The 60948-nt window shown below is 39.9% G+C and overlaps 3 protein-coding genes across 6 annotated transcripts; 1 reads left to right on the forward strand and 2 right to left on the reverse strand.

Moving 5' to 3' along the window:
• Positions 1–4670: 4670 nt before the first annotated feature.
• csrnp3 (cysteine-serine-rich nuclear protein 3) lies at positions 4671–33526 on the forward strand. 3 transcript variants are annotated; one of them, XM_061723566.1, is made up of 5 exons: positions 4671–4903; positions 24557–24713; positions 28228–28487; positions 30183–30479; positions 30600–33526. In XM_061723566.1, exons 1-5 carry the CDS (start codon positions 4901–4903, stop codon positions 31737–31739), a joined length of 1857 nt encoding a protein of 618 aa, XP_061579550.1. In that variant the 5' UTR covers positions 4671–4900; the 3' UTR covers positions 31740–33526. The 3 variants fall into 3 exon arrangements, with proteins under 3 accessions (XP_061579550.1, XP_061579552.1, XP_061579551.1); XM_061723568.1 differs by lacking the exon at positions 4671–4903 and adding an exon at positions 6164–6205; XM_061723567.1 differs by lacking the exon at positions 4671–4903 and adding an exon at positions 19933–20353.
• A 380-nt stretch (positions 33527–33906) lies between these two features.
• On the reverse strand, positions 33907–42824 carry galnt3 (UDP-N-acetyl-alpha-D-galactosamine:polypeptide N-acetylgalactosaminyltransferase 3 (GalNAc-T3)). Of its 2 annotated transcripts, XM_061723569.1 has the most exons (12): positions 42689–42824; positions 42298–42599; positions 40737–41276; positions 40124–40296; positions 39452–39601; positions 39075–39309; positions 38873–38990; positions 38572–38772; positions 35873–36004; positions 35547–35648; positions 35292–35444; positions 33907–35210 (listed from the first exon to the last, which is right to left on the reverse strand). In XM_061723569.1, exons 3-12 carry the CDS (start codon positions 41231–41233, stop codon positions 35097–35099), a joined length of 1875 nt encoding a protein of 624 aa, XP_061579553.1. In that variant the 5' UTR covers positions 41234–41276; positions 42298–42599; positions 42689–42824; the 3' UTR covers positions 33907–35096. The 2 variants fall into 2 exon arrangements, with proteins under 2 accessions (XP_061579553.1, XP_061579554.1); XM_061723570.1 differs by having other exon boundaries at positions 42298–42750.
• A 390-nt stretch (positions 42825–43214) lies between these two features.
• On the reverse strand, positions 43215–60059 carry ttc21b (tetratricopeptide repeat domain 21B). Its single transcript, XM_061724481.1, has 29 exons — positions 59901–60059; positions 58628–58757; positions 58425–58535; positions 57946–58112; positions 57664–57786; positions 55910–56067; positions 53981–54065; positions 53686–53784; positions 51952–52147; positions 51726–51823; positions 51251–51451; positions 50922–51051; positions 50660–50817; positions 49481–49705; positions 49124–49362; positions 48692–48764; positions 47015–47125; positions 46793–46931; positions 46397–46503; positions 45986–46174; positions 45658–45768; positions 45483–45564; positions 45251–45401; positions 45010–45171; positions 44693–44888; positions 44216–44440; positions 43957–44077; positions 43797–43864; positions 43215–43712 (listed from the first exon to the last, which is right to left on the reverse strand). The coding sequence occupies exons 1-29, from the start codon at positions 59922–59924 to the stop codon at positions 43635–43637; spliced, it is 3957 nt and encodes a 1318-aa protein (XP_061580465.1). The 5' UTR covers positions 59925–60059; the 3' UTR covers positions 43215–43634.
• Positions 60060–60948: the final 889 nt, after the last annotated feature.

The following is a 60948-nucleotide window of genomic DNA, read 5'->3' on the forward strand; positions in this document are numbered from 1 at the left end:
AGAGCCGAGGCCCACATGTAACCTGGTCCTCAGTCCACGCACGGCCATCGGGTTACACTGAGGCTTTCAGCTGAGAGCTGATCACTTTCCTTCACAGTCAACCTACACTCTTCAATAACAAGGACTAATCAGTGTCTTACTGTCTGAGAGGGGGAAAGAAACCTCTTGTAAAAATATCGTGAATAAAAAAATAAATCCTTCTTGTGATGTATGCCAACATCCTCATCCTCATTAGTACTACAGACCGTGCTGAAATATCAAAGCTGCTTCTTGATGTTTTAGTTTACAGTAAAACAAAAGAGGCAAAGAAATGTGTTGACTATTTACATTTGAGAAGTTGAAACCAATAATCCAGTCCGATTACAGTAATAATATATAGTGCAGACCCTTAGCTTTAATATGAGGGTATCCGCATACAGATCAGATTAAGTTTAGGAAATATAAGTATTAAGTGTAGAACCTTCCTTATCAGAAGCTTTTTGGATCTCTTGGTCTGGGATCAATTTTCAAGTATGCAAAGTATTGAACCCACAAGCACGTGAAACAATTCATCCTTTCAGAACACAAGAGAACAAAGAAAGGAAATGAAATTTGGGAGATAATGACATCATTTTTTTGTTTTTGTTAGATTTGTGTGTGCGTGTGTGTCATTGTGAGTGAACTCATTCACAGCTGACAGTTATACAACTGCACACATTTCTCAGAATCAGCTCTTTAGCACCATCTACTGGTCATTGTTTGAAGTACACGCCTCTGGTTAAACGATTTCATAATCTGTGGAAGTGGGACAGTAAATGGGATAATGGGGTTACAGGGTGGCGGAGGAATGAGTCTTTGCGACACGTTAAGGTACCATTTGTCTGAATAGTGGTGACAAGATACCATTTCCCCTGAAAACAGTCCGACTCGGAAACTCCCAAACGTTTGTTAAAAGTGATAACATCTGAATTTGATTTAGCCGCCCGGGTTTGGGCCTCGTGCGTGCGGAGCTGCTTATCACTGGAAGACTTAATCTCTGGTTCAGTCACCTCGTTAGCAGTGGTGGACAGTAACGGAGTACATTTACTTGAGTACTGTACTTAAGTACATATCCAGAGGATTTGTACTTTACTTGAGTATTAGATTTCTTTGGTACTTATTACTCTTACTTGAATACATTTCCAAGACAAATATTTTTACTTTTACTCGAGTAAATTTCTAGGAAGGCTGAAAAGTACTCGTTACTTTCAGGTCTGCTCTTTTTTCTTCTTCCCTAAAATCCTATTGGACACAAGCTGTTTTTGTCAAAGGAGGAGACCTATCACAGTGCACGCTCTCCACTGGGATGTACGTAAAGCGGAAATACGTCAAGCCTCCTCAAAACGATACCGCCAAAGTAGCCTGCGTTTGTCAAGACAGAGCCGCAACAAGTCAAGACAGAGCCGCAACAATGGCTACGCCTGCGTCAGGAGAAGAAAGTTAATAAACTCTGCATCATCTGCTGTCCTCTTATGATCCCATTCATTTGATTTGTTTTTGGTGTTTCTGCAGGTTTTATATAACATTGTGGTTCTAAAAGCAGCACATCAGTGTAGCTGGTTTCAAAGAGTTAATTCTCAGAAACAAGAGTTAAAAGATCCTTAAATTAATTTAGAAAAAATATAGTAATTTACTGATGTGGAAAATAAGAAATGTACTCTTACTCTTACTTTTACTTAAAGTAAATTTAAAAGCATTTACTTTTGGATACTTAAGTACCTTTAAAAGCAAGTACTTTTCTACTCTTACTCGAGTAATATTTTGACTGAGCTACTTTTACTTGTAACGGAGTAAATTTTGACCAGTAGTATTTGTACTCTTATTTAAGTACTGGGGTCGAGTACTCTGTCCACCTCTGCTCGTTAGTGAATTTAGGAGTCGACTTCAGAAGGAGAGAGACAGAGACAGCATGCATGCAGATACGATTCTGGTCATATAAATATAGGCTGGAGATCTAAAAAAATATGGACAAATCCAAACTCTACCGAGTTGACAAAGTCGCAAACCTGTTAAAAATACAGGTGAAACAGGTTTAACACGATTCAGACAAAAAAAAAAAAAAACACTGCTAGTCTACTTCATTAATCCCCAAAAGGAAATCACGTGTTTTATATACAAATTATTATCGTATAATAAAGACGAGTTAGAGTGGAGGATGTGAGTTGCAACAGCTACACAGGTGGATGCCTGCAGGGCCGCCTGGATTATCGACTACCTGACAAACAGAGCAGCGTGTGAAACTGAAGGTTCGTGTTCAGAAACCCAGTGGCGACACAGAGGACTGAACTCTCACCGTTTGCATCCCCTTTGTGCTCCTCAGAGTACAGCTCAGTCTTGTCATGTCCAGAAGTACCCGCCTCGTGGCATGGTATGGGAACAATCACTTCATCCTGAATGTGAACAGCACAAAGGAGATAAGTGTGAAGTGGAGGACCAGGGATGAGAGGGGAGGTGGGGGTGGTGAAGGGCTACACATTTGCTGGCACCTGTTCAACAGTTTTCACGTTCTGCAAAACAGGAATGTCCTTCTTAAAGGAGTTTAACACCTTAAATGTTTGCAAAATGTTGCTTAACCTGCAGTAGCTGCAGTGGTTTTATCTGCAGCAACCTGCAGGGGAGGCAGCATCAGAGAGACTCAAAGAAACTACAAACTGATGAAGAAGACTTGTGCGGCGACATGGACTGTTCTGGAGCCTGAACTGAAAGTGGAGAGAAGGACTTTGGATCAAATAGAAAACATGCTCGTTCTGCAGAGGGTATTATTGTAGTTATGGGTAAGTATCATGCTAGAAGCACAGCGATATTACAGTAGGCCTTCTGCAGGCTCATTATACGGTATAGAGCTTCTCAACTGGCGTGTCGGGATCCAAAAATGGGTTGTGGAACCGTTTTCTGTGGTTCGGGCGCCTTTTGTCACAGGTAAATGCAAAAGTCTCCGGTACAGCTATATTTTCAGGTTTTTGCAGAACTATTTCTGAGTTGTCGCACTTTTTTATTTCATGTATTTCACAGGAAGACCCCTGCCCAGTCTGTTAAAAATGGCTGTTCTTGAACTGTTTTGATTATGTCAGCCTTTATTTTAAAGCTTTATTGAGTCACTAAATAGTTCTACTACAGGCTTTTTTTTAAGGTAGCATAATAAATTATAAATAAAATATTCTTCTTACATTTTGAGATAATTGTTCATATGTCTACATATGATAATCATTTTAACTACATCCAGATAGAGTACACTAGTTTTTGTTGTTTTTGGCCCAGTTAATATTTATACATTAAAACTTTATATATATGTAGGCTATATATAAAAAAATATTGTGACACATTAAGAATAGCGTTTAGTTTTATTCAAACTATACATGGCATTTGAACATGCAATTATAAAATATGTTTTACTAAATCTCTGTTCATTCACAGAAAATGCAGTTTCCGTCGTGTTTACAGCTTCCAAGTTTCACATATTTATAATCTGTGTTTAGTTTGAACCATTTCATTTCACTATTTGTTCAAAGAAGATGAACGCTCAAATGTACAATAATTTTGGCTTTTAGAGAGGATTTAACAATGTGCTGGATAATTTGTAATTCGAAATATTAAGCACTAGATGGCACTATGCTCCATTGCACAGATTTTTTTTTCATTCAGGAGAGAGAACTGATACTTAGGATTTAAATAATATAGTATTTTCTTATTTTTTATTAATATTTTTGCGACAGAACAAATATATAATCACAAAATTATAAACATACATGATGTTCAATGTCCTCTTTTAAACGAAAACATATACAACAAGAGAACATATCGCACATAATAATAAGAAGAAACAAAAAAACTAAACAAACAAAAAAACATACATATAACATAATATATATATATATATATATATATATATATATATATATATATATATATATATATATATATATATATATATATATATATATATATATATATATATATATATACACACTATACATATATTCCAAGTTATGAAAGCCCCTTTAACTCATTATATAATCCAGCAGGTTTCTTTTAGACGGCTCTTAATTTGTTAAATCACAGTATATTCACAGAGTAATCTGATTGAAAATGGTAATTAGTCCAGATTAACAAGGTAATACCTCACGTTTTACAGAGGGATGTTTGGAAAATCACTTGTGACATAGGGAAATAATAATGAAATTAGTGGAAACAGTGTATAAGTGCATGAATATATACATTTCTCAGGGTTTATATTTTTGTATTAGTTTATTTCATGTAGAAATGAACAACAAACGCAGATCGCAGACCCCCCCACCACCACCACCTCAACCCCCCCGAAAACCTGCATGAATGAGTGTCGCACATCATGATGATTCAAGGCTGATTTATGGTTCCGCGTTACACCAACGCAGAGACTACGGCGATGCCTACGGCGTAGGGTACGCGGCGACGCGCACCCTACGGTGTAGGCTCTGCGTCGATTTAACGCAGAAGCATAATTCAGGCTTCAGGGTTTGTGCGTGTTGCGGCTCCAGCGGCTCCAGCTCCTCACTGCGCCTCGGTCTTGCCTTATTAAACCATTAAGCCATGATTGGACGGAGGGAGTGACGTTGTCCGTGAAGCCGGCGGTGTGATGCTGCACCATTGTTCCCGGAGCAGCCGGAAGAAGCGCTGCTCTTCAGCGCTGCTCTATGCGACAGCTGTGCCGGTGTGTCCTGCGCTGTCTCCGGAATCCGGTACCGCTGGGTTATTTATTTATTTATTTTTGGCAGTCTCACTCTGCTGGAGGATTTCCGCAGAGGAGATCGATCCGTGACTGGCTTTAGAGGGAAACTGTGAAGTCCACTGAGATCATCGCGGGGCGTCATTGACTGGCTGGTTACTGATGTTTGGAAGGAAATGAATGGTGAGTATGATCAGTCACAGGTGATAAGAGAACAGAAGATGTAAATGACAGGGCCATTATCTTTGTCTTTCATGTATTCTACTTGCAGCTTTAAGTAAATGGACTTTAATGAAGTCTTTCTTTCTTTCTTTCTTTCTTTCTTTCTTTCTTTCTTTCTTTCTTTCTTTCTTTCTTTCTTTCTTTCTTTCTTTCTTTCTTTCTTTCTTTCTTTCTTTCTTTCTTTCTTTCTTTCTTTCTTTCTTTCTTTCTTTCTTTCTTTCTTTCTTTCATTCTTTCTTTCTTTTATTGTTATTAGCTTTAATACTGCAGAGATCCATTCCTGAAAGATCCATATGTCAAACTATATTGAAAACAATACCTCATCTGCCACTGATGGAAAATTATTAGTCTCCATGGTCAAGTTTTTTGGTCAACTTTTTATCACAAACACTGCAAAAAGAAAAGAAAAAAAAGAAAAAGAAAAAAAAAATATATATATATATATAATATATATATATATATATATATATATATATATATATATATATATATATATATATATATATATATATATATATATAATATATATATATATATATATATATATATATACTGCGATGGACTGGCGACCTGTCCAGGGTGAACCCCTGCCTCTCGCCTGAAAATTAGCTGGGATAGGCTCCAGCAGACCCCCGTGACCCTGCAAAGGATATAGCGGGTATAGATAATGGATGGATGTGTATATCCATATATATATATATATATATATATATATATATATATATATATATATATATATATATATGCACATTAGAGCTGCTCCACCTTGGAGAGTTGTGTTTGAGTGCCGGTTAGTGTCCCACAGGATATTCTGGAAAATCAGCAGGCTGGTATACATGGCCAACTGGGCTTTCAGGCAGACCACGGGGGGCGGGGAGTCTAGTTTCCAGCAGTGGCTTGTGCACAACAGAGAGAGGGCCCAGGGGATACCCCAAACTCCCCTCTACTCCCCAGCTATAACAACTGAGATAAAGCTCATTCAATCCTTCATATCTCAGATCTGAAAAGTTTCACCCGAACAATGCTCTCATGATCGCACCAAGCCTTACGCAATAATGACTTTGTGTGCATCTTTTCCTGACACCTTGCATCAGATGGCACCAAACAGCCTAAGCCGTATTTCTTTAGGCCCGCGTGTGCATGATCTCTATATTGGTTGCGTAATTGTACACTGGTGGAAGAAATAAGCATTGTGCATCTCAGTCTTCTTTGTTCTTCACAGAACAGAAGTGGGTCGTGGCGGTGTAACGCGTTTAGCTGAAGGTAAGATCAGATATTGCTTTCTCCCTCGGAAATATCACATTGCCATTCTTGGCAACCCATTAACATACCGAGTTAATGCCTGCGAGATGGATTCAAAGCTCACACAACTGTTGCTAAGATGCAACAAAAAGACCTCCTGATAGCAAGATATGATGTGACGTTTGGTGCAGACAACAGTGTTAAGTCAATAAAGACAGCTGTGCTATTCTCACTAGACTACAGAAATGCCTCTCATATCATATTGATGAACAGAAGAATGACTCTTTTAAGACTGCGTTATATTATTTGTTTGATATTTAATTCTTTGGTTTGTCAGTTAACCACTCAGGATAAATATACATACAGTGTATAAACAGTTCAAGCTCCGCATTAAAGACAGATAGATGAGCTTTACAGGTGCTATCAAACCATTCATGTCAGGTTTTTTTCCACGATTAATTTAAACATGGCAGCTTCATTCATGTAAGAGCAATGCCTTCGACGTTGTTCCCTCCCAGCCTCTTCTGCCAGTCCCTCGCTGCTTGCGAGCATGCCTCATCCAACCACGCAATCACTCATGCATTTCCGTATCTGCGGTTGAGATCTGAAAGGTGAGGCTTTATGCCATGTGTGTGTGTGTGTGTGTGTGTGTGTTGGTGCGTGTGCGTGCGTGCGTATGAAGTTCCATGCGAGTCATCGTGCATGCGTGCGTGTGTGTGTGTGTGTTTGGGGAGCAGGGGAGCCTCTTTCCCTGCAAGTGTGTGGTTTCCCTCCTCGATCCATCTGTTTCCTCAGTCTATCAGCACCCAGTCCCCTTCTGGGAGCAGAATTTAATTAGTACACGTGGCACAGAGTTAAAGGACATTGAAACATTGAGTAGATGTATTTACTTGTGAGAAGCTGCATCATTAAGCTGTTGGCTTATTTGAAGGAGTGATTCAGCCATGCTGGTATTACATACTGTAGCACAGATGGCTCGAGCCTGATAAAAGTAATGTAGTCCATTAAAGATTCCCAGGAAAGGGGTTATGGCTTAGCAGCGGCGAAGAAAGTCTCTCTGCAGGAGGCTGATGTGGGTGAGTTGTCGGCTCTCGAAGGGTCAGGCGTGCAGATGAATCTATTTTGTTTACTTCTATGAAGGAATGATGACTTGGAATCTTAGCTTAACCCGCAGCTTCAGGGAACTTGAGGCAACCGAGTTGAGTTAAAGGTCAAACTGTGAGGTTTTGAGCAGAGGACTGAAATGAAATGTGATTTTAACTATGTGTTTGTTCAACAAAGTGTCAAAGAAAATGCTAAAATCTTGAATGATCCTGGGTTTTTCTGTTCCTGGATAGACTAATACATGGAGTCTCCTGCAAGAATGTGTTGACTTCTGTTTTCCCATTTCCCATTTTACTAAAAAAATTTATTCCAAGATGCCAGTCAAAGAACCGAGAAGAAAGATTCCCATGTTTGGGAAAGCCATCCCTTCTTAACTGAATGGATTCAAAATGCAAAAAAAGTTATTCAAAATATCAGAAAAAAAAAGAAAAAAAGCATAAACAAAGAAATACTTTAAGATCTCCACTCACATCTACCTTATCCAGATCACCATGTAATAAGATTGTTATAAACGATAACAAATATTAATGTATTCCTATTTTTCAAAACTTCCTGCGGTTGAGATTATCCACCAATTTATGTAATTATTCAGGATAAGAGGCAGGTGAATCCATCCATCCTTTGGTAGGGTTAGACCCACTCACTTTACTGGCAGAAAGAAGCTATTCTTTTTTTAATATTCTGTATTTATTCTTGTTTTTCACGTAGTGCCAGCGTACATTTAATTGATTCCTCTCTTCACATATGCCGGATATAAACTGCAGCGCTGATGAATGTACAGTCTGTAGCAGGCAAACTAATATCTACCTTTTAGATTACGCAGCATTGTGGCTCTCAGCAGGGTTCGTGGTTTCAATTTAGAAGCTTTTGATGTTCCTCTTTTTGTGTTTTTGGCTCCTTTCTGGCTGAGTGGTGTTGGGCTTTCACGGTTCAAGATTACGCTCTCTTGAGATGTTGCCATGACGCCTATTTGGAATGTTTTCTCTGTCGTGGGCTAATCAAATGTCAAGAGAAGAAGAAGAAAAACAATTCTGTCTTATTAAACTTTGTCAGTTTAGGTTAAACTAAATGATCTGGTTCTCATTTTCTTAAAATATTCCTTTAATTTCTCTTATTCTTTCATTTCATTTCCCTTGTGTGGCTGTGCAGTATATTAACGGTTGCATTTAACGTCATTATGACTCTTTCATAATAGATATTTGTTTTTTGTTTTTGTTTTTTAATTAAAGAGAGGATACTTCTCAAGAAGGTTCCTTGTCAAGCTTATATAATGAATGACGTATGCAAAACGTGCACTCATGAAGTCTAAGGCACAAGCTGGCTTACTGGCATCCACAAGAGCAGTTGTTTTTTTCATGTCGCTCCTTCGTATTTGTGGCAAGTTGCAACAAATAAAAACAGTTTTCTTCCAAAACTGCTTTTCATTAACAAACACCTTGAAATGTGTCAGTTTTTTTCTCTACTAGAGGTCTTTTCAATAAATAATCAAGGGACTTATTTTTATATCATGGCCATAAACAGCCAATATTTGATTTTCTTTATTAGAACATTTTAACCAAATGTTTGATGGATCATAACCTCTTAAACAGTACAAGACTAATTAAATCTATTGCAGTGGAGGTTGAATTTTCTTCTGCTATTATTCAAACTCTCAGCCCAATTTCTTTCCAATACAGAACCACTAAACAGAAGGAATACCTTAAGGCATAATGCCAGTGTTTAATGTGAACTACAAGTCTCGTCTTCGTGTCTTTCAGCGTTTGCATCATTTATTGTTCTAAAAATGTGTCACATTCTGCTTCAAGAGAAACAAGCTAAACATTCAGGCATATTTCTGTCATCTGTAGGAGAAAAATTCTCATGATTTATATCTCTATTAATCATTTACACAGAGTTTCAAGTAGCTTCACAATGTTTCCGAATGATCTCCCAATCAGACATCAACCTTTATAAGACTGGTACTCGGGAGACGTGAACCGGTCTCCTCACTATTAAAATGACTAACCAACAACAGTTTTCATATGAATGTAATCCACCTTACACCGCGATGGCACGCAGAGTCGGCCTGTTTCCCAGTTACTCTCGGATAACACAGTGAATGTTGTGCATATAAAAAAAAATTATTCAAGATCGCTACATGATACTGGCTATATATAAATGATAAGGCTTGTCTGCAGAATACGAAACTCCACATCCCACAGCTTTCCTCAGCCTGTGCGAGAGATAAAAGAAGCCCCATCTCTCTGAAATGCTTTGGCAGCTCTGTCTCTGCCAGCAAACCGGCTTTTGCTAACTTTCAGGTGGCATGGGAAAATATAGTCATAAATAAAATATACAGGCATGAATAATTTAGGTGTGCATTGTGATTGACGTGAGGGTGAGAGCACCTGATTATGCCTCGGCAGCGTGAGACTTAAATTACGGAAAATCAAAACATCAGCCAGAATGTGGAGCGTCGGCCTTCCCCGCGTGTCTGCCGTTGTGTATTTTGATCACTGCTCGTAACAACAAAAGGCAGCCGAGATGTTGGATGAAATCCCTGCGCAAAGATTACTCTTCGATTTGAGCATGTTGCATTAAAACGCTGCTAATGCTGTTTGGTGCGAAGGACTTGAAGAAAACACACGGGGGTTGCCTGGAGTCAAAAAAAAAAGTCTGCAGCCTCTGAGCTCTCAACAAGTTTCTGCCAGAAAAAATCAATTATTTACCAAAATGCATTTACACACCGGTCATTCATAAGACTGACTCCTCATGATCGTTGTTGTTTAGATGGGTCCCTACTACAGTGACGTTGGTGCAGCTGTGCTGCACACCTTTCCTCCAGACTCATCCTCAGCAGCCATGCTTCCTTCATTGTTTGAGAGGAGCAAGAGCAGATCAATGAGTCCCGGCACTGTAGCTGCAGAGGGGAGGCTGCAGCAGGCATCGCCAGGCTGCAGCTCCTCCGTGTGCTGAGTGCTGAACAGTGGGCTGCACCCCCCCCACCCCCACCCCCTCCTCCACCTCCCCCTCTCCCCCTTTCATGTGTGTGGAGCAGATCCGTCTGCAGCCTCCGGGCAAGTGCAAGTTAACAAATGTACAGAGCGCATGTGAAGTCTCATTTGCATAAATCTGTACATGTCACAACGTTTCCTTAAATGGATTCCTTTGTGTTTAATTGGGGATTTTTTTTATTTTTTTACGTCATCATGTGCATTCCTGTCTAATTCTTTCAAAGCCAGCTGATAATGGAGAAAAAAAAGAATTTGACATATAATTGTTTGTGTAAGAAGTCCACTTGATTGGTATCGTCTCTAACAAAAGAACAAACCTTTAAGGCATGTTGCCACATACAGTAGGTATATTTTTCAGCTTCTGCCTTTTGTTTTGTGTTATTTATTTATCATCATTTCCTATTGACAAGATATTTTCGTTTGATTTTAGCCCCAAATTGTGTCTTGGTCCATGTGGCTATGTGTCCTTTAGAGACAGAACGCAAGAGCTTATTGAATTATCCTTGAACATATTAAGGCAGATAGCCCCTGACCTCTCGAGAAGCCTGTGCTACAGCAGCCTTTTCATGTATAATTCAGGCAGCTGCCTCACCCGCTTTACAGTCGGTGAATACAGTACGTGATTGGATGTGTTTGTGTTCTCTCCGAGGCCGGGATCCTCCAATGACATCATCTGTAGCTGTATAATCATCCAGGCCACAGCCTCTCCTCGGGGGAGTCCAGCTGAGACCCAGGTCCTCCTCCTCCTCCTGCCTCCGTTTCTTTATTTCTGCCGTTTATTGCCGCGTGTGACACACGTGATGGATGAGTCCGTCACACAACCTCAGACCGGCTGTGTGGAGGAAGTGCTTTTGTGGTTACAAGGTTTGTCTGTGCTCTGCGTTCCTATCAGTTGGCCTGAAAAGCACCCTCCGCTATTCAGATAGAGTCTGCTGCAATGACAGAAAAAAATGTTTTTCTTTCTTGTATTAGAAAAGAAATAAAAGATCTGCCAGGCCATCTGTGCTCTATAAGTCCAGACTTCATTTCTGTAGAAACACTTATGGTCTGTGATGCGATTAACTATAGTGAATAACATGGACGCTTCGCAGAAATACACAGAAAGAGGAAGGACATTCTTGTGTTCTCTATAAATCTCTACCCACCTACTCACCCCTTTTTTCTCAGTAGGTAAAGGCAGTTACTCAAATAAGAGTGATGTTCCTTCTTAAGGGAGGGAGTTTTCCCACGGTCCAAAAGCAGGACACGTTTTCTTTGACTTTTATGTCATTGCAGACAGAATCAACGCCAGATGTTTATTTGAATCCTTTTTTGTCTTATTAAATTCATTTAACATGTTTATACACTTACTTTTTTGCATATCAGAGCTTCAATGCATAAAGAAAGATGGGAGCAAGCTGGGTTAGCAAAAACATGACTATTATTTCAAACCGAGAATTTCAACAGGTGATTGTAGTCGGCACTTGGCACAAAAGCAGAATACACAAAAGACTGAGTCTTTACAGAACAAAGATGTGCTGAAGATTTCCTGTTTCTAAAGAAAAAGAAGTGTGAGAAAATCTTTGAAATGGTTTTGTTTTGTTTTGTTTTGTTTTTTTTTTTAAAAAAGCTTCTGAAAGAAAGATTGGAAGGGATTTGCATATCTCTGCCTCTACAGTAGAAGTACAAGGGCTCAAGTCTACCCCGGACGCCTGCTGAGCGAGGGATTGTGTTCTCCAGTCCCTGAGACAGGCCTACATCAAGAGCTGTCATTCATCCACAGCAGATATAACCGCATGGCCAAGGAATGACTGTGGGAAATCTTTGTCAGGCACTACAGTATGGAGTTACATTCACAAAGGCGAAATAAGCATTAACTGTGCCAAAATTAGAAGACTTTTGTTAAACTTTGTTAAACAAATCACACAGGGGACATGCTACTTTGGTCAGACGAATCAATAATCCAGATATTTGTTTTTTAAGAAATGGGTGCCATGTGATCTGGATTATAGAAAAGAAAAAAAGACCCATCCAGATTGTTATCTTGTTGCTTTTCTAGCAGCAAATCCTAAAACCGAGCTCTGTGGTTGTATTACTTTGTTTGAAAAATGTACACTTCTTTGAGTCATCAATGGCTAAAAGTGCTCTTAGATTTGAAGCCTTAAGACATTTTTCAGGTTGGTCTTTGTAATATTTGGCCTAGGAAGAGGAGGATACCGGTACTGGGGCCACCTGGTTGCATTCCTGACCTGTTCCTATTAGTGAAAGCAAAAATAATGATACTAGTCATGTTTGCATTTCTCACAGATTTGTGAAAAACCTAAATATTGCAAAGAAAAATCTCTAAAGGAAACACCTAAATACAAAAATAAAGCGTAATGGAAACACTTTTTATGCATTTGTCACATCTCAGCTGGAGTTGATTAAACTAAAGTCATCAAAATCTAGTTTCTATCTATTTGGCCTCATTAATATGATAGCTGTGCTATAACACTATTTAATCATTATACATTTCTGCATCACGCAAAAGCTTTGCCTCTGAATGAACATTCTATTTTGACGTTAACTATTTTCACTAGCAGCAGTTGCAATAATTTGTCCTAAACTAAATATGTTTTCATCCATCTTCTTTGAGGTCTAGACCCTCGTTTTTTGGGGATTTGAAGAGGAAATCTGGCAGGACGAGATATGGAAAGTTACCAAGTTAATAAGAAAGAACTGGGAGAGTCACGCTCATAAAAAGAGAAACACCCTTTAATGGAAACATCGTCTTTTGTCGTAAATTCAGAATTCCTCTTTTGTTTTGTGAAAAAGTGTAACAGAAATCCACATACTGTAGGCTACTGTTGCACACCTTGAGATTGAGTGTTGTCGGGTAGAATGGGCAAAACAACACCTGAAACACGACTCTCCTGGTATTCTTAATACCAGGATGCCCTTTAGTTGTTGTGAGAAGCAACGGCATCATTAAAGATTTCTGAAGGATTTATTGTTGTAAATTATTTCAGTATGTGTTGCAGGCCTGAAACGCAGGAATGGGTGTATTTTATCATATAACTTAAGCTGACAGGCTAAAGCATGAATTATGGTAGGTTTATACTGTCCGCAAGAGTAAAGTTAATCTACAAAGTTCTGCATTTTATTTGTATATTTTCAACTTTTAATACCCCTAAATTATTTTGCTTAAGGGTAGAAAATATTTAGTGTATACTTGCTGTATACATAAGTGATTATCAATTATCTGAGCTCCTCAAATGGGTCATTTTTCTGTCTATCTGATACATGTGAATGTAGTCTAAAGTTAAACATGCCATTTCTGTCTCATTTTTGCAGATGGCTTGCTAAATGCTTTATGTTCTCTGTTGTTTACTTTAAATTTCATTACATTCAACTGACACTTTTATCCAAAGCAATTTACGGCAGAGGATTATTTCCTGATTGGGAAGTTACGCGCTCACCGTTTACCTGAGTCAAACTTCCTGGAACCGCGGTGAACGTCCCAACACAATACTTGTTATTTGGATTCTCATTTTTCATACATTTTTCAAGAGAGAAAGTCTTAAACAGTGAAAAAAATAATTTTCAATATACAAAAAAAGAGAGAAACAGTATAGATTTGGGGATATATATGCTGCAAATGCTTTCTTCTCCTGATTGAGTAATAGAGAAAGGCAAACAAGCAGTTCTGTACTTGTTTGACCTAAAGGCACCCTGGAAGGCCCTCCTAGAAAGCAAACGTTGATGCACGACATGGTTGGCTTGCAGGGATATTTTATTAACCTGTCTGATAGTGAGTTAGAGCAACTGTTAGACAAGAAATTGAAGAGAAGTACATTCCTGGTATCCACAGACATGACAGGCCCTTGAACCCAACAGAACCCGTCATACTGCAATACGCTATGAATCATTGAGCAGAGGACTTGCTCTAAACGACCTGCGTCATCATGAAAGATACGATGTACCATGCCACAGACAAAGTCCTTGTGGGGAGTCCAACACAGTGTAGCATCCATTCACACACCCAGGCATCAGAACCGTGAAGTTTGCCTTTATGGTGGTATTACCAAGATTGATCTTCTTCTGAAATGAAGAATAATATTCTGTTCCCACATCAAACAGAGGCCTGGCTCCTACACCGTCTTCCATCAGCGCCACTAGTGCTGAGTTTTCAGAATAGTTCATGACATAATGGTTTGCCGCTGCAATAATACAAACTCATTGGTGTAGTGTGTAGAGAGCCGTGGAGTCCTAATACATCCTTGAGAGTCCCTAAAGCCAGCTGTCATTCAGTGGAGATCACTGGCTCCATCACCTCATGAAATGTTCTTGAAGGAAATACTTTTTAATCCATGAAGCTAAACGAGGAGTGAATAAAAGCAAATAAGAACAGCAAGTGAGCATGAATGTGAAGTAAAATGTGCTGATCCATATGGGAGAAGAACCTTGGGTCTCCTGATGGAGTTGGACCATTCCTGCCATTCTTTCACAAACTGACTATGAAGTCAAATGGATCCTTCATGACTAAAGCTGGGCATACACTGTGCGATATTTGAAATCGTTGGATTCAGCCCCATCTCAAACTGCACGACTAGATCGCTGAGTTCAAAAGTTCGCAGTCCACGAGTCTCACACTGTACGTCCCGATGCTCTGATGCGACCCGATCATACTCACGTCGGACTTCTGTGTACTGGAACTGCAACGTCAAGTAGAAGAGGAGAAGTGGGAGACATCGAAGATGCTCACCAAGAACAAATGCGCTGCCTTGGCAATTTGTGCCATTCTGTGTGGCGATAAAAAGACGTGATAAAAAGAGTGTTTGTACAAGGAATTGGCTGGGCAGACGTGGGAAAATGCTGTCATTTTTTCTGCTATTAAAACATGATTTGTAATGTGAATTTGCAAGGCTTTAAACTACAAATAATAGTTTTTGACATGACATCAGAGATTGCGCATGCTCTCTGCTAAAGGATGAGGCCAGTCGGGTCGTAGCACTACTTCAACTGTGCGATTCCTTCACGAGGAGCGACCAGGATTTCAAACACGTTCGATTTTCTTGCGAGCACAAGATTTGTGATTGGGAGCTCGTCGTGAGGTGTTATCTCTCATCGTTACCCCACGTACGTTTACTGCACGAGGCACGATCAACGATTGGGTCGAAATCTGGCCAGATCCAAAAAATAGTCGCACGAGTGGAAAATCGGTTCAAAACGAGCCGACAATCGCACAGTGTATGCCTTAATGCCTTAAGTTAAATATTTATAATTTCTGCTGGTCTGCATTTTAATTCCAATATGGTAGATTAAGGAATCTGCGATCCAGTTTCGACTTCAGTTAAATCGCTGTTGGATATTCAGCTGGTTAAAAACTTTAAGGAAGCTGATAAACACTGTGTTATGGCAGCTACACTTCAACCTCAGTTCATCCCAGGTTCTGTTCCTGCTGCTAAAGAATTAAGTTAAGGGCAGTCAAAAGCCGAACCTTCCAGTGACATAAGTGGAGACTTCACGCAGTGATTGCTTTTAAATGTGCTCGCCGTGGCCCGTGTTGTCCGACTCCCCGCTCGCTCTACTGAGCAGCACTTTCTGTTTGGATGATGTGTCGTATTTTTTGCAATTTACATATTAGTTTGATGCATTTTTTCAAATGACCTCGATAACAACAATGGTTACACACATTCATTTAAAAGCTCTTGAAACCTTTCCTTGTTTATTTTTGCCGGGTGTCTTCGATTTTCTCCATTCAGAAGAGAGAGCCTCTTGAAGTCAGAGCAAATATAGGTCACCATCTCAGCAGAGAAATGGTGAACCAAATGCCATCCCTGTGTGTGCATGCATATATATATGTATGTGTATATATATATATATATCTATAGGCAGTTTAAGTTTGAGATGTAATTGAAGCTTTCCAACCACCTTTACATAGTTAGAATGACAGATTAGACATCATAAATACAGTAGGTATGAATCACAGTTGCTCATATTCCCACTTATTAGTATGACTAAGCCACTAGCATTGATTTTTACCGTATCTTTTAGAGGAGAGAGACGCTACATGCATTAGCTGTGAAAAGATGATAAATAAAATCCACGATGAGGATAAGGACAGGAGCTTTTCATTAATCTGAACAGCATGTATCATTTACTAGCAAGTAATACACATACTACTATTTCTAGTTTAGTTATAGCAGAATATTGTAGAATTGCATCCATTGTAGATGTGTATTAAAGCTGTAGCTCACTGTACTGTCTTCCCGTTTAGTCTGTGTAGCAGAAGCTTTTATTTATTTTTTGATTTTTGAACCGCTGCAGTTGTGTTGAATTGCTTACTCGTTCGGCGGTCAGTCTGGTTCAGCTGTAATAGCCAACTAAGCTTTGAGTGCTCAGCAGGGTCCGTCAGAGAACAGCCAGTTCTCTTCCTCTGGCTTCCTGCACACCAGTCGCATTAAAGGGAAGCATCTCAGCCAAAGTCAGACATAAATCCACAACTTCTGTGCTATTTCTAACTGTTATTAGCAGCACTGTAACTGCTTTTACCTCTGCTAAATGTGCCAGCTTCTCTGATAATGACCAAAAAAAAAAAAGGAAAAAAGATTGATGTTAATCTGTATTTCTGGTGTGAAAAGCTAATTGAAATTTGTGATGATCTTGAAGGTACACGATCAAACCGCTGATACGTGTTGTTATAAGAGAGCTTGTGTGAAGCAGCATCTATGGAGGAATAGTGCAGTGCTGTGAGGCCGAGTATCAGCGGATGAGAGGCAGAGAGTAGCGAGGGCAAGTGGCTTTTTTTCTTTCTTTCTAAAAGCTGTAGCGTCGCAAATCCTTTAATATAAAGCTGTAAATAAATGTCCTTAACAGACTCTGCTCAGATTTACTGAACAAGGCAAATTAGTGGAGTGGGCTTTGGCTTGAAATAAGTCCCGCTTAGTTTCAATGGTATGGGCCTGAAATGGGAAGCCAACTGGGGTTTATAAGCGAGTCCCCTGTAGTTGGTCGCTGGATAATGAATGAACCAGTTGGGCAGCACCTTAATACCAGCTTGGTCCCTCTCGTAGTCCATGTAGGTAAACACAGGCAGGACAAATCCACTTTTTTGCCCATTTTTAAATTCTGAGCCTCACGTAAATGCTGGCTGGCAGGAGCAGTCCTCCATAATTTAATAATGAGATATGTGCATCTTATTTGTTGTAGCTACAAAACAAGCTTTTATAAAGATTAACTAGTATATTTTTAGTTATCATTATATATTTACAGTTTATTGGATGTATTTCGATAGTTAAATTCTAGGGCTGGGGATCGATTCAAATATCAAGAATCGATTCGATTCCGATTCTTAAGATTCAGAATCGATTATCACGCTTTGATTCGATCCGAGTTGATCTGAAATTGATTTGGGTTACTGTTAATAAAACAGTTTTTTCAGCTGTTGCATGAATTATATGACTGTCTAGTTATGCAACATATTCATACTAGTATTATATTGAGATTCAACAGCAAGTATTGGCAGCTAATGATGCTGTAAGGACCAATCACTTGGTGCTGCTTTCAGAAACATCGTGTGGGTCAGAATTACCAAACAGATCCAGGGCAGCAAACAGAGGACGAAAGAAATCGCTTTTATTTTTTCCCCATTTATGAGAATTTGGTTTTTAACATTTATGCAAATGTAACCCCAAGACAGTATATAAAGCAAATAAATATAGACAATTTATGCAATTATAACCGAAAACTTTAATGTTTTCATACCTTTAAACATATCTAAAGGCAAAAACATGGCACCAGTTATTCTCGTGTCCAACAAAATATTCCTTTTTTGGGCATAAACAAAAAAATACCAAAAGTTGTAATGTAATGATGAAGAATTTTTTTTTTTTTTTTTTTTTAAATCGATCTTTAGACATATGAATCGATTTTTAGGAATTAATATGAGAATCGATTTAAAATCGGAGAATCAATCTTTTCAACACAGGCCTATTAAATTCTGACTTTTGCATGGGTCATATAACTTTACAGTTTGATATTACTTTACAGTGTTGTTATTGTATTTTCATGGTCAGTTTTGAGCAGCGCCACAAGTAGGCAGATAACAACAAAAAAAGTATTTTGGATTTAGCTAACAGCCAGCTCACAGTAGTGACCTGCTCACGTCTTGAAATGGAAAATGAAGGCATGTGAACATAAACTACAGATGCTGCATTGCATCATTGCTAATGTTTGAATGTTATATCCATTTGCTTTAAAGAACAATGCTGGGGAGGATGAGGAAATTGACATCCTACGTACATGGAGTAATAATTGGTGCAATTGATAAAATTGGGCACAGAATTTACATATATTGATAATTCATCCTTCCACACACCTTTCCCTGTCACCTGTGCCTCTGTTTCATAGCAACTATACTGTAAGTGCTATGCCAAATGGAAAAATTTAATAATGCTTTAAAAAAAAAAAATCACTAAATTGTAGGTTAGTGTGATACATTTAAATATTCTCCTCCTGAAATTCTGTGCTCTTGACGGGAAACTCCCAAAGATGCATATGCAACAGGTCTTCGTGTAAAAATCACCATGTCCATCCCTTCCAGGCTCTAACTCACTTCTGCACCTGGACAGTAAATACCAACAGTAGTTTTTAAATACCAAAACAGAGTTTATCCCACCTGGGCCACAATTTCACTCAAGTATATTCTACTTTAGCACTAGAAAACAATCAAACATCAGGATCTCTCAGTGTTGCCTTTTTGTTATGGATTTTGAACCTTTTTTCTATAAGATAGATACTATCTGTGTTTGTCCTGAGAAATGAGCAGTTGTTTTTAATGATTCTACCACCTCACCAGATCGCAGGAATTAAAGCATCTATAGGCTGAAAATTCTCTTCCAACATGACGATGACATTTTGGACATCTTATGTTGATATATAATCCATCTGAGTGCAAACACGGGATTGTGGCTCTTTGACTGCATGAGTTGAGGCTCCAACTCTTCCTTGGATGAGAAGAATCAGGAGCACATTCGCTTCAGCGCTGACAAACCTTGTTTCCTGTGGTCGAGGCAGTTTATGTTACATTCACATGGGCGACCTCATCCAGATATGCAGCTTTGCCACGGCAAAGTTTCTATGTTTGCATTTGGAATGCTGTCACTTTCTTCACCCCTGTAAATGTTGTGTAATGGTTTCGCTTCATTTAATTTAGGGGACAAATGTCTTTGTTTTCTGAAGTCCTTTCTGAAGGTTTTTCTCGCTGGTCTTAGTTTACCCATTCTCCAGCTGTCTTCATAGCGCTGCTCTTGGCATCAAATGTTTCCCCTATTTCTTTTTCTTTGCCCCTTTCTTACCCTACCCCCCGCCCCCTTCACTCCTTCACTGTTCCAACTGAATCTCCTATTCGGTGCATTTCTATTAAACCCCCTTGCCCCATTTTCCCAATGCCCTGTATTTCTCACATATCTTCTCTCATCAATTTCTTCAGAATTACCCCCCACCTCCCCAAAAGCCACATACACAAACGCACACCATTTGCACACTCCCCTCCTTGCCCTCCTCCCTCCTCCAGCTCATGTTGGTAAAAATATCTGCAGACAGCAGCAGCACAGGCACGCCTGACTCTCTCTCTCTCTCTCTCTCTCCCTCTCTCCCTCTCTCTCTCTCTCTCCCTCTCTCTCAGACATCCCACCCATGTGATCTCACAGGCTGCCTCTGCTCCACTCTGCTCCAGTAAGGCTCCTGCCTTTCTGCCGGCTGCAGCTAATGAGCCTTTGTGTGGCCAAAAGAGAGAAAGAGAAGGAGAGAGCAACACAGTGACAGAGTGGGAGAGAAAGTGAGAAAGACGGTCGTCTTGCAACAATAAAGCATATGGTGCCGACAGTGCAGTCGGAGCTGGAAAATTACTAGTCTCCCACACACTCCTGCACCCATCTTTCTCATGCCTGTGGAGCTCAGGGGGTCGCTGCAAGTCAGTGGATTGAAACCAAAATGGGAATCTCTTCATTCATCATGTTTCACCTCTTTTGAATAGCCACATTTGTGATTGTGAGACTGCACTGCTGTGAGAGGAGGTGAAAGGAGGTGCACACTCTGCCAGTGGATACAGGTCAGTTGTTCCTGTGAGGGGCACACACACACACACACACACACACACACACACACACACACACACACACACACACACACACACACCACACACACGCACACAAGTGTAATGTGGTCAGAGGATGATTGATGTTTCATGACTTGCTCCAGATGCCACGGGCTTGTTGGCATCACTTGGGATGAGTGTTTGGAGCCTCACACGGTCACCTCAGTTCATTTTGATGGTGGGAACTTTGTGAATGATGAAGGGGTTGGTGATGGGGGGGGGGGTATCATCGTAATTTGTGATGCGAGCGAGCTACATAGCTGTGAGCGCTCTTGATTAGGGATGTGAGTTGGTTTTCTATCTTCCATGTGTGTTCTCACGGAGGCAAACACAGGGAGGGGCTTTCCAAGCTGGCTCCTGCTGCATTATTTTCTCTGGGATTTTCTTCCTTTTTTTTTTTTTTCAACAGTGTGCGTTGCCCGGGCCGTGATCGGTGGTGAGGCAACAGTGGAGACAAAGAAAGAGCTGTTGGAGAGAAGCCACAATATCTGTTTCTTATTTAGCCACGATGAAAGAGGTTCACCCTACATTACCCACAGCTCTGTGGTTTATGATGTCATGGCCGTTCAGTGTCAGGACCTGAACTTTTCATCCTGTCGTTACAGAATGTGGACGAACCAGTAGTTCTTTAATGAGCAGAGGGGGTGAATATATGAACAGAATTCACTCCAATGTCAATGCTTTACTGCAAGGAATCCTCGTGCACGGTACAGTATGTAACACTGGAGCCATATGGGGAAGCGCTAGTTGTGAAAGTACATAAAAATCTCCATGGAAACCACTTTTGGTACCAGAGCCCAGTGCAGCGACTGCTGAGCATACGAATATGCTTCCAACAATGGTATCTACCGGTAATTAGGACCTCCACCAGGAAGTGGACTCAAATTGCACAGGTCATCTCTGGTGGAAATTTCCACTCCTGCTTGCCAACGGATGAAGTGCACGGTGACAGAAATCTCACCGTGAGGCGAGATCAGCAGCTTTTGTTGATCAAAGTTTTCAAATCTCACGAGAAAGAATTATATAATGCATTCCCTCTCCAGTTAATCTTAGTCCCGTCATGCTCATTCAGAGAGGAAAGTGGATTGTGTTTCCTGTCAGGCTGTTCAGTTAGCTTCACAGACTGTAAAAGACAGCTCCCTTTGGCTCAGTCAGGATACACACATTTTTTTCTCATCTAAATTATTTTAAGATTCTTTATGGAGAGGTTTTCTTTCAGTGAGGTTCTTCCTGACAGACTACACTCTTCTTCGCTTCTCCCACATGGATGATGCCTTGCATTCCTTGGTCGTAGGTAGAGCTGTTGACTCTGGAGGTTCTCCAAACGCCGGCCGTGCCATGTCACCGCGCTGAACAAGCACAGCCTCCGGGGAACAATGACCCCTCTTGCTGGCAGCGCCAGCCCTCTCCGGGCTGCACCTCTCTCCCCCACACAGGCGGCACGTCTCTCAGGCGGCATTTGCATCTGTAATGACCAGATAGCGGAGCCCAGATGAAATGCTCAGGCTGTTTGTGAATGGTACTCCCCCACAAGCTGCTCAGGCAGATAGACAGAGAGCAGGACTGGGCTGAAGATGCACGCTGCCTCTACTGATTTCCAGGTTCAAAGAGAGAAAAGAAGTGAGGCAGAGGCTGCCAGTCATAGCAATCCTCGCTGTGTCGCTGCAGAAATGTTGTGCTATTTTGAAATGTGACATGATGTTCCAGTTCATGTTAAAATCAGTGTGATGTAATACATTAAAGGACTAGATTTTCACCAGAATTACACTAGAACCTGCACTAACACAGTCTATTGCACAGTGGGGAATGGTGACAAGATTTTATAGAAAGAAAAACACAAGCAGAAATCATAAAGATGTGTTCTACAGTTGCAAGGCATCAGTATCAGAGCCAGATTCAGGCTTCAGTTTTTAGCACATTTGATTGATGAGCCTGTTGTTGTTTATTTGTCTAATTGGATCATCAGTCACGGGGAGTTAATGGACCCTCTCCGACTTGACATTGAAATGGTCTGCTACAAAAATCTTTGCATGATGAGCCAGCCACAACCATTAAACTATACAGGGATCATTTTTCAGGATGCATGTTTAACATTGCTGGAGCTCGTCACCGCAGAGCTGCTGTCAGGAGAACGGTAACAGCTGGGACTGAAAGGCTTTGGACAGTAATCATGTCCACTGCTCCCTTACTCTTACCATCGTTATGATGCATGATAATAAGCTGCATTTGTAGACAATTAGTGTTTGTAGTGTTTCACTGTATAGATTTTTTTCGTCTGTGCTGCTCAGACTGCTGATGCATTCAACGGGACTTTCCTTTTCCTGCCGTCGGAAGCTTTCCTCATTAAAGATAGATAAGATAACAATGGTAACATTTAATGATCATCGCACAATTGACACTTCTATAAGTGATATTGCGCTTGTATACAGTAGTTAATCCACAACCAAGCCTGCTCACAGTAGCAACGGACAATAACAATATCTGTCTACCTCATAAACGTCCTACCTGCTTTTTTTGCACTGTTTTTCTTTCTTTCTCCTACTGCACTACTTTTATTTTCATTCCTATGTATATACTGTTTATATTTTGTAATTATATATTTTTTACCCTTTCGCTAAATGTGTGTGTTGTGTGTACTGCTGCTGCACACAGCAAATTTCCCCACTGAGGGAGGAATAAAGGACAATCTAATCTATTCTAATCTAATCAGAAATGTGTTTGTATATTGTCATATTTGAATCTATTGATTTCCTGTGTTTCTAATTATCAATAATTATTTCCCTCTTATAGGTTTAGCCTTAGTGATCTAATATTGTGAATAATTTACACAAAAGACAGTTTAGATAACATTGAAAAATCAAATTAAGAAAAAACAACTACTAAGCAATTCTTAAATATACTCGGTCTAAAAACTGTCATGTTTATGTGTTTTGCTTTCATTACGTTAATTTCATCTGTTATTAAAAATCCATTTTTTCATACTAGGCCTGCAACACACACACAAAAAACTCAATAAAATCAAAAGTTTGGTCAGAAAAGCTTTCACCACATCATTTATTCTCACCTCCCAACACTTACAACGTGCTCTGGCATTAAGGATACCCATCAATGAAGCGTTTTAGTTGTTATGTCACCATTCTTGTAAACTTGTCGGAGACGGTCCAGGGCTACAGACAGACCAGTGCATCGTCTGATGCTCCTGAGCCTTGCGTTACCCTCACTCAGATACATAGATCTCCGGGTGGATCTACATAAAAGGCATCTCTTTTGCACAATGACATTTTTAAGCAGCATTTGTGACTGTAGCTTATGTTTGTTTGCTCATATGGTCAGCTGCTGATGAGTAGCAGTTCTTGATGCCATCTGACATAATGGAGATTGCACAACCTAAACATGTGGTGCCCCTGCTCTTTATAACCCTGAATTGTAGCAGGTTCCTTGAAACATTTGAAGATTATAATGTACCGTAGAAGGAGAAACATGCAAAACCCTTCCAGGTTTTATTTAAGGAGCATTTATTTTGAACACTTCCATGATTTCTTACACATTTGTTGATAAAGTGGAGATACTCTCCTCGTCTCTCCTCCTCAGAGACCGTCTTTTATGCATGCAGCACCCTGTTGAAATCACCTGTTTGAAATAACAATATTCTTTTCTTTCAACTCCTCGCCCCCCTACTGTTTTTTTCTGGAATATATTGCAGGCTTGAAATTCAAAAACAGATTGTGCCTGACAAGTGGATGAGAGAAAGAAAAGGCACGAAGTGGTGTAAGCAAGGAAATGAAAGTTTAAGAAAATGCAAGAATCGCTGTGTTGTTTTACTATTTGCATTTTCCTCGTCAGTCCTGACTTGATGTTGTACAAAACACAATCCTAACAGGTGGCTGCACAAGACAAGTGGCTCCAGTCTGTCTTTTCTCCGCAATCCTCTCAATCAAGCACACTGAAATGAACTTCCTGTGAGGCAGACATAGTATGTAATTAGCAGCTTTCTCCTTCTCTCTCTGCTCCTTTGTGCCGGGGTGATCAATGGCTCAGGGAATGCCTGGGAGCTGCGGCGGCGCGGGAGGGTTTCTGTGTGACTGAAAGGGAGAGTGTTCTGGGGGAGTCCGGTTTTGGGTAATAATGTTTGGCTCCTCTCCTGTCTCGTGGTTTCAGGTGCAGATGCGGCGCGCCATGAACGGAATACTGAAGAGAAAATTTGAGGAGGTGGAAGCCTCCTCCTCCCCGGGCTCGTCTGTGCGGGAGTCGGATGATGAGGTCTCCTGCAGCGAGAGTGGGGACAGCAGCGACAGTGTCAACCCCTCGGCCACAGGTCTGCCACGTGAGCGTCTGGGTCTCCAAACCCACTAATCATTCTCAGTTTTGGCAAATGTTGACACTAAAACTAAAAGTCATTATTTTCACATCATGGAAGGCGGACGGATTCTGCGGTTGACAGTCGATACAGGATGCAAAACAAATCTGTATCACTGCTGATAAGGGACAATCGTGTGAATTTAGAGGAGATGTTGTGCATGAGAGGGGAGAGGAGGCCGGTGGCGTGATGAAGGGGAAGTAAGCGCAGGCAGCCTCGCTCATTAGGAGCCCAACCAACACGCAGGCCCAGCCAGATGAATGAGCTGATGCAGTCTCAAGCTGTGTGTGTAACACTGCTGGCACCGTACTGTATCCGTAACGCAGACAGACCGCTCTCTAAGAACAGCGCAGCTGCCGCATACTAACGCATCGTCTTAAAAGGACTCATTATCAATTCTATCTTTGACGAAACAGCCTTGTTTGGGAGTAATCTCAATCTACGCTTTTCCCTAAAACCAACCTGATTCTCTTATTCCTCACCTAATATCATGAAATGTGGCTAAGTGGGCTTTTGCATAATCTGGTTAATGAACAGACAAAGAAAAAAATGCAGGGACTTTCATCTTGATGGAGGAGTAAACCAAACCTCCCGATCACTATATCTCTCACATTGACATGATCCAAACTGTGATGGTTTGTAGTGTCACATCAATCATGTGCTTGCTTGCGGTCCCAGTACATGTATCACGTAATTACTGTATACATTTACACATGTGTTTCCCTCTATGCGTGCGCTGCTGTAATGATTTACACTTCCTGTATACTGGTGTTTCTCTCTCTTTTATTGGGCTGGAACTACCAAACAGCATGAAAACAATTATTGACCACGTCGTTGCTTGCCAGTGATGATTATATACAGGAGGTTAAAGGGAACTAGGGCTCAGAACATCTGAACATCGCTTCAGCGTTTCATGTCATCAACAGTAAGTGACACATTTCTCTCAGGCTGAAGTCAACTGCACGTGTCATACTTTGTTGTGATGCAAAAACAACACTCAGATCGGCTTCTCACGCAGATTTTGCACTTGTGTGTGTTGCTCGACCAAGCTCGAGTCCCAGAACGAGGCTGTAAATGGAAGAAATGATGTTGCATTTTTCAATGAACTCATAGAAGTTGCATGCTGAGCCACATTAGAACATTTCCACACGTCTGCTCATCTCTACACGATCCCTTTTTACTGTCACCGGCTTCACTGGGCAAATTAGCAACAGCAGTTTATCGTCACTCAGGGTTCTGACATTTTGCGCCTGCTCTGTTTCGGAGCTTCTCAAATGGGCATCTACCTGTTAAGAAGCATTTCACCAGCACAGCAGGTAAACTGACTGGAACTAAGGGTTGAAAATAATAAGGATTTTCCAATATTGCACAAATGTCCCTACATCAGCCCATCTGCTCTCAGAGCCTGAATTTATGAGTAAATTCTCCCAATATTGATGTGGAAAATAAAATTCTTTCATTTAGCTGGTAAGGATAATTAGTTCTCAGTCACTATGGATGTGCAAACATTTATATCAGGATCGTCTAGAATATGAGGAAATGGTGACAAAAGCTCTTTAAAATGCTGAAAAATGAATGGAAAGGGTAAGAAATGTGAAAAGATGCATGCACTCTTTGTATTTTGATTTAAATCAATTCCAGTTTGATCTCACCATGAAAGGCTCCTTTAAAACTATTTCTTGATATTCATTCATTCAGTGGCAATTGTTCTCGTTGATGTGACTGCAGAAGAACAGCGCGCTTACAAAAAAAGGATTTGATCGCTGTAATTCTTGCATGCTGCCAGCTGTGTCTAGAATAACTCTGACTGCTGTCTGATATGACTTTAATTCATTTACAGTTCATCAAACAACGTCAGTCGTGACTTGTGGTCCATGAGCGCACGAGGGGTGCAGCCGAGTCAACCTTGAAGGAAACCTCGACTGCTCACACAAAATAGATTCCAACTTTCATGCTGGTGGCACTTCAAACTTGTGCTAATAATGAGGAAAAAGAAATCTAAACTGGATAAAAGCAGCATCAAACAGCCTTTCCTTAAAAACTGCTCTCTCTGTGAATATTATTGTTCAGTTGATCAGTTAATCTCTCCTTCTGTTGAAAAATATTATCTTAAGCTGGCAAAAATTGAGGCAAAGAAAAAACAATTTTCTTTTTTTTTTTAATACAAATGTCTCAAAAGAAGCTTTTTAAAGAGAGATTTTACAACTTTGAAAAACAATGACAAAAAGACGGCCTTGAAATTATATCGGTGACAGAAGACACGTCTCCTCTGCTGCTTGTGCCTTTGCAGGAGTCGTTTCTAATGAGGGACTGTGAAGACAAACGAGTGGCTGTAAATAAAAAAATGATGGATCACAAACTACTACGTCTTTATTCTTTGAAATAAAACACAATCATAATAATAATGTTATTCTTTAAGATTAAAAGCCAAGAATCAGAGCGACATGTGTTTGTGTGTATCTGCAACGATGAGTAAGGTGAGAGGAGTTGTGAATGGCTCCTGTGGAGGAAGGGCTTAGAGACATAAATGTGGCGCTGCGCTGCGCTCGTCTTTGTTGCTGCTGGTAGGTGGGGGCTCGAGAAGGTCAGCAGCTGTGAGGGAGCCGTGCACGACCAACGACCGTCTAGACGAATGAATCAGGGATGCTCCGGGTAGCTTTGATTTCCAACCCTTCCTGTGGGAACGGGGTGAGGATAAAGAACATCTGTAGGGTTTGTGAGAAACAGTCAAGTCAGCGAGTTGTAGGAACACTTGGGTGAAAAGGGCCTGCATGTCGGATGTCTCGTAGGCTTGAATAAAGATATGCTAAGGAAAGCTGACTCACGCCTCGAAAAACTGCTTTAAACAGGATGTTTTGCATCTCTTTATGCGGATAATGAAACTCATCACTGCTCAGCAGCCTCAGTGTGGCAGCTCTACATCTGCAGTGAAATACACGGCCCCTCTTGCATGGGGTGGAGAGCTGCTGAAACCAGATGGTATCTATTTGTCCTGTCTGTCTCATGGAGGGAGGGGGGTGAACCCTGGGAATACTGCTTCCGAGTGAACCGGCGCTCCTCTTCTGTGGGTCAGGCAGGGGATTATTTATGCTCCAGCGTTGCCCTCCTCTTTCCACCTCCCCCCTTGTTGAGCTCTCCTTAAAAAGACACAAGGGGGACTCGGATGACAAGCGGAAGAGCTGTTATAAAGGTGGCAAGAAAGAATTTCTCCAACTTCAGGCATTAAAGGGCCACGCACATTAAAGACGGCACCCCGCTGTGGGATAACATTTCACTAATTCTCACAAGTTTTACAAGGCTGTTAAAGTGTTCCCCTTCATAAAAGCATTTAAATACAAAGCAGCACTTAAGACGGCGGGATTTGTGGCTTTAGAATTTTCCACAAATGGATTTAATGACTTGTAACTTCATACCAAAAAAGAGATGTACATGTTGCGTGCCGCTTTTTCAACATCCCTGTTTTGTTTTGCAGCTGATTCATTGCTGAAGCACGAGAAGCGCCTGCGGACGAGGAGGGTGCACTTTGAGAACGTGACGGTGTACTACTTCTGCCGGCGGCAGGGCTTCACCAGCGTCCCCAGCCAGGGCGGCAGCACGCTGGGCATGTCCAACAGGCACAGCTGGGTCAGGCAGTACTCGCTGGGCGAGTTCGCCCTGGAGCAGGAGAGGATCCACAGAGATATGCTCAGAGACCACCTGAAGGAGGAGAAGCTCAACTCCATCAAACTCAAGGTGAAAGCTTTATCATCTGTTTCAGAGCAAAATTCCTGTTTGAGTCAGAGTCATTTTTATTTAAACATTATTTAACTGCTTTGATCTGACATATGACTTGTTTAAAATAAATACTTTGTCAGTGGGTGAAGCTCCTAATGTCCATCTTAGTTCTCGCTTTGTTAAAAGGAAAAACAATATAAAACCATAATCCTAAGCCTCTACAAAAAAAGTAAGTTAAACAAAGGAAGGATAACATTTGTACTCCAGATCCACAGACACACACACACACACACACACCTGAGCAGCTGTTGATGCACCTTTTACAATTTACAGATTATTAGAAGGGAAGATATTTACAGCTGAAAATAGTATTATAAAAAAGTAATATAGTTCAGATATATCTGAATTTATTTGGCCTATCACTTAAAGGCTAATGCTTTTTTTCAATTCTGCTCTATATGTTAACTTTTGGGGGGGGGGGTTTACTTTGAAATTAGTTGATACTTTAAACATATTCTCCCTTTGTTAACTCCTCTGTCAGTAAAACCTTGTGTGCTTTTCAAAAACTTGGGTGTTATTTTAGATGCTGATCTTAACTTCCAGAAACACATAGTTAATGTCTCCAGGACTGCCTTCTAGATTATTGCAATGCACTTTTTGCAGGACTAACAAAGCAAATGTTACATAAACTCCAGGTTATTCAAAATGCTGCAGCCAGAATTCTAACAAAAACCAGGAGGTTTGAACACATCACTCCTGTTTTGTCCTCTCTGCACCTGCTCCCTGTTAAACAAAGAGTAGATTTTAAAGTACTTCTTATTGTCTTTAAATCTATGAATGGCTTAGCTTCCTCCTACATGGTTGACATGCTCACCGAATACATACCGGACAGATCCCTTAGATCATCAAATAAGAGTCTTCTCATCATACCTAGAATTCACACTAGATCTGCTCATGGTGCTTTCAGTCACTACTACACTCTCTGAAGGAACTAAGGTCTGCTCCAACAGTGCCCTCTTTCAAAAGCAGATTAAAAATTAACCTTTTTGCACAGGCGTTTGACTAAACGCTACATGGTTGGCTGAGTGATAGCATTTTTGTTATAATGGAATTATTGTTGTTATTGTTGTTTCTCTCTTGACATCCTTTTGTCTGTTTCTGTTATTGTAACCCTGTAATTGTGTTTGTTTGTTTATGTTTTTGAGCACATTGAGTCCATGCTCGTCGTGTGAAATGTGCTATATAAATAAAGTTGCCTTGCCTTTAATACAAGTCAGGTAAAAACCATCCGGAAAGCATCTACAAATTACAATATTAATGTTTCATGAAAACAGTGTGGATTTGCAAGAAAGAGTTAAGAGCTTCAAAATTTCATTTTCTCTTCTTTTTTTAACTTGGAAATATATGGATTGTCAGTTATTTCTTTACTACCCAACCTTCTGCAACAACTCATTTTCCTTGTGTCTCCTTCATTGATGTTCAACACAATTTTCAACCCTGTCCCATGAAAAATGGGCGCTTTGTGAGGCTCATAAAGAATCACAGCTATAAAAGATTCATAAATAAAAAGGAGAATTTTGAATTTCTCTTTTGCAAAGGACATGCAATCTTATTAGAGGTTTTCAGATTTCCTATCTTATATAAACAATCATGGCGAGCTGAGAGGGCTGGGTGAGCTGGCATAAAGTGACACTGGTTCCATCTTGTTTTCAGCTGACTAAGAACGGCACAGTGGAGTCTGAAGAGGCCAACACTCTCACAGCAGACGATATCTCTGATGATGATATCGATCTGGACAACACAGAGGTAGACGAGTACTTCTTTTTGCAACCTCTTACCACTAAAAAGCGTCGAGCACTGCTTCGCTCCTCCGGGGTAAAGAAGATTGACGTGGAGGAGAAACATGAACTCCGTGCCATCCGCATGTCCAGGGAGGACTGCGGCTGCGACTGCAGGGTCTTCTGTGACCCGGAGACCTGTGCCTGCAGCATTGCTGGGATCAAGTGTCAGGTAAGCTCCCAGATGTGCATATCTTCGTGCTTTTTATTCCGACAATGCAGGATTGATGTAACGCATTCAAGGAAACACTTAAAATGTGATCTTAAAACGTGACTATTGTGTTTTTCTTAGGTGGATCGTATGTCGTTTCCCTGTGGATGTACGAAAGAGGGTTGCAGCAATTCTGCTGGGAGAGTGGAGTTTAATCCCATCCGTGTGCGAACTCATTTCCTCCACACCATCATGAAGCTGGAGCTGGAGAAGAGTCGCGAGCAGCAGCAGACGTCCGGCACCAACGGTTATCTCGGCGAGCCCAACGACCTGGGAGGCGGAACCCTTTTCGCCGCGCCGCAGCACCGGCTGGAATACTCCATAACGGATGCCGTCCCGCAGACGGCCGGCATGCACCTGCAGCCCGCGGACGAGATGGACGAGCCGCTGGATGAAGACGAGGAGGAAGATGAAGAAAACGAGGAGGAGGAAGAGGAGAATGAGGAAGATGAGGAAGACGAGGAAGATAGTAGCAGCGTTTGCAGCGGGCTGTCTGACTCCAGCACGCAGAGCTTGGCTAACTCCGACTCTGAGGACGAGGAGGGCGAGGACGAGGACGAGGAGAAGTCTGAGAGCTTCGAGGACGACGCTGCGACGGCCCCGGCTGTTTCTCACACTGAAGTGGTGCCCCTGACGCCCGTGGCGTGCTTCAGCGACGCCTCCGTGGCACTTGATAACCACATCAATGGAAACACTTACTTAATGAACTCCTCCCCAGCCGAGTACTATCAGCTGGGGAGCGCCAGCGCCGGCTCTAACGGCCAATCCAGCCAAACCTGTGAACCTTACGGAGATTCCTTGGCATTCCCGGGACCGGTGGGTACGAGCAACAGCAGCGTGGGCCCGGGACCGTTCCCCATGACTGCAGAGCAGTACACGGACTACTCCAGTCAGGCCGAGGACCAGTACGCAGCCAGTCACTTTACTCTGACCGGCGGCGCTCCTGCCACGCCTTCGCCCCGCTATGCGCCGGACCAGAAGAACAAGCTATCGGCCACAGCAACATTCGCAGAGCAGCCAGAGAACCAGAACCAGGCGCAGTTTCAAAACTACCTGAACAATAACAGTCAGGGTTCATACAGCAGTCGCAGCTCGTGCGTGACGGCCGAGCAACCTCTGCAGGACTCGAGTAATAACGGACATTCTGACCTGACCTTACTAGCAAACAATACTAAGAATCTCCCTTTACCAGACCATTGCCCCGAGGTCACAGCCATTTAAAGGGCCAGACCCCTTGAATTGTTCTTTCATTGCTATGTCTGCTTCTATGGGGCACGAGCGCCACCCCTTTTTTTTTCGTTTCCTGCCCCAAAATCTGAAAGCAGTTTACAGCACCACAGAACATTTTCATCTGTAACTATAAAGCCATAGGTTGTGACGGAAGCTGTCTGGAACTCTTTGCTGTTGCAGGTTTTTCCACAGTGCTTGTACTGAACTGTAAGGTGCAGTAGAACAGGGGAGGGGGGGAAAAAAAAACCCAACAAAACATCAAAATACAATTTATGTCATGCCGTGCAATGTATCCCGTAAAGTTCTAGCTTCAATCTGATTGTACTGTAGATGGAACTTTTCTGTCTGCTGTATGTGTCAAATGTGCGAGAAAATGTTTATTGTCAGTTTCTTTATTCTTGCTGATTTATGTGTATACGTATATATTGTACATGTTTTGATAAAACAAAAAAAATGCATGCTGTTTGGCCATTCTCTGTGATATTTGGGAGAGGAAATTGCCATTGTTTTATATAAAGAAACATGCTGTATAATGTATATTTCTGCTCTTCTTTTGTGTCATGATTTGATGCTTTTCTGTGGTTTTGAAAAGCATGAAAAAGCTTGAATACATTGAAATACAGTATGAACATGTTTGTTCGTATTGCACTTAGAGTATGTACAGGCGTCCAGTGGCGTACAGTTTTCTTTTTGTTTTTTTCACACTTGGAATCACAAACTTACCAGGTTTCACTACAAAGAAATATTACCTTTATGAAGCATTTCATAGAAACAAGAATAATACTAATAAAGTAGTAATTTGACAAATTTTTAAATTGTACAATAAGCCATATGATACATCAAACAACAGAATTTTGTTTAGCAACGAATGGATCAATTTTTACCTTATCCAGTTCAGCTACATTGTACTATCTGAAAAAACTAAGATGTTTATTTACGTGGGACCAATTAGGATATTGATTGTTCTACTGAAGTGCAATAGATGCGAGCAGGCTTTTCTTTCTTGAGAAAGTCTTAAATATAATGGACTGAGCCTTTACTGAGCAACTCTGTACTTGATATTTGTCTCTAATGCACTACTGGTTTCATTTCAAAACAAATACTACAGTTTTAGCAATTGTGTATGGAGTAATCGAATGTTCACAATTGACAATCAAAGATCTTTTTCAAAACGTGATTCTACTTATTTACTCTTTTAGCAGTTAGAAAAATAGATATCAGTCCTGATTCCTGTCAGCCATAAAAAAAATTACTTAACAAGCAGATATGAAAAAAGAGAAAAATAATCACCTACCAAAAATGTGTCAATAACCTTTAAATGTATATTTATAAATGTACTGACAGCAAGGAGACTGCTCACCATACGGTGGAAGGTAATTTTTTGAGATGGTAACTGAACTTAGTTACTGTATGGATTATTATTTTTTGTTTTTATGTGCATGAATGCAGGCATCTGACCCTCTTTCAAGCTTGCAGATACATTCTTTGTCCTCAGAGGGTCTCAGTGCTACAGCTTCGGTGGTTCTGTGTTTGTCGAGCAGCCGGAAACTCCAAAGTCACTTTTTGTGGTTCAGAGCAAGTGAACCAAAACCGTTTTCAGGCAATCAGCTGCATCCACATAGCCTATAGTGCATATAAACTGTGCCAAAGCATATAGTGTGAGAAGGCCAGAACGACATTTCATCCAGTTAGGAATCCTGTGTTTGAATTTGATTTCTATTTTTCTGTATTTATTATGAATGATATATTAAAATGTGTATTTATTGTGGTTTATTAAAAGTCTGTATTGAATAAATTGCTTCTTTATCTTAAAATTGTCCTTTTTTCATCCGTTTTGTGAGTTGCAAAGCTTCATGCGCCCGGTTCATTTATATTATTTCAAATTTGGTGAATTGAATACATTTTGCACACAATTTTTTTTCCCAATGTTGTTTTCAACTATAAATAGAGCCTATATTTTCTTTTGCGATTCATTTGAACATAATTTTAAAATAAATGTTAATTGAAAAATGTAATAATGTTGCTCAATTGTAAGATATACTCATATCTCATTACTGATGCAGAAATGCCTCCAATGTTCAGCAAATGGGAGTCATTTCTTAGTGCGCAGCGCCCTCTGCAGGCCGAAAGGCTTAATGAACCCAAGTAACGCTTGATTACCAACTTAATTTATTGAGCACAACTTCACATCTCCACAGCACTCCCCTCAAATGACATCAGTCTCCATTTAAGAAAATCAAATACGTTTGATCTGGTCTTTAACCAGTCACAAACAAAAACGGTATTTCACAGACATCTAAACACTAGTGCCTGCACCAGAAGTTCAGTCGTGGACAACTGCTGAGATGCAAAAGAGAATTTTTGGCTTTTCATGAGCAAAATGGTTTAATAATATTTAACTTAAAAGTTTCCCTTTAAAAAACACTCAAACTTTCAAATAATACCCCAGGGCACTCCTGCAATTAGGAGTGAATCATTGTAAACTTTGCTCAAGAACCTTTACTGTTATTTTTTCGCCTTAGAATAAACCTACTTGTTCATAAACCATGTTAAAGACCCAAAGCCCTTTCCCTCAACTTAATCTACTGACCCTCAGTAGTGATAAACTACCCTTTTTTCCCCTCTTTCTCTTAATATTGAAAATGTTTTTAACACTGAAAAAAGAAAAAATCAATTTGTGTGACATTGACTGTAGGAGACAATTCAGATTCACCACAAATTAGCTTCAACCTCAGCACTCCGCCACCCAGCGTCCAACCACTTTCACACCCAAGAGGACAAAAAAAATAATTGCATTACATCCAAGGCACTGGACGGTTCCAAATAATAAGTACGCATTCAATGACATATTTCTTTTAAAATGGACAATGCACATTATTCCTGTGTTTCACATTTGCACTGCCTGTTTCTTGGGATTCACATGTGACCAGCTGAAATTCTTGTTTGGAATGTACACAGTCTGTTTTAGATTCATGCATGTGTATCTCTGGATAACATTCAGGCTTTAAACACCAAATGTTTTGGTTATGACGACTCAAAAGATAGAAAACAGCTAAAACACAAAAGGAGGCACGTTTCGGCACAGTGCATCATCATCACCACCACCATCATCATCGTCAATGTCTTTGGAAGAATAGTGTTTCCTTGTAGCAGTGGTACATGATGGTTTCTTCCAAAGTCCAGACTTTCCAGCAGCAGTTCTGTTCTTTATGTATAAAAATAAATTAAAACTCAATGCAGTCGTTACTCTTTAAAAAAGAAAAAAAAACTGCATACATTATTGAATGCTTGTGTCCTAGTACGCTCATGCATACAAAGTAGCTACTTCCATAGTAGTGTTTTGCACACTCAGATGAAGGACCAGAGCTGGTATCTGTCCGAGGGGTTGCACTGAGCCAGAGTGGGGCGCTCATGGCGGGCAGTCAGACACATGCTCCATCCTGGGAAGTACAGTAGCTGGTTCTGTGTGGAGAGGAAAAAACTGTTACCGAACCAGGCATCTAAACATCACAGAATAGTGCACAAGACAAGACCAGAACTCACATCGTTCAGTTCCCATTTTTGTTCTGTTCCTACAAATGTGTTACTGCCTTTGTACTGGCAGTCTTCCAGCTTCACAGCCCCCGCTGCCCCGTGCAAACACAGCTCCTTCTGAATGTTGTGTCTGATCTCGTGACGAGTGGAATACTCAAAATACTAGGGCACGGGAGGGATTGAAAAAGAATGTCATCAGTCCATCTGGTTAAAATTTACCCAAGTGGTTTCGTCAAGAACAGAGAGGTACATTTTCTTACTGACCTGGTTTCCTCCTAATCCATGACATGGGTACATAATCAGCTCTTTTCCACCCTCATTGTTCTCTCCAGTATCCAGACATGAGTCTTTGCCCAAATTTTTCACCTTAAGAAAAAGAGAAGGGAAAGTGAGAGCTGTGAGAGGAAACAAAATGAAAAGCTAACATCCAGCGCAAGCTGTTCAAACAACTTTGGTGTCTGAAGTGCTGTCAGCGGTGTTAAATTGGAGCTGTTTTCTAGCCTCTGGAGATCCCAAGTGGAAACCCACAGTGGCTAGACAGACCTGTGGGGTTTTGAAAGCGGAGTTGGTACTGAGTTGTGCGATCTTACTGAGCCAAAGCGGAGAGGGTTGAGATCAGGCATGAAGACTTCTGGATAGACGTTCTTCAAATACCAAGAGAAGCTTTTGCACTGCAGCCGTGCTCGGAGATCCGTGCGTTTGGAGATTTCGCCAAAATTTCCCTGTTACACAAATGACAGCGAGCAAAAACAGGAGGAACTGAGAAAACAAGGACATTTTATGAATAGGATCAGCATTTCGAGATGTTTAAACACTAAAAAGACTGAGATTCGATTTTTTTTCCCCCTTAAACAAAATCTCTTAACATTCACATTGAAATCAAAAATTAAAGTAACCTTAAAACACTGAAAGTAAATAAAAATGAGCTGTAGCATAGTTGAGACTTGTGGGAAAATTTGCAGCATGATAACCAGAGAACAACTGTTTCCAAAAGCATTAAGGAGTTTAAAAAATAAAATAAACTCAATGACTTGCAAAGCATATTCTCGCATACTTGAGAAATAATACAGAGAACATGTTACATTTGAAGAGAAATGCTTTTGATTTTATACTTAAACTTGATACCAACAACATATTTGGAGTACTGCAGTGTTGCCCAGAGAATTTCAACCTTAATTCAATCCAGCTTTATTTATACAGCGCAAAATCACAACACATGTCATCAATACAAGGCACGTCAATAAAACAGTTCAGCTCTTTCCAAATTAGTCCAATTAATACAAAGCCAAGTAAATAACAGTAGTAATACTTTTTGCCCCGCAGCTGTGGAAAGGAAAAACTCCCCTTTAACAGGAAGAAACCTCAGGTAGAACCATCTGCCTCGATGAGTTGGGGGTTAAGAGGACAGGAAAGAGAGAAGTGGATAGACTCTCGATATCTGTCTAATTTACTTAAGCATCCTATTCAGGAAACGGTGAGTGTCCTGAGAGTCGAGTCCAGCATCATTTAGTCGAGCCTGAACTTCACTCATCTAGCAAGCGAGACACAGAGATGGTTATGTGAAGCCTTCATCTTTGTGGGGGAAACTGAAAGAATTTTTTTTGAATCAGGTATAAAATAGAATTACATTTTAAAAAGTCAAGGATGCTATGCAGACCTACTTATGCCTGCACTGCCCCAACGGACCTCAGCATGAAAACCCACCGGAAACATGAAAAAGGAAAGTGTGCAGAGTAAGATAAATATTTAATTGAATATCTAACTACTTATTTTATTATTTAGGAGAGTAACACACGCTATAAAAAGCACATAGAGGTCAGATGTAATGTTAGTATGCGCCCACATATGTCAAAGGTAAAACAAGTAAAAGAAACAGATTTTGGAGTCTCAAATTATTCAATTTTTCTTTTTTGGGGGTTAAAGTGTCTTAAAAAAAGAAGAAGAAGAAAAGTACCACACTGTACCGCCTGTATTATTCGTATTATAGAACTTAAATAATAATCATAAATTAGCCAAGGTGATCCCTGATAGCTGAGCAAATAAAATCCTATATGAAGCAAGAATGAGAGAACATTTCAAAACTACATTAGTGAGTCATTACAGTTCCCAAACACTTCAAGAAGTAGTAATGCAACACAAATATCCACCATCTCAACTTCTTTTTTGGTAATTTTTTTTCCAAATGCGAGTATGAAGTCAAATTCAGCATTAACAGTTAAATATATCGGCAGAGTTTTAAATTATTTTACATACTGTCCTGCCCAAGAATCTGAGGCTAAAGTTCAAGGATATCCACAAAAAGCACCAAAAAAAAAGTCTGACGTTCAACAATCTCTTACACAATAATAACAACTCAAAGCAAGACAGGCAAAACACTCCAGTGACCACTAAGAAAATAAATGTACTAAATGACACGGCAAATCCACCCACTGGATGCCGGACTATTTCAGTCCGACTGGTGAGTGATGGACACAGCTCTGTTTGAAATGTTTGTATAAAATTGCCTGACTTATTATAATCACTTCACATTTCTGAGTTGAGTAACTATGTTCCAGCGCTCTAATAAGTCCTTTTTTATATTAATTACAGACAACCATTTGGTTTCTTAAAAAAACAAAACAAAAAAAAAAGAAGTGTTATAGCGCATTTAATAGGATTTACAGGCACCTCATTCTCATAAATAAAGAGAGAACCTCATTACAATAATGAGGAGAATTCTGCTCACGTTAGTGGGAAGCTGGTGGCTGCTCGCTGGGTTCTGTAAACCTGTGGATTTAGGTGTGGGTTTGACATCAGCAGGGCAGGACTGGCCTCTTCTGCGAGGTGCAGCCCTGAGGGAAATGATTATGGCCCCTTGTGAGACCACATGTTGCCAAAGCTGAGAAACTGTCATTTCCCGGAGCTGACTTCCTTCAGGGATTTTCTCTGTCTGTTAACAGCTTTCATCCCCCTAATCGCCGATCCATGACTCCCCGTTTGGAAGACTGGTTTCCATTGGTACAGAGCATGCGTGTAGAGGACAACAAATCCTTCTTCTGCAGAGTGTATACACTGCAAAGTGTGCTAAGCAGTTCACAATCTTACTTAATGCTTGTTTTAAGCGATCAGCGCCAGGAGTCGGATTTGTTCAAACTTGTCCCAATAAGGAGATAATGAGTGGCCTTGAAAACACTTGATTGCAACTGTGTGTGCGATGGAAATGAAAGATAATTCCTCGGAGCAGTTTGCTGCTCATTGGAAATGATTCAGGTAGAGATTTCAGATGCCAGTCAGAATCAGAGACACTTACTTCTTTGGCGATTTGGGAAGCCTGCTGGTTGCGGCGGTAGAAGAGCTCCTTGTACTCATCCATCCAGACTTCAGCCAGCCGTACCTGGTTCCGAGCGATCACTTGTGTACCTTTAGGAAAGGTGTGGGGGCTTTTGGTGCGAAAGACGTGACCGACAACGGAGCAGGGAATAATCTCCAGCTGTCCACCGCACTGCCACACCTGTGGGACGCGGCAGAGACATGTGCAGAGACATGACAAACAGTTGGACACACCCATGCAGACTCGCTGATAAAAGAGGAAGATGACGGTTTGGTCTTACCCTAAATGACATTTCTATATTCTCCCCCCCCCAGATCTCCATTTCTTCATCATAGCTTCCAACATGGTAGAAATATTCTTTAGAGATGGAAAACAGCCCACCAGCAAACGTTGGAGTCCTGTAAATTGGTCCAATTGTGTCAAAAGTTTGTTGGGTTTTTTTTTTAAAGAAAGGGATTTCCTGTCAATCAAGTTTTGCTTACTTAATAGGATATGTTTCATCCTTCCTCATTTGTTTTTCGTGATCTGGGAGACTCTCCCAGCCGAAGGAGAGACCCCAGTCGAAGTTGCCCCGGTTGTGATTCTGGCCATACGGGGACGGTTTCATGAACTCAAACGTGTTCAGATCAATCGTGGTTATATCAGGACTCACTACTGCCGTGTAGTTCTCCGCTATCCTCGCCAGCAGCGGCTCCAGCCAGCCATTAAAGCATTCACCTGGCAACAGAAAAACACTGCATCACAGCTCCTTTCTTAACAATGACTACGTGAATAGCAGACATTGTTTCTGTAGGCGTGTAAGTTAAGGGTGTGCAAAAACGGTTAAAATGTGCGAGTGATGTCAGCGGTGTCGACTAACAATGGGCGTCGAGAAAGGTGAGCGTGTCTCCGGTGGCCACGGAGGCTCCCAGAAGCCGAGCGGTTATGAGTCCTTTTCTCTCCCGCTGGCGGACGACTTGCACGATGTGCAGCTGTTTTAAATATGCGTCCAGCTCATCCTTCAATACATCTGAAAACACAGGATATCCATTAGATGTGGTGGGGAGGTTAGACGTAAACAATCGGTTGCATGCAGAGTAAAGCAGAGCTTTTATAAAAACACCATAATTGTTTGGTAGGGATGAACAGATGATACTCATAAGACCCTAACCCTGGAAAATAAAACCTCAAAAACTGACAGTGAAGTGGGACTGAAGTTATACGGCACACTTCCATTTGTGGTCTCTTCTCGACAAATAACCGAGCTCAAGTTTCAGACTACATTCCCTGAAACCTCTGTCCTCCCCACAGTTTAGTTTCCTTCCAACATCTGACCCATTTAACTAATTTCTGTGCCCGAGAGCAGCTCAAACTTCTAATTCCTCTTTGGAAAGTATTCCCCACCAGCCGCTCACTTCCCCTTTGTTACCCACTTCATGGGCCACAGAAGGCGGAGGGAAGAGCTCCTGCCAGAGCTGCCCACCCAGCATGCTGCATGAAATCAAACCCGGAGTGAGAGGGGCGGCCCCCGAGGGCCCCACTGAGCTGTTACCGTCGACGCTGGCGTCGTCCACCAGGATGATCTCCTTCAGGAGAATGGCAGGGGAGGTGTGGAGGACGCTGTACACTGTCCTGAGAAGGGTGCTCCAAGCCTCATTGTGAAACACAATGATCACGCTGGTGGTCGGCAAGGGGGGGCATCGCTTGAAGGTCTGCTCGATACATCTGCAAGCAGGGACGACAATGAGCACAATGACCAGACTTATCCTGAATAATTCACTCCATGTGTGGCAACCTTTTGAATTATATTACACTTAAAAAGACGTTGCCATCTGCACATGGCCATGCAGCGGATCTGAGCCATGCACCTACTACAAACTCACATGTATTTGAATATAACAAAACTATGATGCATCTGGCCACAGCAAAGGGGCAGACATGCTGAAACAAAGTCTCAGAACGATCGTCTCTGTGGTTTCTGCCAAACGTTTTTCTCTGTTGCAAAAAGCAAATATGATGGATTTGTTTAAAACAGACTGTTATTCACTCCCTGTCAACATCACAGTAATCTATGTAGGTATCGTTCAGGCAGTGGCTACGTAATATTTTGGATTAAAGATGTAATTATAAAAGTGAAAAGGTGAAGTCTGTAGAAGCAGACGTACTCAGGTGGTCTCGTGTCTGCGCCCAGGTCTCTGCTCAGGGAGATGCGGTCACTGGCGTACACGTTGAAGCAGTGTTTCTCGTCACCCCTCTCCTTCTCTTTCTGCTCCTCCGAGCTCAGTGAGTCCGTGTGGAACGGTTTCCCGGCAGCTCCGGGAGCCAGAGGGTTCTGGGGCGGCCTCTCCAGAGCTGGCCTGAGCTCAGCGGCGGTGTAGTGGCCCGGCAGGCAGGAGCCGGAGCCCGGCTTGTCCTGGTGCCGCACCGGGGCTTTGATCTGCATCTTTGGCATGGAATCCCTGAAGTTGTTGACAGCTCCCATCACCATCCCCAGCATGGTGTCTCGCTTCACTGCCACCTCCTTCAGCCAAGGGTCCTCCCCCCGGCTCTGGGTCCCCACTTCCCATTGTATGAAGAAGACAAATGTGACAAAGACGAGGGCCACGACTGCCAGTGTAAGTGGGTGCAATCTCCTTCGAAGAACTCTGCGTAGAGCTGTCATTGTTCTTGAATGGGGAGCAGGCAGGCTGTGGACAGAGATCCAGCTGTAATAAACAAATACATGGTCCCATGCCGGATTACATTCTCGACCAACGAAATGGATAACACTGAATAACAAAACTTACACTGGCGATGTGAATGTACCGATCCTGCCTTTTTAATTTTAATTTATGGCACTTTATTAGTTTGATGTTTGTAGTTATTCTTTAATTTTTTTTATTTCTTTTTTACTGTCTGTGTGTTTGTTTGAGGGGATATATATATGGAAAATGTTTGTAAATTTGACATAAGTTTTGATATGCTTGTTGAACTTCAATAAAAAATATTAAAAAAGTTAAAAAAAATTGTTCTTGAATGGGGAGCAGGCAGACTCTGGACAGAGATCCAGCTGTAATAAACAAATACATGGTCCGATGCCGGATTACAAACAATACCTGTAGGCCTATACTTTACAAATTAAATACATTAGATAAATCAGAATGAAACAGACAGAACTTATAGATGTTTGGGACTCATTTATGTCTTTCTTGACCAACGAAATGGATAACACTAAATAAAACTAACACTGGCGATGTGAATGTACCGATCCTGCCTTTTTAATTTTAATTTACGGCACTTTATTAGTTTGATGTTTGTAGTTATTCTTTAATTTTTTTAAATTTTTTTACTGTGTGTTTGTTTGAGAGGATATATATATGTGGAAAATGTTTGTAAATTTGACATAAGTTTTGATATGCTTGTTGAACTTCAATAAAAAATATTGTTAATAAAAAACTTGTTCTTGAATGGGGAGCAGGCAGGCTCTGGACAGAGATCCAGCTGTAATAAACAAATATATATACTCTACAAATTAAATACATTAGATAAATCAGAATGAACTGCAATATATTGACACATTTCTAGCCATGTCAGCAAAATGGAAATATGATTTTAACCTATTTCTGGTGTTGTAAAGAGTAGTTTAAAGTGCTCGCCGGCAGTCCACACGTATCAAATGTGAAATCAGAACGTAAAGATAGACAGAAAGCGTTGTCTTTGCATTCCTTAAGAAAAAACACCACCTACCATCGGTCGCTGAATTAGAGGTTAAAGTTGTCAGTCCTTGAAAGGGGTTTCAGAAAAGCCCGGGAGCGACATCCTGCTTTAATTGGAGTCCATTTGGAGATGTATTTGTTGTTTCAACTTCAATGCAACTATCGAGGAGAGAGAGCGAGGGGGGAAGGAGATCCGCTCTGCGTTGAGATTTCACCAAACTTCCGTCTCGTTGGACTCAGGTGTGCTTCGCTCAGGTAGAGGAGGCGGGGGCGCACCGGCGCGCATGCGCACAGCGGACAGCGGCGAAGAGTCAAAATCCATTCCTGGGATTCCTGAAAAGTTTGAATTGTTTTATCATTATTTTTTTTTTCAATGTAATGAAACAAATTAAAATGACACTTCAAAGCCTGGATGAGCGTACCTCACTTCTGGCGGAATCACGGCGTCTGTTCCCGGAGCTGCAGCTGGTGTCATTAATAGGATTCGTTCAAGCGGTCATTCACTGGGGCAGTTGCCGGGTTACAAATAACGGGAGGAACGCTGCATCCCATCAGATCCCCCCCAGAAGCAGAATCACGTGTACTATTAATCCGCAAATGGAATTGGGGTGGGAAAAAAAAAAGTTCCGACTCCTCTCAGTGTGGAAGCAAAGCAATCAATTTGAGCTTTAGCGAGCAAAAGTTGTGAAGGGAGTCGGCGTAGGTTCTGCGTTGGTGTAACGCAGACCATAAATCAGCCTTACGGCGTAAGGTGCGCATCGGCGTGTAGGCTCTGCGTTGGTGTAACGCGGAACCATAAATCAGCCTTCAGTCCAGCCACACTGGTGACCGCCTCTCGCTCTGGATTTGCACATACAGTATCTGTATTATTATTATCACGTTAATTTATTCTAAAGATAATTAATAAATCAGACCAAATACTTACCATAATATCTATATAAACTTTATTTTTGAAAGAAAAAAAAGGATCAAAAGACATTTTAAATGTTAAATCAACATTAACAACAATGACAATATTCTGAATAGTTTTGTAGATTTAAGAAACAATAGAAAATTCCCCTCACTGACTTCCCCTTCTGTAGCAGCCCAAACTGTTTTTATAGCTGTTTCGTGTCTTAAAGCTGTCAGTTGTGCTCAAGCCTGAATGTCTCTTTGTTTTCCTGTTGGATTGTTAAGCATCATGTAGAAAATGTCCATGAGCACACATTTCACTCTCTTCCCAAAGAAGGCAGGCAAACATCTGTACATTTTCAACTTGACAGCAATATCAACGAAAAAAAAAAGGGTAACCCATTTTATTACATAAACATTGGTTTCATATGTGTCTTTTCTCACAACCCTTTTACACACGTCCCCAGAGGTTTGACACTATGATCTCAAGGCGGCACGTGCTTTGTCCAGGATTTCCTTTCTCATTTTGGGATAATTTGGATTAGCAGCAAGAACCTGTGGAGAGAAATGAAACTGATTTACAGCAGAAAACCGTGTTAAGGTTGTGAAACTGGACGCATCTATCTTCAGATGTCCCACCTTGTGACACACATCTATGGCATCGACATGCCGCTTTGCTTTTAAGTAGTTGAAAGCAAGTTTGTATCCTGGAGGAAAAGCAGACATAAGATGTTAAAAATGTGATTCTCCCAATGCACTTATAAAAATAGAACTGGACATCTGATTTTGTTTGACATACCAATAGTTGGGTTTGTCCGATTTCCATATTTCCAAGCCAATTCATACTTTAGTGCTGCATCACGGAATGCCTGCTCTTTTTCCATTATGTACCCTTGATATTCATAAGCCTTGCAGCATGACTGTGGGAAAAGTGAAAATAAAAACCCCAAAACAAATTCTTTTCAAAATAAGGAGTACTGCATACAGTATATGAGAGCCTAAGTGAGGTGAGCTGTCATGATACCACGTATAGGCAGTGGTAGGGTTTTCAGACTGACCTTGTTATGATTCAGGCATCTCTGTAAGAGGTCCCCGGCCATGTCAAACTTCCCAGAGTGGATGTATATGTCTGCCAGGAGGAGCCAGCTTTTCTCAAACTCATCAGCATCAGCAATGTTCCAGTTCATCTTTGCTATCCGTTTGAGCTGGTTCCTGGCTCTTGGAGTTTGTTTTAGCATCATGTAAGCTGTTGCCATGGCCAAGAGTGCTGGTGCGTGGTCTTTCTGATGTAAACCAAAGAACGCTGGTGAGACAGGACGAATCTGACGACGCCACTACTTTACAAAGTTGACTATGAACACACAAGCACTGACATACAGCAGACTTCATCCAGAAACATTGTGATAGTGAATATAAAGGTAAAGGGCACTTATTGACACTAGGAGGGAGCTTGAAGTAATGCACAACTCCTGGTGAGGGTATATTTACACATGACGGAGTGATGTAACTCACTGCACCATCTGGAGTTTACTTACCTCATTGTTTGCAATCTCTGTGAAAACACCGAGGGCTTTCTCTACATTGGCCTTCTGCTTAGTTGCAAGAAGGCAGTAGTGCTCCAGGATCCGGAGCTGTACGTGTCCGCCTGGCGTCTGAGGCTTTATCTCTTTGAGCAGCTTCTCTGCTGTTCTTAAATCGAGCTGCTCCGACTCTTGCTTCTCTGTGGAATTGCTGAGAAAAGACAAGGTGGAATTGTGAGAGCATGAGTTCAAAGTCTGTTAGATTTAAAACAGATTAGCTTTTTCTGTATAGTCTCATTTCTACTGTAACTATGTCATTTAACCCCACTCACCCAATTTCACCATCTAAATTCTCAAATAATTCTCCTCCGATTGTGTCATTGTCAGGGTTCAGGTAGATTTCAATCATGTTATAGATGGCATTTTGACCCCAGTCATTGTCTTTGCGAGCCTTGTTAAAATGTCGAAGAGCATCACTTGGCTCTCCCGTGTACCTGAATGGGAAACACGACAGCTTATGATGAGACTTGAAAGAACACTCTTCACTCTTGGGAAGTGAGTCTTGAATCTTACCACAGATAGAGGCCTTTGCAGTAGTTAAACCCAGGTTCAAACTTAGTCCTCGAAGAATGTTTTTCAGCCATATCAAGAAATCTGGGGACTTCTTCCAACTTGCCAGCCCTTCTCAACAAGTCAATGAGGCGCGACAGAGTCGGGTAGTTGTCTGAAAACAACACGTTTCATAAAATTATCAATTTACATTCAAATTCAGCGCTGAATGACAGAGCAGAAAAAAACACTGCACCTGGTTTGCGCTCCAGAAGCTGTTGAAAATGTAAAACTGCCTTGTCGTATTGTTGCTTCCTAAACATAATGTCTGCCATCATCTAGAGACAAACAGTTTTGGAGAAATTCAGTTTTTTTCTAATCTTTTAAAAAGGTTGGGGCCATATTTGCGCTGCCGATGGGACAGAACAAACCAAAGTTGCATCTTCATTGAACTGGTCATTCTTCAAAATGACACGGCACTGGTCCTCGCAGGCATCGGCCTCATCCAGAGTCAGGTACAGGCGGGCCAACTCCAGCATTACCTGCAAAACAAAAGTGGCATTAATCTGCATCGTGTTCAAGTCACAATAATGTTATTCACAATAATATTAAGCATATATGTCAGACATTTGGCATAAGCTATCACCAACTGAGAAAACACCATTTTAAAAAAGAGGGGAAGATTCAAAAAGATGCCAGTGCTTGTTAACCGCAGCTGCAGTTAAGTACACAGAATGGTTTTGATTCAGCTGCACCGACCTTGCGATCTGTCTCACAATACACAAGAGCTTCTTTGTAGAATTTGACCGCTCTCTCATAGCCCCTCTGACTTGTGTAGTGCCGGGCGATCTCAGCACAGATCTCAGCAGCAAGTTGCTTCTGTGTGGGGACAGCGTCAGGCTGCTCCAACTGAACACGCTTCAGGACCTTGGCCTGCACATCTCTGGCCTATCAATCGCAGATAAACAACTTTATTATGGAAATAACAACAACAAAATTACAATTACTAGTATTGTATCCATGCAAAATAGTACAAAAGATTGAAATCTTAAAATTAACCCTGTGTTGTTGTTTTTTTTAGGCAAATAAAGTAGTGCTCAGGAAAAAAATGAAGCTAAATATTTGATGAACAATAGTGGAAAAATGACTAAATAAAAAAAAACCTCTTACTTTTTGCAGGGAAAGTAAAGCGTCCTCATTTTTTTCAACTTTATTTTGGACCTTTGCCAACAGGATCAGATAACGGCAATCATCTGAGAGTGCAGGTAGTTCATTCACTGGATGGAGGAAAAAAGGGAAGGATGAAAAAGCTATTGCAGCGCCTCCTAGTGGCCACACTGAACTTGACTAAAAGGCTCCCGGGGAAGTTCTGTGTTTGATTGGCTGGAGAAATATATTTGTCAGTTTAAAACAAATGTTTTTGACTTTTTGGTCGTTCACACTCATTTTATCCCTCACATACATACAGTACACGTTTTTTTTTTTTAATCATAGCAGAAAGATATGTTTTTTTTTTTAAATTTACACAAGTACACACAACTAATGACTATGGTGAAGTCCACGCACCTGGTTCATGCGTCAGTGCATCGTGTAAGACTCTCTCACAGCGCTCATATTGCTTCATCTTCATCAGAAGTTCAGCCAGGTCGTAGCGCAGGAAGTGCTGCTGCTCACTCTTAAGTGCTGCCTCATAATAATTGATGGCCTGCGTGATGTCAACAGTGTTTCGTCAACACGAGCTTGAGTGGGAATTTTGTTTAACTTTTCGAATGAGTATACAAAACAAACCTTTATGTAATTGTGAGTCTTGACCAGGGCTTTCCCAATCTTACTGGCCAAAGCACCATCTCTCGGGTTCTTCTTCAGAGCTTGCTCGTAAACCTCGATGGCTTTTTCAGGCTGAAAATAAACACACATGACAGCAAGTGGCGTCACAGTCTTTCCGCTGGTTTCCGATATTTGTAAATGTTATAAACACTTACAAACATGGGCTAAACAGATTAGGAGCTGCTGCATCCTTTAAGGAATGAGAAGTCTGGGAGGCTTAATAAAGATAAAAGTGGCCACAGTTAGGCAGCATCGGTATTTTGTCAAAGTATACAACAAGTTTGGAAGTTTGGGATTAAAGTTGGCATCTTCTGAAGAACAACTACTGTATCTCATGGGCAGTTCCAGATCCACAGGGATCAAAGTGGCCCCTTCAGTTTCTTACCCGACGACACATATGCTGACAAGATATAACGATAATGCTACTCAGATGAACCTGTTGCTATCTTACCTAAGCTTGGTGTTTCATTCAGTGATTTATCTTAAACGTATCCTTCTACCCCTTTTAACTGTTAACAATGATTGAAGACATTTATGAGGGGAGTTTTGCGTGTTGTACAAACCATTTTCGTCTGTAGGAATCGTTCACCAAAAAAAGCAGCAACTTTAAGTCTGTGATTCTTATAATTGTTTCTGATCCAGCAGATATTTGTATTGAGTGGAGAGGAATGGACAACATGGTGACATGGATAGTGATCCACCCGTTATTTTTTTTTATTTAAATGTCATTATAAATTAATGCTTCACTATTAATCGAACTGAAATGAATGCGTTCCAGTTTCTGAAGAAGACGAGGGACAGTGCTGAAGATATCAAAGAATGTTTCACAATCAATACAGTTGAAATGCTAAAGCATGCATACCTGCATTTAACACCCTTTTTACAAAATATACATATATTATTTTGAGAATCAAATTGTAATCAGAGCACTAAAAGTCTCTATGGTGCAATTATTACTTTAACCATTTCCCTTAGATTTTACTGATGTAGATGTTTAAGATTAAGATAACTGAGGATTATATATTTGGAAGTCAAATCTGAAGCCCAAATCATATTCATATCTGTGGAGTCACCGTCCCTTAAGAACAATATAGCAAAATAAATAATTATAATAATGTGGAAAAGGCATGAATAAAGCTGTCAGATAAACGTAGTTAAGTTAAACATTTAAGCAAAGTATTGATCCTTATGTACATGTGAATGCAGAAAAATGGTTGGATGGATGTCTCATTTCAAAATCATGCTGTCATCTGGAAAGTAACAATTACAAGGAGAATTCCTTGTGGAGAAAGTTAATAGTGGACTATTATTAATGGAATTGAACAAATACGGGGCTCTGTTACATGATCAGCAAGAGCAGGAGAAACGTTATCAGACTGTGAAATTACATTATGAGGACACCTCTGATTATTGTTACTTCTTAGCACATGATCTATTTGATTTCATTAAAATGTTTAAAGGAGCAGTGTTTAAAATATGTAAACCTCCTAGAAAAAGGTGATTTTCTTACCATATCTTATTATTGTATGTTGGGAAATGCACAGTAAAAGCTAAAGTGAGCATGCAGATACAACAACAAATGGCATGGAATAAAGAAATCAAGTCATTAAACACAACCAAATCAGATATTTCCCTCACCTCCTGAATGTTCATGTAGGCATCACCGAGTAAAAGATATGTGTGAGGACTCGGCAGCTTCTCCACCATTTCTCTGTGAACAAGAAATCCCACTGCATGATGTACTTGTACTGACTACCAGATACTACTGAATCACTTGTTGATCACTTATACTTGATTTAGTCTCAATTACCAACAGGAAGAATAATCACTTTCTTTCACCTGCATAGATGGCCTCAGTTAAGATTGTATTACACCTAGCTGCAAGACTCAACTGGATGATATAGATGTGCTCTGTGCCATATAGTATCAATGGATATTCTACAGGTTATGTATTTCTTTAACTTTCATACATTTTGATTTACTTATAAATTAATAAGTACTTGGAAATTCAGCGACCAACTTCTATATGTTTATTTTATGATTTTTTTTTGGTCAAAAAGTACTGCTCACCTGTAACAGCTTGCATACAACTGTTTGTCTCTTCTGTTCTTAAGATAAATGTCTGCCATCTTCTCTTTAGCCTGGATGTAGTAGGGCTGTTCAGGTGTGATGTTTCTCAGCATGCTCAGTGCCAACTCCATGTCGCCACGCAGCAGGGCCAGGTCTGCGTTAGCGATAGTGACACGTAGCTCCTCCGGTGTTCCAGAGAACTCGTTGATGGCATCCTGCATTACCATTGCTGCTTCGTGCTGAAATATGAAATGCACTCATCAGCTTATTCATTTCTCGGAGACCAGACAGACGCGAGGACCGGAAGTGAACTGTGTCGTGTACTTGCATATGTAAGTGAGATCTCACTATTTTTACCTGTTCTCCGTTGAGCCACAGGGCTTCGGCCAACTCCAAGAAGACAGAAACACAGTCAGCAGAGCTCAGTTCTGTCTTCTTGTGCTTTGACTTGGATGAAGATCCAGCTCTACGGACTCCTGGAAGACTCTTGGCCATCTGCAACGTCTGAATGGTCTCTGCAAGCTCACCCTTTTTCTTCGTAGCCTGGGCTTTAATCAGGTGGTACAGTGGGTGGTCTCGAATCTGGAATGGACACCAAGTCAACAGCCACAAATATTAATAACATTGTGTAGTTAAATCTCTGAATTAGTTTATAACTTGAGCAAGAAATGGCATCCACCACAAAATGTCAAGGCAGAGCTCTTAGTGGTGACAGTGCATTGATACGACTTTGAAGCTGCGTGCACATGGTTTGAAAAGGTTTTCCAGCTGACTGATAACATGTAAGATATTCATATACAATTCCCCATGTATCTTAAATGGCTACTTAACTATGCGCTATAAACTATATATACATCTGTGTCTCCCACCTGATCATCTCCATGCAAAACTGTGTGACCCACAAAACAGGCTGTGTTATCAGTTATGCATATAAAACTCCACAATGATGCAGGTTCATAAAAATAAACCACACACACCCACCGATGATAACTGCACAAAGTTTTATTTAGGAAACTACTCACTCACAAAAAAGAAAAAAAAACTGGGTTTGTATGTGTATATTTATGTATGTGTACGCATATGTATGCGTATATATATGTATATATATTAAATATAGTAATAATGCACTTATATATGCTTTTGGTTTCTACCGTCATGGTATCAATCATTAATATGTGTGCAGACAAGGGAAGAAAAAAAAAAAAGGAAACTACTCACGGATTTCTGCTCTTGACCCTTGGTGTAAAAACAGCCACTTATTCTCATAACTCAAGCTTATAATGTACTTAAACCTGCCGGTGTAATTAAACCATTTATGAAATGCTTATCATCCAAAAATATTCTGTCTATATTGTAAATTGATTTTTTTTTAAACTTTTTAGAGTAATTTTAGAAGCAAAAATATAACATTTCTCTTTTTTTTTTCCTTTCACATTTGTAGTTAGCTCGACATACATATATAACTGAACTAATACAATAACATACAAATGGATAAATGGATAAGCCAATAATTCTGTTAGTTGATTGTGAGTTTACCTCAAAGTTGTGGCTGAGGCAGAGCTCGAGAGACTGGTTGCAGAGCGATACGTTATCCTGCAGCAGATGGATCTGGGCCATTAGCAGATGAGCTTCTGCATGAGATGGACACTGGTCTAGGCAGTGACGCAGACTACTCTGGGCGGCGTTTATGTCACCTGAATGTATACAGCAGCAATTACATTTAAGTTATGACTGAGAAAAACAAGCAAACAAATAAGTAAATAAATGAATAAAATAGATACAGTATGATAGTACTCACCAGACCGATATCTGACTTTGCCTGTTAGGTAGACGGCATGAAGGAGACCTGGCACAATTCTGACTACAGTGTCCAGCAATGTGGCGCAGTGATGAAGCTGAGGAGCTGGGGGCTGGCCAGGGGCAGGGGGCTAAAAACACAACAGTAGAAATGACACACAGTCTTGAACCCTTTTTGTGATGTCTTAAAAAAAGGGAGTCAAACTGTCCAGAAATATGTAGCAAAGAAATGGAGAATAAATAAATAAACAGAGGCTCTCTTGCACTTCCCAAACTTTTAGTGAAAATTTGAAGGATCGATGAAAACAATGTTAGTTTTTCCACGTGTACCTTAGAAGGACACAGTGCAAGATACTCTTTCACAATATCCAGCAGGAAATCGGGATTCATCTTCTCTAGGTACTCCACTCCCAACGGCAGGCCCTGCAGTGAGGAGAAGTGTGTGTCCACGGCATCATTCAGCAGGTTGGTCACCTCTTCTGGGGGCCGTCGCTTTTTAACCGCCAGCAGGGCTTGTAGGTACAAAAGCTCCTATAAACGGTAAAAACACACGAGCAAAACAAGAAAGATGAATTCATCTAACAGAAACACGTAACATAACTGGCTGATTGGCTGAGAGGAAGTGTTGGACAATCTATTCTCTATAAAATGAATCAAAGGCTACACATTTATTTCAAAAATAAACAGGATGAATAACTAAAAGGAAGTGTAAACCTGCAGTTACAGTTGTTTTGGCTTTATGCTTCACCAATAATTATAAATCATAAATCTGTCCTTCAAGAATACTCCTGAGAAAAGACTTTACCCCTGATTTTCCAATAGACTGTTGAATCTCTGTGAGAAATTCCACTTGTTGATCTGCATCTTCAAGTTGACCCTCTATCAACTGGCAACGAGCAATACCTGGATAATAACAACAATAATATAAAGAAAAGGAATGGGTGAAGATTTTGTATTAAATATAGTTGTGGATACAAACAATCATGCAAAATATATAAAAGAAACAATAATGAACCACTGGGCGATGTTACCAGTCAAAGCTGAGATACTAGTTTTCTCCCTGTTGGTAATAGCAGTCTTGTACCACTTCATGGCCTCCTTGATCCGGCCCTGAAGCACCATCTGGTAACCCAGCTCGGTTGCTAAATCAGGGTCTCCCGATGCCAAAGAAAAAGCTCTTTCCGCCATTTTGAATGTCTGCTCCATGACTTTTTCATTGCGTCCACACTGTTATTCAACAAAAACAAATAGTGTAGTTGAATGCAAGTATTCAAAGAAGAGTCATTCCATGTCAAAGGACCTAAGACAGAAAGATAGACGAGGTAGGTGGAGAACCCTTCTGTTAAGTTCACGAGAGTTGAAAATCCTGAAGTTCAAATCCAAATACTTTTTTTTTGTTTTTAACCAAGGAAACATTTCAAGTTCATAACTTCAACAATGTGCAGTTCTCTGACATAAATGGAACACTTTTTGCACATTTCTGTCTAAACCTAGAGCAATTATAGGGTAAAACCTTATAGAAGACGAATTCCACAATTTAACACAAGTTGCAGAATTTTTTTCAATCTTTAATTTTGAAACATTTCCCACTATTTTACACTACTATGACTGATTAGAGACAACACACCACAGCCATCAGTTAACCCTTTCATGCATAGTGGACACTGCAGTGGACAGATGTCCAAAAGCCATTTATGTAGTTTTATGCAGTTTGGATGGTTTTATTGTACATTAACCACCTCAGTGGACATCAGTGAGGCACCCCACATCTTTTCAAGGAATGGTATGGAACAAAATCAGTATTTAAAGGATTTTGTTGTTAAGAGAATCCTGCATAATTGTTATTTATTTAAATTCTTGTTGATTGTGTCAGGAAAAGAATAAAGAAACTTGATGTTAAAATTACAGTTTGAGTTCATCATCTTTCATTTGTGAGGGGATTACATGATCTCCAAAGAAGTGAACGTTAGCAAAAATGTGAATATGATGAAACTAAAAAAAAAAAAAAACATAACTTTAAAACTACAAAAAGAAATACATAAAAACATTATAGACACCGGAAAGTATAACAAATGTACTTTAAGGGAAAACATGCACAAAGATTTTGATTTGTATGTATTTGCAATAGATTTCATCACTTTCTAGGGAAAAAATGCTGCAAAATTAAATAAGCAAGTTTAGCAAAAAAAATAAAATACAGTCAAATACCTCATAAAGAGCAATTTTCAGCTCAGTGACTGTTTAAACACATTATTTTGTTTTTTCATTTTCACCACCTAAAATATATCATTAATGTGGAAAAGGACGGAAAAAGATAAACATTAAGTCATTTATTTATTTTTCTTCTTCATTTAGGTTTCTTCGTTGAGCTAGAAAATAATCTTTTGAGTTTCATGAATGCACAACCCAGCAAAAAATGTGCAAATTATAAGGCTTATTAAGAACTACAAAAATGTTTACAAAAAAATCCAACACCAAAAAGCAAGCTTTACAAATTCTAAACTCATGATATTGTTTGACTGTAACTGTAAGATTTCTAAGGTTGTATAAATTAATGGATGTTTTCATATGAAATGTGAATAAATAAATTGGGAAGGTTAGCAAGTAAGGAGAAAGTCAGCAAAGAATATCCCAAAACAGGATCACAACTGTAACACTAGGGAATTTAGAATAATCATGTAAACGTGACAATAAAACTAAATGAGAATTTAGAATAATCATGTAAATGTGACAATAAAACTAAATGAAAAAAATGTTGGTCTTACAATGCGGGTGAAGGCGAGAGACATTCTGTGGAAGAGCTCAGCGTTTTGTGGTTCCAGCATGTCTAAGCAGCTGAAGAGGTTTGACAAGTGCTTCACCGCCTGTCAGTGGGAGATACAGAAAGAGTGTATATTAATTGCTTTTTATTGCAGTTCCATGTAAGGTCCAAATATTAACTATTTTATTTGCTCTTTACTAGCAACTTTATTGTTTATTATAATTGCTGATTCCCTACCACTATAAAATCAAAATATTGTTATAAATATTATTATTACTGTTGAAATGTGTTGAGTGTACCTCGGTTATATCACCATCTCTACACAAAGAATGCAGAGCTAGCATCCGGAGTGCTTCTGGGCTATTTTTATCTTTCTGTAAAAGCCTGAAACATGACACAAAGTACAGTGAGTCAAGGCTCTCCCTTACAATTAATAAGATAAAATGGCCTTTATTAATAGTAAAGGAGGATGTGATACTCCTGCAGTACAGTGTTGAGCTGTCAGACAAAATAAAATTACAACAATACGGAACCATGAAGGCGTACAAAGATCTAAAGAATTTGTTTAGCTGCTTGCCCAAAATGTAATTAATAAAATCAGAGAGGCTATCACAATGGCCCTAAACTTAGTGCAACCTGACTAATCACTTCGCCTCTGTTCGTTAAAGCTGAACCCTTGTAAATTGTGCGTCCCTGCATTTGGGCCCAGAGACCACCAGATGTCGCTATGACGCAAAAAGCTGAAGTAGGCTAAGCATTACAGAATGTTGTTATCATTGATATAATTACATGAAAACCAATTATTTTACAAATACAATTCAGTTTTATATATTTGTGTGTGTATATATATATATATATATATAATTTCTCAACTCATACTACCACTTGTTGATTATGCAGATATTGTTTATCAAAATACTCCAGATATCCATCTTAAACCTCTGACTGTATTATTTAATTCATTATGTAGATTTGTGTTACGTTGTCCTTTCAGAACACATCATTGTTTTATGTTTGATTCATTGAACTGGTTGCAACCCAAATCTAGACGGCAATTTCACTGGCTTCAGTTCCTTTTTAAATGTGTTTATTTTCACTGTCCTCCATATTTAAAAGAACTCATGATTCTATATAACTCTCCATACTCACTCAGACATATGAATTTTCCTTTTTTCTTTGTTCCTAGAATTTTAAAATAGGTTGGTAAAAGATCATTTTATTTTAAAGCTCCATCAGATTGGAATAATCTTCCCCTCTTTTTGCGTTCTATTACTTCTTTTCATTGTTTTAAGTTGGCATTATATTCTCATCTTAAAACAAATTGCATATGTTTTTAATTTATTTATGTATTTTTTTGTCCTTTTTTCTATTTATTTATTTTATTGTATTTTTTTCTTTTCTCTCTGTTATGTTATATTTATCTCATTGTTTCGGTTATTCAATTAGCCTACTTTGTAACTGGACTTATGTGGGAAGGGGTGAGCAAGATGTCTGTGTTTGTTTTATATCATGTATGTCTGTACTGTAATGTGATATATTGTAATGTATGTTTTATGGGACCCCCTTGAAAATGAGATGTTACATCTCAAGGGGCTATCCTTTAATAAATTCTAAATATATATATATATATATATATATATATATATATATATATATATATATATATATATATATATATATATATATTGTCAAAATGATTTGTCAGAATGTTGACAGGCTTGATAAGTGTATTTTTCACAAAGCACCAGAAAATGGGACTGTCCCTCTGACGCTTGTTTAAGTAATGAACCTTTAGAAATCACAGTGCGCATGTCCCACAGGTCTCGGAAGAACGCTATGGGACACAATTACGACCATAGATATATATTATACAGCCTTTATTATGGATATCTTACGACGGTCCAATGCTGAGATCATCCAATTAAAATATTGGAATGACTTACGTCAGTACGTAATGTACGTCAGTTTTGGTGGATGGTAGGATTATTTTATCCAGTCTATTGGTAGGATGCACAGCAGCTTTAGTTTAGGCGTGGCGGTGCTCCACAGTTACGTAGTGGAAACCCTGGAAACCCTGCATGGGTTGTAGGCAGCGTCATAGTAATCGATCTATCTATCTAGACATCTATCTAGACATATACACATACATATAAAATCAAATCAATCAAATCAAACTTTATTTATATAGCACTTCTCATACAAATAATAAATAAATAATATGTCTTTACCTGTGTGCTGCGTCTACGGTTTGCTCCCAGTCTTGAAGGCTTAGCAACAGCTTCATTTTCTTGATGAGAGCTGGTAAGAACCCAGAGAAACTCACTATTACCTGGTTAACAATCTCCAGTGCTCCAGAGTAGTTTTGACGATATTCATAGTATTGTGCCTGTAACACAAGAAACATAGGTGAGGGAATGTCTCAAAAAAAAAAAAAAAAAAATATATATATATATATATATATATATATATATATATATATATATATATATATATATATATAGTCTATCGATAAAACGCAATAAGAATCCAAAGAGGAAGCAATATCCTATCTTAGACTGGAAGCTGAAAGTAATAATTCATTGCTATGTTTAAGACAACTGAAAGGTCTAATACCATTTTTTTTAAACGCTGGGAGGCTTTCCAATGTGAATAAAAAAAAGTAGTAAAACATTTATATCATATATTTTACTGATGACAGAACAAAAACAAAACAAGACATATTGAAATTGAAAAAATACACGTGTTTCAAAGAAGTCAGGGTGAGTGTAGTAAATAACTGAAGGTTGAAATACACAAAAGTCAGCAGCTGCGATGCATTGGGGTGCGTTAGCCACATGCGTAAATATCGACGGTGCAATCGGTACAGCTGCACCAGGGCCCAGGCGCCGTCAGGGGCCCATGAAGGAGGGAGAATGTGATGTGACGTGAGTTTTCAGCAAGAACAAAAGGTAAACCAAATAAAATAGACTACAAAAATAGCATAACAGCATGTTTAGCAAGCCTAAAAAAAAAGTGGCAGACAAAAGAGAAGAAAAAAGAGCCAGGATGATGTTAAAGCAAAAATGACAAAAATTTATTTTTTACAGCAATTAAGAAAAAAAGCCAGCATCCCGCCGGAGGATAGTCCGCCAGCCACCTCCACCAATGAAACAGCATTGAGCCGACCACCAGGGGGCCGGGAGGAGACTTCCCCTGCAGGGTTTGCAGGGTGGGTTTGGCCAGTCACAACGTTAGCCATCATGGCGATAATAGGAGTTCTCTATAGTGGCTGTGCATGTGTGTGTGCATGCGCTGTGTGCTTTTGCTTAGGGCAGGGGTGGGGGCACAAAAAAAAATACTTGCACCGAGGCCTAACACCATGATGTTACGCCACTGGCGTTAACACAGGCAACATGTGTGACTTCTACATTTGTGAAAAGAGCAGTTATGGTGAACAATATCCACAAATTTTAGAGTAAGACATGTCATGATCCAAACATGGGCTTTTTCACCTTACAGAATAACAACATTCTGTGTTTTTGTGGTAGTATATCTCCATAGTAAACAAGTGCAGGTGCTGAGCTAGCCTGCATGTTATGTCACTTACCATAAACACTTTGCAGCTTAAAAATACTACAAAGGAGCTCCTAAACTATTAAGCATGTTCAGTAAGGATAAAGAATAAGAAAAGATTTTCCAAGATGAAAAGCTATATTTGATATGCTCTCTTTGCACTTATTTTAATGAAATCCAAGGCAAAATGTATTTGTGAATACTAGAATGGCTTTTATTTACATTTTATATAAAATCATGAAGAACCAAGCCATTTATTGTATGTGTATGTATTGTAACAGAAAATACTAGATAACTGAAAAACAATATTGGTCAACTAAAGGTAGAAGTGTTTTGTGAGACATTCAGGCAATATGAGGAATTACAGCTTTATAACATTGGGATCGGATTCTGAAGAAAAGTCATTTTTGGTCTGTGTTTGCCGTGTTACCTTTCCCATGAGGGCAAAAACATGTCCTCTCTCTTTCAGTCCTTCATCAAAGTATTTTCCAGCCTTTTTAGCATAGGCATCTTTCCCAGATGTGACATCTATCCAAGCTTTAAGGATTATACCCTAAACAACACACATCAGAGCATACATTACAAAGGAACAAGTAAATGACTCTAGTCGTGCCTTGCTTGTGGAAGCTTTCCAGTGAATTTCCAGTGAATTTGTATAATAATAATATTCATGCATTTCGCTACCATTATGAGGATAAAATGTTCTTCTCACCTCTTTAGAGCCATTGGAAAGTTTAATCATTCTCTCTGTGTACTCCCTCGCCTTATCATTTCGCCCCAATAGCCAGAGAAAGGTCCCAGCATGGTACAGACTCTTAGGAGGTGCACTTTTACGATCCTCTTTGACCTTAGCATCAAGTTCCTGAATGATTTCTTTATCTGTTAAAATAAAAGAAACTTGTAAGATACCCAACACATATGTCTAGACCAGTGGTCTTCAGCCCTGGTCCCCAGGAACCCCTGTCCTGCATGTTTTACATGTTTCCCTGCTTCAGCACACCCTGATATAAAGGACTGTATCATTAACAGACTTGTGCAGAACTGGATGAGAAGCTGATGACGACCATTCATTAGAATCAGGTGTGATGATGCAAGGCAACATGTAAAACAAGCAGGACAGGGAGTCCCAAAGACCAGGGTTGATGACCCCTAGTCTAGTCCACTAACAGAACGTGGGGATTTGCTGCATACCTGGATTTGCCTTTCTTTTCTCTGCATATACGAGGGCCATTAACGTGCAGAGAGACAGGTGTCCATCATCTCTTATTGTGTTCAGTTCTGCAACTGCTTCCTGAATTTGATCTGAAGTAAAAAGATCAGAGATGCTTGGATAGAAGATGGAAAAATCATACAAAATAGACACGCTGCTACTTTATCTAATTCTTCAAGCTCACCTTGCATAAGAGTTGCATAAGCGTGGAAAAACGTGTAGATGGGATCATTGCTGTACGTCCTCTGTGCAGCTGATGCGGCGTTTGCAGCGTGACTGAAGTACTTTTCGTAACAGTAGTACTTGATCAAAGCCTTGAGAAAACAAACAAGGTGTAAACTGGTATTAGTGGGGCGGGTTAAATGTATTTTCATACTACCGGTAATTATATTCGTATAACATTGATTCATTGAAATCTTTATTTCGAGCATAAAAAAAAACAAAAAACAATTACACAAAACAAAAAAGAAAATACAAATAAACAGTCATTAAACAAAATCAAAGGGAAATAAACTTTCATGCCCGAAAAGGAGTAGGAGGAAGTAAAAAACGTATTGGGTCCTACCCCTTGATTCTAGTTTAATTTTGCTTGAAAATAAGAAAAAATAAAACAGCAAGCTTTACTTTATCAAATAATTATACCTCTTATTACCAGAGCAATTATAAATAATATATATATATATATATATATATATATATATATATATATATATATATATATATATATATATATATATATGCACACATATCTTATCTAAAACAATATAATAATTATTATATATACCATTTTATATACACATTATGCTGAATCCCCACACAATCACTACCTCATGTCTCCTCTTCCATGTATTTGGCAAAAATCATTTCTTTGTATTTGCTTTTGAACCTGTAGATGGTTGGACATTGTTTCAGCTCCTTACTCAGACTGTTCCATAGCCTCACTCCACTGTTTGAAATGCAAAATGTTTACATGACTACATGACTGTAATTTAAAATTAATTGGTTCCCTTAATTCATATCTCCCCTGTCTTTCCTGAAACATTTGCTGTATTTGTCCGGGTAAAGAGTTATTTCTGGCTTTGTATATTATTTGTGCAGTCCTTAACTCTGCAATATCGAAAAATTGTATTATTTTGGATTTAATGAATAATGTATAGGTGTGTTCTAGATAACCGGCATTGTGCATAATTCTGATAGCTCTTTTTAGGAGAATGAATACTGGTTCCAAAGTACTTTTATATGCATTGCTCCAGACCTCTATGCAGGTAAAAAACCATTGAACAGTACAGAGTGTGGAGTGATTTGCTATGTGGGAAGTGTCTAGCTTTTGCCATTATTGAGATGCTTCTAGCTATTTTAGTACAGTTGATAGCATGATAAAGGAAAAAGGAAAAACATGAGGAGACGCATCAACTCTTGCAGTGTCGGGTGCTGTGTCGTTTATTGTCCTTGCTTACCAGCGTTGTGTCTTCTTCCTCCATCTTGCACCAGGCACTTTAGGAGCAGACTCTCACTGGCGATAACAAAACGTGTCGATATGTCGTGTTTATTTACTGTTTACACGGTTATGTCGGATAAGACATGTTAGTTTAGACTCCGTTGTGATTTCGCCATCTTGCAGCGACTCAAGTAGCGTTGCCTGGTAACCTAGGAACCGTCACGCACACGGGCTTTTGTATACCCTCATCTCTGACTGTCGGTTACGCTTCCTTTCAAGTTGCTTGGTTTACCCTTTTCTTGAGATTTATTGGCACGTTAAAATATCAAAATACTCACTAAAATGTATGTATTTTTTTATTTGTATTTTTAATTTAGTTATTTGGCCGAGTATTAGATAAATACGTGAGGACTATCGGCTCTATTCTAACCCTGAAAGACAAAAATCAGGAAATATTGATATAACTTTCGCACTTTTCCTTTTGCATCCATAGGTGGCGCAATCATTCTTTTTACATGTATATATATCATTTTGATACAAAACTGCTCTTTCCATCGCTGCTACTACTCCTTCACTGGTACTCTTTTGATAATTCTTAAATAACCATCATATTGTCTATATTATACATATTTTTTAAAGCAATGCTGGTTCAATACAATATAGCCTATTATTCAAATCGTTTTTAAATAAGAAAATGAACGTTTAGGTTAAGCAGTATATATATGAACATTAGTCTGCATAATGTTCCATTCTGAAATACTATTCGATCATATCTAATTAATTATCTTGAGGCATGCGGCTGATAGAAAGGATTTTTATTCGTTCTGTACATTCTCAAGTGACAAGTTAATTTTTTCATGCATATAAGAGTGCTTTTGATGTCCTAAACAATTGTAAAAAGAAAGTAAAACTACCCATGGCTTTCAGATATATGTAATGTAAAACATTAGTGGACTGCCTTTTTCGTAAATAAATGGTCCATATTTTTCTTGAAAATATAGTGAAGTAGAAAACCATGAACTGTACTCAAGAAGCTACAGAACTTTAGTAAATTTGCATTGTGAAAC

Source organism: Cololabis saira, chromosome 6, assembly GCF_033807715.1.
Source record: "Cololabis saira isolate AMF1-May2022 chromosome 6, fColSai1.1, whole genome shotgun sequence".
Taxonomy (NCBI): domain Eukaryota; kingdom Metazoa; phylum Chordata; class Actinopteri; order Beloniformes; family Belonidae; genus Cololabis; species Cololabis saira.

What these genes read in the sequence shown, in the direction of transcription:
- csrnp3 (XM_061723566.1), top strand. An exon ending in TGTCAACCCCTCGGCCACAG is followed by an intron (nt 24,714 to 28,227) that starts GTCTGCCACGTG and finishes TTTGTTTTGCAG; the next exon opens with CTGATTCATTGCTGAAGCAC. An exon ending in TTGCTGGGATCAAGTGTCAG is followed by an intron (nt 30,480 to 30,599) that starts GTAAGCTCCCAG and finishes TGTTTTTCTTAG; the next exon opens with GTGGATCGTATGTCGTTTCC.
- galnt3 (XM_061723569.1), bottom strand. Translation starts at nt 41,233, where the DNA reads ATGACAGCTCTACGCAGAGTTCTTCGAAGGAGATTGCACCCACTTACA. An exon ending in GGACGACGCCAGCGTCGACG is followed by an intron (nt 39,602 to 40,123) that starts GTAACAGCTCAG and finishes CTGTGTTTTCAG; the next exon opens with ATGTATTGAAGGATGAGCTG. An exon ending in ATATAGAAATGTCATTTAGG is followed by an intron (nt 38,773 to 38,872) that starts GTAAGACCAAAC and finishes CGCGTCCCACAG; the next exon opens with GTGTGGCAGTGCGGTGGACA.
- ttc21b (XM_061724481.1), bottom strand. Translation starts at nt 59,924, where the DNA reads ATGGAGGAAGAAGACACAACGCTG. An exon ending in AGACTCACAATTACATAAAG is followed by an intron (nt 46,932 to 47,014) that starts GTTTGTTTTGTA and finishes GACATCACGCAG; the next exon opens with GCCATCAATTATTATGAGGC. An exon ending in GCTTCTGGAGCGCAAACCAG is followed by an intron (nt 45,402 to 45,482) that starts GTGCAGTGTTTT and finishes TGTTGTTTTCAG; the next exon opens with ACAACTACCCGACTCTGTCG.